Source organism: Macaca nemestrina, chromosome 18 (genome assembly GCF_043159975.1).
Source record: "Macaca nemestrina isolate mMacNem1 chromosome 18, mMacNem.hap1, whole genome shotgun sequence".
NCBI classification, from domain to species: domain Eukaryota; kingdom Metazoa; phylum Chordata; class Mammalia; order Primates; family Cercopithecidae; genus Macaca; species Macaca nemestrina.
This window is the reverse complement of record NC_092142.1, coordinates 28,254,894-28,323,777: the sequence shown is the minus strand read 5'-3', so window position 1 is coordinate 28,323,777 and position 68,884 is coordinate 28,254,894. Positions and strand designations below refer to the sequence as shown.

At 49.6% G+C, this 68,884-nt stretch overlaps 4 protein-coding genes and 1 non-coding gene across 8 annotated transcripts; 3 read left to right on the top strand and 2 right to left on the bottom strand.

Moving 5' to 3' along the window:
- The first annotated feature begins 18,597 nt into the window (after positions 1–18,597).
- On the top strand, positions 18,598–20,856 carry LOC105482918 (selenophosphate synthetase 2). The gene has a single exon (XM_011743388.2). The coding sequence runs from the start codon at positions 18,754–18,756 to the stop codon at positions 20,107–20,109; it is 1,356 nt and encodes a 451-aa protein (XP_011741690.2). The 5' UTR covers positions 18,598–18,753; the 3' UTR covers positions 20,110–20,856.
- A 13,750-nt stretch (positions 20,857–34,606) lies between these two features.
- On the top strand, positions 34,607–40,981 carry LOC105482916 (dCTP pyrophosphatase 1). The gene is made up of 3 exons (XM_011743383.2): positions 34,607–34,757; positions 35,475–35,585; positions 40,026–40,981. The coding sequence occupies exons 1-3, from the start codon at positions 34,657–34,659 to the stop codon at positions 40,324–40,326; spliced, it is 513 nt and encodes a 170-aa protein (XP_011741685.1). The 5' UTR covers positions 34,607–34,656; the 3' UTR covers positions 40,327–40,981.
- A 3,545-nt stretch (positions 40,982–44,526) lies between these two features.
- LOC112426920 (small nucleolar RNA SNORA42/SNORA80 family) lies at positions 44,527–44,662 on the top strand. Its single transcript, XR_003018308.2, has one exon. It is a non-coding gene; the product is annotated as a small nucleolar RNA SNORA42/SNORA80 family (small nucleolar RNA).
- Positions 44,663–44,955: 293 nt separating this feature from the next.
- LOC105482917 (zinc finger protein 771) lies at positions 44,956–56,156 on the bottom strand. Of its 3 annotated transcripts, none has more exons than XM_071084400.1 (3): positions 56,067–56,156; positions 55,319–55,468; positions 44,956–46,339 (listed from the first exon to the last, which is right to left on the bottom strand). In XM_071084400.1, exons 2-3 carry the CDS (start codon positions 55,457–55,459, stop codon positions 45,527–45,529), a joined length of 954 nt encoding a protein of 317 aa, XP_070940501.1. In that variant the 5' UTR covers positions 55,460–55,468; positions 56,067–56,156; the 3' UTR covers positions 44,956–45,526. The 3 variants fall into 3 exon arrangements, with proteins under 3 accessions (XP_070940501.1, XP_011741687.1, XP_011741686.1); XM_011743385.3 differs by lacking the exon at positions 56,067–56,156 and adding an exon at positions 55,816–56,033 and having other exon boundaries at positions 55,319–55,481; XM_011743384.3 differs by lacking the exon at positions 56,067–56,156 and adding an exon at positions 55,816–56,028.
- A 7,654-nt stretch (positions 56,157–63,810) lies between these two features.
- LOC105482915 (zinc finger protein 48) lies at positions 63,811–68,502 on the bottom strand. 2 transcript variants are annotated; one of them, XM_011743382.3, is made up of 3 exons: positions 68,343–68,502; positions 68,048–68,141; positions 63,811–66,593 (listed from the first exon to the last, which is right to left on the bottom strand). In XM_011743382.3, exons 2-3 carry the CDS (start codon positions 68,124–68,126, stop codon positions 64,813–64,815), a joined length of 1,860 nt encoding a protein of 619 aa, XP_011741684.2. In that variant the 5' UTR covers positions 68,127–68,141; positions 68,343–68,502; the 3' UTR covers positions 63,811–64,812. The 2 variants fall into 2 exon arrangements, with proteins under 2 accessions (XP_011741684.2, XP_070940500.1); XM_071084399.1 differs by lacking the exon at positions 68,343–68,502 and adding an exon at positions 68,307–68,330.
- Between the last annotated feature and the right edge of the window lie 382 nt (positions 68,503–68,884).

The window sequence follows — 68,884 nt, the reverse complement described above, 5'->3', positions numbered from 1 at the left end:
GCTGAGGCCGGAGAATGGCGTGAACCCGGGAGGCGGAGCTTGCAGTGAGCTGAGATCTGGCCACTGCACTCCAGCCTGGGCTACAGAGCGAGACTCCGTCTCAAAAAAAAAAAAAAAAAAAAAAAAAAGAAAGAAAGAAAGAGAAAGAAAGGGGAGGGGAAGGGAAGGGAAGGGAAGGGAAGGGAAGGGAAGGGGAGGGGAGGGGAGGGGAGGGGAGGGGAGGGGAGGGGAGGGGAGGGGAGGGAAGGGAAATATCAAATAGAAACAGAAAGTGGGGCATCTGTTAGTGACTGATGTGTTTCCATGGTGTAAGGCGCTAAAGTGTTTGGGGAAATTCCTATAGCATCTTTCTAATCATCTCCAATAGCACCTCTAATAGCTGAATGATTAGGAAGGCCTCCTGCTGGCTTCACTAGCTGCTGGACTCCTCTCAGCCCCTTCTGCCACTCCTCCTTCAGCTGAATATTCCTGAAGCTCACTGGGGAGCCATGGATGACTCCCTTCAAAGCTCTGGATGGCTCACTATTATTTTGGAAGTTCTTGGCCAAAGCTCATACTGTGGCAAGTAGGAGGAGCCCCTGAGAGCTGGCTAGAACTAAAAGAATAATTTGTAACCGCACATGGTGGCATTTGCCTGCAGTCCCAGCTGCTCAGGAGGCTGAGGCAGGAGGAGCACTTGAGCCCAGGAGGCCGAGGCTGCAGGGAACTAAAATCATACCACCACACTCCAGCCTGGGTGACGAGCCAGAGCCTGTCTCAAAAACCAACCAACCAAACAAACAATACCCCCCAATAATTTAAGGTCTATCAAAAAATCCTTAGAGGAACCCAAATACATTAGGTCTTCTGGGAGGCTGGAGGAGGCCGCCACATCCCTTCATTCGCCCTCTCTCTGCAGGTCATCTTCTCCTCTTCAACATGCAGTGAAGATAACTGCCCTTCAGTGGCAATGTTAGTTCCCAACTTGGCATTTACTTAATTGAAAGACCATGGACAGCCAGGCGCGGTGGCTCATGCCTGTAATCCCACCACTTTGGTAGGCCAAAGTGGGTGGATCATTTGAGGTTAGGAGTTCGAGACCAGCCTGGCCAACATGGTGAAACCCGATCTCTACTAAAAATACAAAAATTAGCAGTGCAGTGGCGCGATGATAGCTCACTGTCACCTTGAACTCCCAGGCTCAAGCGAGGTCCTCCTGTTCTTTTTTTTTTTTTTTTTTTTTTTTTTTTTTTGAGATGGAGTCTCACTCTGTCACCCAGGCTGGAGTACAGTGGTACAATCTCTGCTCACTGCAACCTTCGCCTCCTGGGTTCAAGTAATCCTCCTGCCTCAGTAGCTGAAATTACAGGCATGCACCACCATGCCCGGCTAATTTTTGTATTTTTAGTAGAGACAGGGTTTTGCCATATTAGTTAGGCTGGTTTCAAACTCCTGACCTCAGGTGATCTGCTCACGTTGGCCTCCCAAAGTACTGCTATTACAGGCATGAGCCATTGCGCCCAGTCACAAATAGTAAACATAGCTCAATGGATCTCTCAGTGAGAAAAAGAACAAAAGGAATGCTTCCAGGTGCTGATACTACAGCCCTCACACGGTCACCCTGGAGAGGCCCCTATGGGTCACCTGCACAGAGGCACACGCATGTGTCATTCTGAGCACAGCAGGTTGGTGACTGGCCAAGGCAGACTCTTTCTTTGCATCGGCCCAAGTGAATATTGTTCCAAGTAGAAGCAACAGGGAACTGTATGGATGAAAACCTTCCCCCAAAGACCTCTGCTTCCTAGAAGGGCACGGAGTAGAGGTTATGAGTATTATCAAGGAAGCCCCTCAGCCAGGCGCAGTGGCTCATGCCTGTAACCCTAGCACTTTTGGAGGCTGAGGCAGGAGGATCACCTGAGGTCAGGAGTTCAAGACCAGCCTGGCCAACCCATCTCTACTAAAAATACAAAAATCAGCCAGGCGTGGTGTCAGGTGCCTATAATCCCAGCTACTTGGAAGGCTGAGGCAGGAGAATCGCTTGAACCTGGGAGGCAGAGGTTGCAGTGAGCTGAGATTAAGCCACTGCACTCCAGCCTGAGTGACAAGAGCAAAACTGTCTCAAAACAAAACAAACAAAAACAACAGAGCAACCCCTGCTCTGCGGAGCTTACAAACGAGGGGGCCAGACAGATAGGCATGGCATTATCACATGATTAAAAAATTACAGGGCCGGTCGCGGTGGCTCATGCCTGTAATCCCAGCACTTTGGGAGGCAGACCGGGGCGGATCACGAGATGAAGAGATCAAGACCATCCTGGCCAACATGGTGCAACCCCATCTCTACTAAAAATACAAAACATTCGTTGGTCATGGTGGCGGGTGCCTGTAATCCCAGCTACTTGGGAAGCTGAAGAAGGAGAACTGCTTGAAGCCGGGAGGTGGAGGTTGCAGTAAGCCGAGATCGCACCACTGCATTCCAGCCTGGGTGACAGTGCGAGACTGTCATTTAAAAAAAATTACAAATTGTGCTAAGTGCGGAGAGGGAGAAGTCCAAAGAACTAAGAGAATGTATAACCAGCAGCACCTGACCTAGTCACTTTTTAACTCAGGTGAGGTGATTACAGACGTAATACAATGTTTTCCTCTTTCCTTTAGAGATATGAGGATCCTTTCCCTGTACAATAGGCTGAACATTTTGCAAAACACTTCTCAGCTGAGGTTTTCTATGGCCCCTCCACTAGCAGAGATTGTGACCCTGGTTTAACAAAAGAGGAGACTAAAGTGCAGAGAGGCTAGATCACTTCCTCAAGGTCAGCCAGCTCACTGAGAACAATGCAGACATCACACAAGGTCTTTTGCTTTCACTCTATTTTCCCACTCCATCATATTTTCTTTTTGTTTGTTTTTTAAATTCTGAAATATAGCATACTTACAAAAAGAGTGTGGGAAAATATCCATGTACAGTTTAAAGAACAACCATGTACCATTTACCCACCACCAGCCCAAGGAACAGAATTAAACATAGCCCAGAAGCTCCCGATGTAGCCCTCCCTAGAAATAGCCCCTATGCTAAGTTTTCTATTCTCTTGTCTTTTAAAAAAGTTTTTATTGGCTGGGCATGGTGGCTCATGCCTGTAATCCCAGCACTTTGGGAGGCCGAGGCCAGCAGATTACCTGAGGTCAGCAGTTTGAGACCAGCCTGGCCAACATGATGAAACCCTGTCTCTATTAAAAATACAAAAATTAGCCAGGGGTGGTGGCACGGCCTGTAGTCCCAGCTACTTGGGAGGCTGAGGCAGGAGAATCGCTTGAACCTGGGAGGTGGAAGTTGCAGTGAGCTAAGATCTCGCACTGCACCCCAGCCTGGGTGACAGAGTGAGATCATGTCTCAAAAAAAAAAAAAAAGAAAAGAAAAAAAAAGAAAGACCATGGAGTCTATGATCTCAATTTCCACAGTCTTAGGTCTTAGGAGGGAGGATCTGATTGGCCCAGCTGGAGTCAAATGTCCAGCCTGCTATAACCTATGGTCAAAGGAACAGGGTCATATCCTACACACAAACCCAGCACCCGGCCACCTCACCTGCATGGGGAAGTAGTTCTCACGTGGAGGTTGTCGCGCTAGGCAGACACAATAAAATTATTTGTCACCTGCGGTGATGTTCAATCTTATGCCATAGCTTGGCCCAGCCTCTCTCTTTGATCTCACACCCTGCTTCCCTTCCTCAGTCTCTTGATCAGCCTGTTCCCTTCACCTGGAAAACACACCCCGCCCCTCACCACTTGCCAAAATATCCCCATAAGGGAGGAGACCACCCCTCATATCGTCTTATGCCCAATTTCTCCCTCCAAAGAAAGAAGAAGTAAAAACTAAAAGGCAGAAATGAAATCCAGAAGCAGCCAGCCCAGCGCCGCACCCTGGGCCTGGTAGTTAAAGATCGACCCCTGACCTAATCGGTTATGTTATCTATAGATTACAGACATTGTATAGAAATGCACTGTGAAAATCCCTGTCCTGTTTTGTTCCGATCTAATTACTGGTGCATGCAGCCCCCAGTCACGTACCCCGTGCTTGCTCAATCGATCACGACCCTCTCACACGCACCCCCTTAGAGCTGTGAGCCCTTAAAAGGAACAAGAATTGCCCACTCGGGGAGCTTGGCTCTTGAGACAGGAGTCTTGCCGATGCCCCCTTTAACTCAGTGTCTGAGGAGTTTTGTCTGCCACACGTCCTGCTACATTTCTTGGTTCCCTGACCGGAAAGCGAGGTGAATGGCAGATGATCGAGGCAGCTCCTTAGGTGACTTAAGCCTGCCCTGTGGAACATCCCTGCGGGAGACTCAGACCAGCCCCAGCGATGCGGATCCTGAGAGCACTCCCAGGTAAGCATTTGCCCCAGTTGGACGCCTCGCCAGAGCAGTGTGTGGCAGGCCCCCGTGGAGGATCAACACAGTGGCTGAACACCGGGAAGGAGCAGACACTTGGAGTCTGGACATCTAAAACTTCATAAGACTGGTCTTTGAAACCTGCCCACTCCATTTGAGTGGAAGCATGGCCTGATGACCCATGGTGTGCCTTTATCGGCACTTTGGTTTTGGTTTTGGCTTTGATTTGGTTTGAATTGCTTGACAGGACAGGTCTTAGGAACTTGTCCACTCCATTTGAGGGGAAGCATGGCTTGATCACCGACGATGTGCCTTTATCGACACTTTGGTTTTGGTTTTGACTTGGTTCGAATTCCTTGACAGGATTGGTCTTGGGAACCTGCCTACTCCATTTGAGTGGAAGTGTGGCTTGATCACCCGCGGGGTGCCTGTACCGGCACTTTGGTTTTTGTTTTTGACTTGACTTGGATTGCTTGACACTTTGGTTTTGGTTTTGACCTGACTTGGATTTCTGGATACTCTGATTTTGATTTTGATTTTGGTTTGGTGCAAACTGCAAAAGTGTGTGTGTGCCCTTTTTACCCGTTCTTTGTTTTGTGGTATGCGTGTAGTGTGAGCATGGTGTTTTGTCTTGAAGAAGCATAGGTCAGGCACAAATAAGCCCACCCTACTAGGAACTATGTTGAAAAATTTCAAAAAACAGGTTTAAGGGAGACTGTGGAATACTATGACACCAGGAAAACTTAAGACTTTGTATAAGAGGCTGGGCGCAGTGGCTCAAGCCTGTAATCCCAGCACTTTGGGAGGCTGAGGCGGGTGGATCACGAGGTCAGGAGATCGAGACCATCCTGGCTAACATGGTGAAACCCCGTCTCTACTAAAAATACAAAAAACTAGCCGGGCGTGGTGGCGGGCGCCTGTAGTCCCAGCTACTCGGAGGCTGAGGCGGGAGAATGGCGTGAACCCGGGAGGTACAGCTTTCAGTGAGCCGAGATCGCGCCACTGCACTCCAGCCTGGGCGACAGAGCAAGACTCTGTCTCAAAAAAAAAAGACTTTGTATAAGATAGACTGGCCAGCATTAGAGGTAGGTTGGCCATTAGAAGGAAGCCTGGACAGGTCCCTTGTTTCAAAGGTATGGCACAAGATAACCTGTAAGCCAGGGAACCCAGACCAGCTGGTTTTAGACCCCCCACCCCCTACTCAACACAGTGGTTGAGAGAACAGCAGCATGAGCAGCTGGCAGAGGCAAAGCAAGACCAGCAGAGAGAGAGAAGGGAAAGATACAGAGAGGACAAGAGGCAAAGAGAGACAGGAAGAGACAGAGAGGAAGAGACAGACAAAGACGGAGTCAAGGAGAGAGAGAGAGAGAAAGAAAGAGAGAGGAAGAGAGAGAGAAGAGGAGACAGGCAAAAGGAAAGTCAAAGAGAGAAAGACAAAGTCAAAGAGAGAAAGAGAGAAGGAGAGAGATATACAAGTAGTTAAAAAAAAAGTGTACCCTATTCCGTTAAAAGCCAAGATAAATTTAAAACCTATAATTGATAATTGAAGGTATTCTACATAACCCTATAACACTCCAGTACCACTTTGTTGTCAGTGTAAACAAGGGCGTATCCCGAAAGCACTGAGGCCTTCCTATCAAAAATCCTTAACCCACGGATGGCTCAAATGCATTCAATCTGTAGCAGCAACTGCTTTGCTAACAACAACAACAAAAAAAAGTGAAAAAAAGTGACTTTTAGAGGAAACCTCATTGTGAGCACACCTCATCAGTTCAGAAGTATCCTAAGGAGGGGGAAGAAAAAAGGAAAAAAAAAAAGGGGAGGCCGAATTTATATAAAAAGATTATTATATGGTAAATTCCTGTCCTGAAATAAATTAACTGGTTGTTTAAAGAAAGAAATATTTGTAATAAGTCAGAAAGTTGAGGCATGTCGAAGAATTGTCTGCGAAAGTCATGAAAGAGAAAAAATGTATGTTAAGAAAAGATTTATGCAAAAAATGTTGTATAATTTAAAAGTAACTAGGCCTCCTGAATGTAAAACTATTGAAAAAAAAAGAAAAACAGTTTATGTGCAAGGTGTATAAGAAAAGTAAAATATACCTTTGGTAAAAGGATTATAAGGAGGCATAAGAATGTACATTTTTACCTACGTTAAAAAGTTAAAAAAAAAAACTTATTGTTTTGAAGATTTAAGCAAGTTTTTTTTTTTTTTTTTTTTTTTTTTTTGAGACGGAGTCTTGCTCTGTAGCCCGGGCTGGAGTGCAGTGGCCGGATCTCAGCTCACTGCAAGCTCCGCCTCCCGGGTTTAGGCCATTCTCCTGCCTCAGCCTCCGGAGTAGCTGGGACTACAGGCGCCCGCCACCTCGCCCGGCTAGTTTTTTGTATTTTTAGTAGAGATGGGGTTTCACGGTGTTATCCAGGATGGTCTCGATCTCCTGACCTCGTGATCCGCCCGTCTCGGCCTCCCAAAGTGCTGGGATTACAGGCTTGAGCCACTGCGCCCGGCCTGATTTAAGCAAGTTTTAAAATGTTAATTGTAAAGAAAATTCTGTGTGTAAATATATTAGCTGAAAGGATGGACTGCCGCAACTGGTTTTTGTAATTTCCCTAAAACCATATGTTCATTTTACTAGAGGATCATAGAAGCTAAAGACTTAAAACAAACTTTAGCAATTAACACAGGATACCAAGATGCAAATGCCTGCTTAAAATGGATCAAATATTCCATCTGCACGTTAAAAAAAAAACACTTGTTATGCTTGTGCACATGGCAGGCCAGAGGCCCAGATTGTCCCTTTCCACTAAGGTGGTCCTCCAGTCGACCAGGCAGAGGCTGCATGGTAGCTCTTTCCCAGGATTCTACAGCCGGGAGTAATAAGTCATGCCAAGTGTTCTCTGCTATATCCCAAAATCCAGCACCCTGCGGTTCAGCCTCCAAAGGCCATCCAGCCTCCATCTCCCAACAATAAGTTCACTTCGTGTCTCTCACAACAGGGAGGAACCTTAGAATTCCTTGGAGACCTGAAGGGATGTGATGAGCTTAAGAATTTTCAAGAGCTTATCAATCAGTCAGCCCTTGTTCATCCCCGAGCAGATGTGTGGTGGTATTGTGGTGGACCTTTACTGGGCACTCCGCCGAATAACTGGAGTGGCACTTGTGCTTTAGTCCAATTGTCTATCCCTCTCACCCTGGCATTTCATCAACCAGAGGGAGGAAAAATAAGACATCATAAAGTGAGAGAAGCCCCTTATGGGTCTTTCAACTCTCACATCCATTTAGACACAACTGGAGTCCCATGGGCAATACCAGATCAATTTAAAGCTTAAAATCAAATAGCTGCAGGATGTGAGTCAATATTTTGGTGGGTAACAGTTAATAAAAATGTAAATTGGAAATTCCAGGAAAAACAAGAAATTTGTTTTTGCAATTAGTTGAGCATGTAGCCCAATCTCTCAATGTCACTTCATGTTATGTATGTGGAGGAACTGTAATAAGAGATCAATGGCCATGGGAAGCCCAAGAATTAGTACCTACAGACCCAGTTCCTGATGAATTCCCAGCTCAGAAGAATCACCCTGATAATTTCTGGGTCCTAAAAGCCTCAATTATTGGACAATATTGCAAAGCTAGAGAAGGAAAAGAATTCACTCACCCCATAGGACAACTTAGTTGTCTGAGACAGAAACTGTACCACAAAACAGTCACTTGATGGAGTTCAAATCACACAGAGAGGAATCCATTTAGCAAATTCCCAAAGTTGTAAACTGTGTGGACCCACCCAGAGTCCCACCGGGACTGGACAGCCCCCACTGAATTATACTGGATATGTGGGCATAGAGCTTATGCCAAATTACCTGACCAGTGGGCAGGTAGTTGTGTTATTGGTACTATTAAACCATCTTTCTTCCTACTGCCCATAAAAACAGACGAACTCCTGGGCTTCCCTGTCTATGCTTCCCGTGAAAAGAGAAGCACAGCCTTGTTGCTCACACAAAGCCTGTTTGGTGGTCTCTTCACATGTACCCGTGAGACATCAACTGGAAGTGTAGTAATAAAACGTCAGATTTGAAAGGACTCCCAAATATCATCTAATCCAATGCTCCCCTGCCTCTCACAAGTCCCTTCTCTATTCCCTCCCACTAAGTGTTCAGCCAGCCCCGCTTATGCACCTCCAGACAGGATGCTCACAACTTCCCACAGAGATCCATTGCAGCTCTGCCTATAGGAAATGCTTCCCTGTGACTCCCATGCTGAGAGCTGGCTCTGCCCTGTGGAAATGCCCAGGACGAGTCTGTTCCATTCCACACCTGGAAGCCCTGTCAGAAATTTGGACAGGGTTCATGTCATCTCTTAGTCTTCTCTCTTTCTGGCTGATCATCCTTAGTTATAACTAATATTCCCCCATAAGACAAATTCCCAAGTCCTCTGATCACCACACGGGGAACACGTGCTTCAAATTTTAGGACATCTGATGCCTCAGAATAAAAGTGTAGCAGGACGAGCTGCAGACAAAACTTCTCAAACACCAAGTTGTAGAAGGAAAGGCTTTATTCAGCTGGGAGCATTGGCAAGCTACTGCCTTAAAATCCGAGCTCTCCGAGTGCACAATTTCTGTCCCTCACAACACTAAAGATTTCATATGAAAGGGTTGTGATTGATTGAGCAGTCTAGGGGATACGTGACAGGGGTTTCATGCACTGGTAGTCAGAGAGAAACAGAACAGAGCCAAGAGTTTCACAATGTTCTTCTACACAATGTAAGGAATATAGGTTTCTAAGTCATGAATTGATTTTTAACTACTGGGTTTAGGCCAGGCAGACCCAGGCCTGGTTCCAGGCCCGGCGCCGGGCTGCCTGTCTTTGGTTTTACTTCATTGTTTTTTCTTAAAACAGGTACTGAGTATAAAACAATATAAAACAACATGAGAGGGTCTCTCTCTTTCCTCAAAAGCAAGAGGGGCTGGCCCAAGTGCAGTGGTGTTTACAGCAATTGATCACAACCAGTTACAGATTCCTGTATCTTTCTTTTTTTTTTTTTTTGAGACGGAGTCTCGCTGTGTCGCCCAGGCTGGAGTGCAGTGGCCGGATCTCAGCTCACTGCAAGCTCTGCCTCCCGGGTTTTTATGCCATTCTCCTGCCTCAGCCTCCCGAGTAGCCGGGACTACAGGCGCCCGCCACCTCGCCCGGCTAGTTTTTTGTATTTTTTAGTAGAGACGGGGTTTCACCGTGTTAGCCAGGATGGTCTCGAACTCCTGACCTCGTGATCCGCCCGTCTCGGCCTCCCAAAGTGCTGGGATTACAGGCTTGAGCCACCGCGCCCGGCCAGATTCCTGTATCTTTCTCCACTCCCACTGCTTCACCTGACTAGCCTAAAATCAATTAATCAATCAATCAATGCAAATGCATGTTCCAGGAAATCTTTTTTTTTTTTTTTTTTTAATGCAGGGTCTTATTCTGTCACCCAGGCTGGAGTGCAGTGGCACAATCTTGGTTCACTGAAGTGATCTTCTCGCCTCAGCCTCACAAGTAGCTGGGACCATAGGCAAGTACCACATGCCCAGCTAACTTTATTTTTTGTAGAGACGTGGTCTAGCCACATTGCTCAGGGTGGTCTAGAACTCCTAAGCTCAAGCAATCCTCCCACCTCAGTCTTCTAAAGTGTTGAGATTACTTGGCATGAACCGCCACACCCAACCAAGGAAATCTTTTAATTAAAAAAAAAGAGGAAGAAGACAAGACAAATGAAATATCCAGCAATAACCAGTTGGTTAAATCAATTAAATATATCAATTTCATAGAATACTATCCAACCTTTAACAAAATATTGACTGGGCACAGTGACTCATGCCTGTAATCCCAACACTTTGGGAGGCCAAAGTGAGCAGATCGCCTGAGCCCAGGAGTTTGAAACCAGCTTCAGCAACGTGACAAAACCCTATCTTTGCAAAAGATACAAAAATTAGCCGGGTATGGTGGTGCATGCCTGTGGTTCCAGCTACTTGGGAGGCTGAGGTGGGAGGATCATTTCAGCCCAGGAGGCAGAGGTTACAGTGAGCTGAGGTCACGCCACTGCACTCCAGCCTAGGCAACAAAACCAGACCCTGTCCCGAAAATAAAAAGGTACATTTACATGTGCTAGCATAGAAAGATTGTTATGATAATGTAAGGAGAAAAAAATCAAGTTACAAAACAGTGTGTGTCACATCTTATTTATCCATTAGGCAGGAAATCTGTTTTTTCTCAGCCTCTCACTTCCACATCTCTGCCTACTAAACATTTGTTAGGTATACTTTATTTTTTTTTATTTTATTTTATTTTATTTTATTTTATTTTTGAGACGGAGTCTTGCTCTGTCACCCAGGCTGGAGTGCAGTGGCACAATCTTGGCTCACTGCAAGCTCCGCCTCCCGGGTTCAGCCATTCTCCTGCCTCAGCCTCCTGTGTAGCTGGGACTACAGGTGCCCGCCACCACACCCGGCTAATTTTTTGTATTTTTAGTAGAGACGGGGTTTCACCGTGTTAGCCAGGATGGTCTCGATCTCCTGACCTCATGATCCTCCCATCTCAGCCTCCCAAAGTGCTGGGATTACAAGGTATACTTTAAAACACATTGGTGCAAGGAACTCTGCACAGTTATTTCTAGATTTTAGAAATGTCTTATTTAGCCGGGCGCAGTGGCTCAAGCCTGTAATCCCAGCACTTTGGGAGGCCGAGGCGGGTGGATCACGAGGTCAGGAGATCGAGACTATCCTGGCAAACATGGTGAAACCCCGTCTCTACTAAAAATACAAAAAACTAGCCGGGCATGGTGGCGGGTGCCTGTAGTCTCAGCTACTTGGGAGGCTGAGGCGGGAGAATGGCGTGAACCCGGGAGGCGGAGTTTGCAGTGAGCCGAGATCACGCCACTGCACTCCAGCCTGGGAGACACAGCGAGACTCCGTCTCAAAAAAAAAAAAAAAAAAAAGAAATGTCTTATTTATAGAGCACAGAAGACATGAGGTTTTGGGAACCTTCCATGTGCAATGATATTGATATTGACATACACAGTCGTCTCTCCTATATCAATGGGGGATTGATTCCAGGAAGCCCTGCAAATAACAAGTTCCGCAGATGCTCAAGTCCCTTATATAAAATGGTATAGTATTCGTATGTAACCTACACAAATCATTTCTAGATTACTTATAATACCTAATACAATGTAAATGGCATGTAAATCATTAGTACACTGTATTGTTTAGGAAATAATTACAAGAAAAAAAGTCTGTACATGTTCGGTGCAGAGATAACCATTCATTCTTTCTTTTTTTTTTTTTTTTGAGACGGAGTCTCGCTCTGTCGCCCAGACTGGAGTGCAGTGGCGAGATCTCCACTCACTGCAAGCTCCGCCTTCCCGGGTTCCCGCCATTCTCCTGCCTCAGCCTCCCGAGTAGCTGGGACTACAGGCGCCTGCCACCGCGCCTGGCTAATTTTTGTATTTTTAGTAGAGACGGGGTTTCACCGTGTTAGTCAGGATGGTCTCGATCTCCTGACCTCGTGATCCGCCCGTCTCGGCCTCCCAAAGTGCTGGGATTACAGGCGTGAGCCACCGCGCCCGGCCTCATTCTTTCTTTTATAATCATTTTCAATGCATGATTGGTTGAATCCACGGACATGAAACTCACAGATACGAAGGGCTGTCTGTGTATATATCTCCATAATGTTTGCTTTCAAATAAAGAGCACATATTACTTTTAAAATAAAAAAATTAATAATGGATTTGAGATAAGCATGGCATGGTGGGAAGATAAGGCAGGAGGATCGCTTGAGCCCAGGAGTTTCAGGCTGCAGTGAACTGTGATTGCGCCACTGCACTCCAGCCCGGGTGAGTGCAGCATGGGTGACAGACTTAATCTCTTTTTAAAAAAACAATTGGCTGGGCACGGTGGCTCACGCCTATGATCCTAGCACTTTGGGAGGCCAAGGCAGGTGGATGACCAGAGGTCAGGAGTTCGAGACCAGCCTGGCCAACATGGTGAAACCCCGTCTCTATTAAAAATACAAAAACTAGCCAGGCAAAGTGACAGGCGCCTGTAATCCCAGCTACTCAGGAGGCTGAGGCAGGAGAATCACTTGAACCCAGGAGGCAGAGGTCGCAGTGAGATGAGATCATGCCATTGCATTCCAGCCTGGGCTACACAGCAAGACTCCGTCTCAAAAAAAATCAATTAATTTTTGGCCAGATGCGGTAGTTCACAACTGTAATCCCATCACTTTGAGAGGCTGAGGCGGGCGGATCCATTGAGGTCAGGAGTTCGAGATCCGCCTGGACAATATGATGAAACCACATCTCTACTAAAAATAGTCCCAGATACTGGGGAGACTGAGGCAGGAGAATCACCTGAACCTGGGAGGCAGAGATTGCAGTGAGCCAAGATTGTGCCATTGCACTCCAGCCTCAGTGACAGAGCAAAACCCTGTCTCAAAAAAATTATAATTTTTTTTTTTTTGAGATAGAATCTTGCTCTGTCACCCAGGCTGGAGTGCAGTGGCGCGATCTCATCTCACTGCAACCTCCGCCCCAGGGTTCAAGTGATTCTCCCACTTCAGCCTCCCGAGTAGTTGGGATTACAGACATGTGCCACCATGCCTGGCTAGTTTTTGTATTTTTAGTAAAGACAGGGTTTCACCTTGTTGGTCATGCTGGTCTCAAACTCCTGACCTTGTGATCCACTTGCCTCAGCCTCCCAAAGTGCTGGGATTAAAGGCATGAGCCACCTTGCCCGGTCAAAAAATTACAATTTTTAAAAAGGATTTGCAATGCTTTGATGATCTCTGAAAGTCAGAGTGTTGCACTGTTTCCTTCTTCACTTTTCTTAGCATTTATTCATTCAACAAACACTGTCTAAGACTTTCTTTGTACCAGACCCCATGCTGAGCCTTGGGCACATGGAGACCACTGAAGAGGGGTTCCAGCAGTAGGAGCTCACAGGCGTCACAGAAAACTCAGCATGGTAAATGCTGGAACAGAGGAAAGACCAAGGTGTGAGATCACAGAGGAGGGACTTCCTCTTGAAGATAATAGTGTTTCTTGGGCAGAGAAACAGCCATTCCAAAGGACAACTGAGAGCAGCCACTGTGTTGCCTGGGCTGGAGTGCAGTGGCCATTCACAAGTGCCATCATAGCACACTATGGCCTTGAACTCCTAGACTCCAGTGATCCTCCTGCCTCAGCCTCCCAACTAGCTGGGACTATAGGCTCACCCCAGCACATGTGGCTCTCTTGCTCTTATGGCAAGAGATGATGCACTAGGGCTTCTCACATTTGCCCCAGATACAAAGCCGAAGCTTTCTGTCGCTTGGGTTGGTGGCAGCTGATGAAGGTGTGAGGGTGGTGGTCAGAGGTGTCATCTCTCAAGTTTTCTGAGGCAGAGCCTGATACTGTTAAGTCCCAGAGGCAAGTCTAGGGGAAGTGGGGCTTGGGAACTGAGGCCATGCCAGGCCTCGGTCAGGCCCAGGTCAGGGGCCGACAAAGGGAACACTCATTCAGTGGGAAGGACGTTTCAGAGGTTCCGAACCTCTTGAATTTTTTTTTTTTTTTTTTTTTTGAGACGGAGTTTTGCTCTTGTTCCCCAGGCTGGAGTGCAGTAGCGTGATCTCGGCTCACTGCTGTGAGACAATTTTGTCTGTTGTGTTCACTGCTGTATCCCCAGGTCTATCTAGCACAGTGGCTGGCACAGAGGAGGTCTTCAGTAAATATTTGTGAATGAACCAAGGGAGTGTTAAGCATCTATAACCAGGTATGCCCGGTAATTTTTAACCATTATTTTATTTCTTACTAGAAATAAATGAGGCTGGCCACGGTGGCTCACGCCTGTAACCCTAGCACTTTGGGAGCCCAAGGCAGGCGGATCACCTGAGGTCGGGAGTTCAAGACCAGCCTGGCCAACACGGTGAAACCCCATCTTTACTAAAAATACAAAAAATTAGCTGGGCATGATGGCAGGGGCCTGTAATCCCAGCTACTCGCCAGGCTGAGACAGGAGAATCGCTTGAACCTGGGGAGTGGAGGTTGCAGTGAGTCAAGATCGTGCCACTGCACTCCAGCCTGGGCGACAGTGGGACTCCGTCTCACCAAAAAATAATAAAATAAATAAATAAATGAGATTATCCCATTTTTGCTAATTAAAAAAAATATATATACATACACAGCACATAGGGCGGGGCTCCCCACAGGGTGGAGGGTGACAGGGCGCCCGCTGGAGTTCGGTGTGAAGTGGTGACGTGTGTAGGTGGAAAATGTTTAAAACACCATCCATTAAGGTATTAATAGGAGTTCTCTTTGGGAAATGGGATTTCAAGTTGTTTTAATATTCCTCCTTTTAACGAAGCTGTATTTTATGATTTTTCTACAATGACAACAGAATGATTTTGCAATAAGAAAAAAAAATGGAACCGGGTGTTGTGGTTCATGCCTGTAATCCCAGCATTTTGGGAGGCTCAGGTGAGTGGATCACTCGAGCCCAGGAGTTGGAGATCAGCCTGGGAAACATATCAAGACCCTATCTCTACACAATTTAGCAGGAGTGGTGGTGTGCACCTGTAGTCCCAGCTACTTGGGAGGCTGGGGTGGGAGGATTGCTTGAGCCCAGGAAGTCAAGGCTGCAGTGAGCTATGATAAACCACTGCACTCCAGCTGGGGTGACATAGCAAGACTGTGTCTCAAAAAAAAAAAAAAAAGAAAAGAAAAAGAAAAAGAGAAAATAAAGGGGAAAATGGGACTAGTGTACTAAAGGTATGTATATTTTACCACAGTGAAAAATAAGAATTTCTTAGGTGTACTGATCCTTCAAGTGTAGTGTTATAACCCCAAAATCATAATTGGGCCACATGCCTGACCCAAATGCTTTTGTTGTGTGTGAAAAGCAAACCAGGGACTGGGACTCCAAACCTGTTATTCTTTTCCCAGTCTGGAGTGCAGTGGTGCCATCATAGCTCACTGTCACCTTGAACTCCCAGGCTCAAGCGAGGTCCTCTTGTTCTTTTTTTTTTTTTTTTTGAGATGGAGTCTTCCTCTGTCACCCAGGCTGGAGTACAGTGGTGCAATCTCTGCTCACTGCAACCTTCGCCTCCTGGGTTCAAGTAATCCTCCTGCCTCAGCCTCCTGAGTAGCTGAAATTACAGGCATGCACCACCATACCCGGCTAATTTTTGTATTTTTAGTAGAGATAGGGTTTCGCCATATTGGTTAGGCTGGTGTCGAACTCCTGACCTCAGGTGATCTGCTCACGTTGGCCTCCCAAAGTACTGCTATTACAGGCATGAGCCATTGCGCCCAGTCACAAATAGTAAACATAGCTCAATGGATCTCTCAGTGAGAAAAAGAACAAAAGGAATGCTTCCAGGTGCTGATACTGCAGCCCTCACACGGTCACCCTGGAGAGGCCCCTATGGGTCACCTGCACAGAGGCACACGCATGTGTCATTCTGAGCACAGCAGGTTGGTGACTGGCCAAGGCAGACTCTTTCTTTGCATCGGCCCAAGTGAATATTGTTCCAAGTAGAAGCAACATGGAACTGTATGGATGAAAACCTTCCCCCAAAGACCTCTGCTTCCTAGAAGGGCACGGAGTAGAGGTTATGAGTATTATCAAGGAAGCCCCTCAGCCAGGCGCAGTGGCTCATGCCTGTAACCCTAGCACTTTTGGAGGCTGAGGCAGGAGGATCACCTGAGGTCAGGAGTTCAAGACCAGCCTGGCCAATATGGTGAAACCTCATCTCTACTAAAAATACAAAACATTTGTTGGTCATGGTGGCGGGTGCCTGTAATCCCAGCTACTTGGGAGGCTGAAGAAGGAGAACTGCTTGAAGCCGGGAGGTGGAGGTTGCAGTAAGCCGAGATCGCACCACTGCATTCCAGCCTGGGTGACAGTGTGAGACTCCGTTTCAAAAAAAAAAAAAAAAAAGAATTACAAATTGTGCTAAGTGTGGAGAGGGAGAAGAAGTCCAAAGAACTAAGAGAATGTATAACCAGCAGCACCTGACCTAGTCACTTTTTAACTCAGGTGAGGTGATTACAGACGTAATACAATGTTTTCCTCTTTCCTTTAGAGATATGAGGATCCTTTCCCTGTACAATAGGCTGAACATTTTGCAAAACACTTCTCAGTGGAGGTTTCCTGTGGCCCTTCCACTAGCGGAGATTGTGACCCTGGTTTAACAGAAGAGGAGACTAAAGTGCAGAGAGGCTAGATCACTTCCTCAAGGTCAGCCAGCTCACTGAGAACAATGCAGACATCACACAAGGTCTTTTGCTTTCACTCTATTTTCCCACTCCATCATATTTTCTTTTTGTTTGTTTTTTAAATTCTGAAATATAGCATACTTACAAAAAGAGTGTGGGAAAATATCTATGTACAGTTTAAAGAACAACCATGGGCCGGGCGCGGTGGCTCAAGCCTGTAATCCCAGCACTTTGGGAGGCCGAGATGGGTGGATCACAAGGTCAGGAGATCGAGACCATCCTGGCTAACACGGTGAAACCCCGTCTCTACTAAAAATACAAAAAATTAGCCGGTCGCGGTGGTGGGCGCCTGCAGTCCCAGCTACAGGGGAGGCTGAGGCAGGAGAATGGCGTGAACCCGGGAGGCGGAGCTTGCAGTGAGTCGAGATCGTGCCACTGCACTCCAGCCTGGGTGACAGAGTGAGACTCCATCTCAAAAAAAAAAAAAAGAACAACCATGTACCGTGTACCCACCACCAGCCCAAGGAACAGAATTAAACATAGCCCAGAAGCTCCCGATGTAGCCCTCCCTAGAAATAGCCCCTATGCTAAGTTTTCTATTCTCTTGTCTTTTAAAAAGTTTTTATTGGCTGGGCATGGTGGCTCATGCCTGTAATCCCAGCACTTTGGGAGGCCGAGGCCAGCAGATCACCTGAGGTCAGCAGTTTGAGACCAGCCTGGTCAACATGGTGAAACGCCGTCTCTACTAAAAATGCAGTAATTAGCCGAGTGTGGTGGTGCATACCTGTAATCCCAGCTATTCAAGAGGCTGAAACAGGAGAATCACTTGAACCCAGGAGGTGGAGTTTTTAATAGATATTGGCAAACTGCCCTTCATGGCTATATATATTTACAGCGATATAGAAATTTTAGAATAGACCAGTCCTGCGGCCGGGCGCGGTGGCTCAAGCCTGTAATCCCAGCACTTTGGGAGGCCGAGACAGGCGGATCACGAGGTCAGGAGATCGAGACCATCCTGGTTAACACGGTGAAACCCCGTCTCTACTAAAAAAATACAAAAAACTAGCCGGGCGAGGTGGTGGGCGCCTGTAGTCCCAGCTACTCGGGAGGCTGAGGCAGGAGAATGGCGTGAACCCGGGAGGCGGAGCTTGCAGTGAGCTGAGATCAGGCCACTGCACTCCAGCCTGGGCGACAGAGCGAGACTCCGTCTCAAAAAAAAAAAAAAAAAAAAAAAGAATAGACCAGTCCTGTGTAACCTACTCTGTTCCACAGATGGATGAGTCAACCGATGCTGAAAGTGACTCCACACACAGCTGGTGGGAAGCACCATTAGAATCCATGCAGGTGTCTGGACTTTCAGTCCTAAATCTCTCTCTCTCTCTCTCTCTCTCTCTCTCTCTCTCTCTCTCTCTCTCTCTCTCTCTTTTTTGTCGGGGGCTGTTCGTTTGTTTGTTATTGTTGTTTGCTTTTTTAGAGTCAGTTTCTCGCTGTGTCGCCCAGACTGGAGTGCAGTGGCGCAGTCACAGCTCACTGCAGCCTCGACCTCCTGAGTCCTAGAGTTCTTGAAGTTCATGTTAACATTTCATTATACTGATGCTGCCTGCAGTTTGCTTACTTAATGGTAGTAGTTTAATTTCTAATTTCTCAAGCTTTCTGTTTTTCCCCTTGGGCTATGTTGCTACCCTGGATCGATCATGTGCGCTGTCAAGTGACCCTTGAATCCTGCCGATCATGAAGTTTGTCGAGTGACCAATCTTCCCTCGTATACAATTTGTTGGACTTGGAAGTTACTCGAAAGGAGCAATGTTCCGTCAGCCGCTGCCAAGAAACCATTTACATTACTACGAGAGCGAAGGAAAACACGTGACGTTCTGCAATCCCTTTGCAATGGGTTTTGCAAGCCTGAGGTTGTTGCGCCTTTTAGAGTCTAGGAAGCCCGCCTCTCGGTGGCGGAGTCGTCATTGGATGTAACAGCTGTCAATCACCGGGGGTATAAATAAGGGAGTCCGGCGGCTCCTCTATCAGGAAGATTGCGCCTGCCGTGGGGCTCGCGGTGTGAGTCGCGCTGTGTAGAATCCCTGCAGGTAATATTTGACTTTTACTTCATATTAACCTGAGTGGAAAATAAAAGGGCCCTCTTCTCCCCTCCCTTCCCTGCCGGGCAGGCGCGATGGCGGAAGCCTCGGCGACGGGCGCCTGCGGAGAGGCGATGGCGGCAGTGGCAGCAGCGGAAGGCTCCTCGGGCCCGGCGGGCTTGACTGTGGGCCGGAGCTTCTCGAACTACCGGCCCTTCGAGCCCCAGGCGTTGGGCCTCAGCCCGAGCTGGCGGCTGACGGGCTTCTCCGGCATGAAGGGCTGAGGCTGCAAGGTCCCGCAGGAGACGCTGCTCAAACTCCTGGCGGGACTGACGCGGCCGGACGTGCGGCCCCAGCTGGGCCGGGGCCTGGTGGGCGGCCAGGAAGAGGCGTCCCAGGAAGCTGGCATGCCAACAGGAGCGGGCTCCAGCCCCACCTTTCCAGCCCTGGGCATCGGGATGGACTCTTGCGTCATCCCCCTGAGGCACGGGGGCCTGTCACTGGTGCAGACCACGGACTTCTTTTACCCCTTGGTGGAAGATCCCTACATGATGGGGCGCATAGCTTGTGCCAACGTGCTGAGTGACCTCTACGCCATGGGGATTACTGAGTGTGACAACATGTTGATGTTACTCAGCGTCAGCCAGAGTATGAGTGAGGAGGAACGCGAAAAGGTAACGCCACTCATGGTCAAAGGCTTTCGGGATGCCGCAGAGGAAGGAGGGACAGCAGTGACCGGTGGGCAAACGGTGGTCAACCCTTGGATTATAATCGGTGGAGTTGCCACTGTGGTATGCCAGCCAAATGAGTTCATAATGCCGGACAGTGCCGTCGTTGGGGACGTGCTGGTGTTAACCAAACCATTAGGAACCCAGGTTGCTGTCAATGCCCACCAATGGCTGGATAATCCTGAAAGATGGAATAAAGTAAAGATGGTGGTCTCCAGAGAAGAGGTGGAGCTGGCCTATCAGGAAGCCATGTTCAATATGGCTACCCTCAACAGAACTGCTGCAGGTTTAATGCACACATTTAATGCCCATGCGGCCACAGATATCACAGGCTTTGGCATTCTGGGACACTCCCAGAACCTTGCAAAACAACAAAGAAATGAAGTGTCCTTTGTTATTCATAATCTGCCGGTAATTGCCAAGATGGCTGCCGTCAGCAAGGCCAGTGGACGGTTTGGGCTTCTTCAAGGAACCTCAGCTGAAACCTCTGGGGGATTACTGATTTGTCTGCCAAGAGAACAGGCGGCTCGCTTTTGTTCCGAAATCAAATCCTCCAAGTACGGAGAGGGTCACCAAGCGTGGATCGTTGGCATTGTGGAAAAGGGAAACCGAACGGCCCGGATTATTGACAAGCCGCGAGTTATTGAAGTCCTACCTCGTGGGGCCACAGCTGCTGCTCTTGCTCCTGACAGTTCAAATGCCTCCTCTGAGCCTAGCTCGTGAGATGAAAGAACAGAAGTTGTTTGGACTTTAGAGCCATTGTCCACAATCACGGATGGTTCTCAAGAGTTGATTTTAAGAAATTTCCAAAGAAGGCTGCCTGCATAGTGGTTCTGGCTGCCCTTTCTAGGTGATTGGAATCAGCCCATCAAAAGCAGCCTTTATGTACATTCTGAGGCCAGAGTAACATTTTGAACTTTGGGGGGATGTTTGTTCATCACTTGGGTAGAAGAGGAGCAAAAATACCTCTGTTTTCTCTTTCCAAAGTAAGATGAGGCTATTCCAGGTTGAGGGATTTTTCTTTGCACTGGGTTGATTAATTTCTGCACAGGGAGTGAGATTATTAAAATAACACACAAAGTAAATTGCAAAATGAAAAAAAATTTAGATCAGAAGCAAATGAGTTTTGGAGCAATATTGTTGATAACTAAATTGTCAAGAGAGATCGTATAATGCAACATCAAATTCTTTATTCAGTGTTACTGAAGTACTGGCTCTTTCCTGCTCTGGACAAGAATTGAGCAGCTTGTCTGATGACTGGGAAAGGAGGACCTGCAACCATCTGACTTGGTCTCTGTTAATGACGTCTCTCCCTCTAAACTCCATTAAGGACTGGGAGAGGCAGAGCAAGCCTCAGAGCCCAGGCCTTGGTGGTCATTAAGATGTTAAGTCTTTTGCTGCAAATTCCTGGTGATTTGATCAATAAAGAGTAATTTCTTGCTAAATAAATAAAAGAGACCTTGAAAAACTCTTCTGGCTAATGTTTGGTTGTTTGAAATTCAATACAGTCATAAAACGATACATTGAGTCTGGTATAGCAGAGTGTTTTCCCTGATCCTGGTGAATTGGGGGATTTAACACCCAGATTTAGGGTTGTACCTTCCCCCTGAGATGACAGAAAAGGACTCAAAGCAGGCATACACCCCAAGGGTTAGAGCATGGGGCAGGAAATAGCAAAAGGAAGGTGTCAACAATTCTTGAAAGATGGAAAGGAGGTGGAAGAGGGGTAACTGACTTAGAGGAATCCTTCACAGTAGGGGAAAACAAGAAGCAAGAAGATTGCTCAGAAGATGGGGTAAGGGCTGGGGATAAAAACATACTGGTTGAGAGTTTATACACGGTAATTAGATCTCTAGCGTTCTCTACACTCTTATTTCACACAGCCAGGTGACTGCCCCTCACCTACGCAGGTAAAGTTGGGAGCGTCACACACAGCAGAGGATAGGGAGCCTAACGGAAAAGAGGATAAAAATCTAAAATGAGACTGCCTAGCCCGCTTCCTCAATTAGCTATTAAAAACACTGGCCAGGCCAAGCCCAGTGGCTCACGCCTATAATCCCAGCACTTTGGGAGGCCAAGGTGGACAGATCTCTTGAGCTCAGGAGTTCGAGTTCAGCCTGGCCAATATGACAAAACTCGGTCTCTACTAAAACAAACAAAAAAAATACAAAAATACCCAAGTGTGATGGTGTGCCCCTATAGTCCCAGCTATTCAGGAGGCCGAAGTGGGAGAACTTTGAACCCGCAAGGCAGAGGTTGCAGTGCGCAAACACTGCAGTCCAGCCTGGGCGACGGGAGTGAAACCCTGTCTCAAAAAAATAAAGCCCAAAATCACTGTACCACAAGGCCTCCTAGGTGAAAGCCTTTATTGAATGATGTTAAATTGTTTTTTTTTTTTCTTGTTTTTCCCAGAGTCGCTCTGTTGCCAAGGCTGGAGTGCAGTGGTGTGATCTCGGCTCACTGCAACCTCCGCCTCCCGGGTTCAAGTGATTCTCCTGCCTCAGCCTCCCGAGTAGCTGAGATTACAAGTGTGCACCACCACACCCGGTGAATGTTGTGTTTTTAGGAGAGATGTGGTTTCACCAAATTGGCCAGGCTGGTCTCGAACTCCTAACCTCAATCTACCGAGCTCAGCCTCCCGAAGTGCTGGGATTACAGGCGTGAGCCACCGCGCCCAGCTAATGTTAAGCTTTTTAATGCCTCATTCTTAAATATGAGCAGTCAAGGATCACCAGGTGTGTGAGGAGAGCCTCCAACTTAAACAGAAAAAGGAAACTCAGAGGGACAATACAGGAAATAGGAAAAAAGAATTTTAAAAAATCCACAAAGCAATAATTAAGAGAACCAGCCACTTAGAATATAAAGATAAAGCTAAAACTTGAAAATTTTTAGTAGGGGGCTGGGAGTGGTGGCTCATGCCTGTAATCCCAGCATTTTGGGAGGCCAAAAGATGGGCGGATCACCAGAGGTTAGGAGTTCGAGACCAGCCTGGCCGACATGGTGAAACCCCACCTTTACTAAAAATATAAAAATTAGCTGGGCTTGGTGGCGCGCGCCTGTAATCCCAGCTACTCGGGAGGCTGAGGCAGGAGAATCACTTGAACCCAGGAGGCAGAGGATACAGTGAGCCGAGATCATGCCATTGCACTTCAGCCTGGACAACAAGAGCAAAACTCTGTCTCAAAAAAAAAAAATTCTAATAGGAGGCATAAAGTTGCAGAAATTTATCAGCAAGTAGCCCCAAAAGGCCAGGCGCAGTAACTCACATCTGTAATAACTCGCACTTTGGGAGGCCAAGGTGGGCTTGAGCCCCTGAGTTCAATACCAACCTGGGCAACATAGCAAAAACCTGTCTCTACAAAAAATACAAAAATTAGCAGGGCATGGTTGTGTGCACTTGTAGTCCCAGCTTCTCTGGAGGCTAGGTTGGGAGGATCACTTGAGCCTGGGAGGTGGAGGCTGCAGTGAGCCGAGATTGCACCACTGCAGTCCAGCCTGGGTGACACAGTGAGACCCTGTCTCAAAAAATAAATAAGCCGGGCGCGGTGACTGACGCTTGTAATCCCAGCACTTTGGGAGGCCGAGGCGGGTGGATCACGAGGTCAGGAGATAGAGACCATCCTGGCTAACACGGTGAAAGCCTGTCTCTACTAAAAATACAAAAAATTAGCCGGGCGTGGTGGCAGGTGCTTGTAGTCCCAGCTACTTGGGAAGCTGAGGCAGGAGAATGGCGTGAACCTGGGGGGCAGAGCTGGCAGTGAGCCAAGACCACGCCACTGCACTCCAGCCTGGGTGACAGAGCAAGACTCTGTCTCAAAAATAAATAAATACATAAGAAAGTAGACCATGTAGCCATAAAAAAGAATGAGTTCATGTTCTTTGCAGGGATATAGATGAAGCTGGAAGCCATCATTCTTAGCAAACTAACACAGGAACAGAAAACCAAAAAACACAAGTTCTCACTCATAAGTGGGAGTTGAACAAATGAGAACACATGGATACAGGGAGGGGAACATCACACACCGGCACCTACTAGGGGGTTGGGGGCAAGGGGAGGGAGAACATTAGCACAAATAGGTAATGCATGTGGGGCCTAAAACCTAAATGACAGGTTGATAGGTGCAGTAAACCACCATGGCACATGTATACCTATGTAACAGGCCTGTATGTTCTGCACATGTATCCCAGAACTTGAAGTAAAATTAAAAACAAAAGAGTAGCCCAAAAAGATGCATAATAAAAGAAAATCTATGAAGATCAAATGAGGCAGGAGGTTCAACATCTAAGTGGAGTTCTAGAATAAGGCAGTAAAGCAGATGGAAGAAAAAATATTATGAAAGTTTTCTAGAACTTAAAAGTTGTAAACCACATACCTCTTGAATTCCTAGCCTAGTACATTTTAAAAGACCCATGATAATTTTATTAAATTTCAAAATGCCAGGTATGAAGAAGAGATCCTAATAATAATGATAGCAAATGTTTATACAGCACATACTCTGTGCAGGAAGTAAGTGCTTTATATGTATTAACCCAATCTTCTAACAACCCCAATGTGTATATGAGGAAGCTGAGGTATAGGGAGAATAAGAAATTTGTCCAAGGTTGCATAGTCAGTCTTGTAGGCGGTCTGACTCCAGAACTCATGCTTCTGATCACTATGATCACATACAAAGGTGTGGGAATAATGGCACACCTTTGTATGTCATAATGACATCAGACTTCGCAACCTCAAATTGGAAGCTTAAAAACAATAAAGCAGCTAGGTGCAGTGGCTCACACCTGTAATTCCAGCACTTTGGGAAGCCGAGCCAGGAGGATCACTTGAGCCTAGGAGTTTGTGACCAGCCTGGGCAATACAGTGAGATCCTATCTCTACAAAAAAATTATAAAATTAAGTTTAGCCAGGCGTGGTGGCATGTGCCTGAGGTTGAGGCGCGAGGATTGCTTGAGCAACAGAGTGAGACCCTGTCTCAGGAAAAAATATTCAAAAACACAAAAAAACAATAAAGCCATGCCTTCAAAATTCTGAGGGTAAATGATAATCTATGTAGAAGTATACAGCCAGCCACATTTTTCAAATAAGTAGAATAAAGATATCTTGGGGCATGCAGGGTATCAAAATGGCTTCATCCCATGTACTTTTTCTCAAGAAACTGCCGGAGGATATGCTCCAGCAAAACAAGGAAGCAGGCCAGGCGTGGTGGCTCACACCTATAATCCCAGTACTTTGGGAGGCCGAGGTGGGTGGATCATGAGGTCAGGAGTTCAAGACCAGCCTGGCCAATATGGTGAAACCCTGTCTCTACTAAAAATACAAAAAATTAGCCAGGCGTGGTGGCAGGTGCCTGTAATACCAGCTACTACTTGGGAGGCTGAGGCAGGAGAACCTCTTGAACCCAGGAGGCAGAGGTTGCAGTGAGCCAAGATTGTGCCACTGTACTCCAGCCTGGGTGACAGAGCGAGACCCTGTTTCAAAAAAAAAAAGAAAAAGAAAAAAGAAAAAAAAAAGAAAACCCTGTCTCTACTAAAAATACAAAAATTAGCCAGGCATAGTTGGTGGCGGGTGCCTGCAATCCCAGCTACTTGGGAGGCTGAGGCAGGAGAATCACCTGAACCCGGGAGGCAGAGGTGGCAGTGAGCTGAAATTGCACCACTGTACTCCAGCCTGGGTGACAAAGTGTGATTCTGTGTCAAAAAAACAAAAAACAAAACAAAACAAAAAACAACAAGGAAGCAAACAAAGAAAAACATGAGATTCAGGAAATACAACCCAGCACAGGAGAGAGGTGAAGGTAATAGCTATACAGTAGGCTTACAGAGCAACCAGCCCATACTGGACAGGGAGTCTGGAAGGCCTTCCAGAAAGGCCTTCTAGAAAAGAAAAATATGAAACTGATATAATATTGATACATTTAATTGTGTGAAAATTCTTTTGGCAGGATAATCGAAGATGTGAAAACCATTAGTGGCCAGGCATGGTGGTTCATGCCCGTAATCTCAGCACTTTGGGAGGCTGAGGCAGGAGGACTGCTTGAGGCCAGGAATTCAAAAGCAGCCTGAGCGACAAAATGAGACTCTGTCTCTACCAAAAAAAAAAAAAAAAAAAAAAAAAAAAAAAAAATTAGTGATATTCATTTAGAAAATTAGCAAATGACTGCCGGGCGCAGTGGCTCACAACTGTAATCCCAGCACTGTGGGAGGCTAAGGCAGGCAGATCACCTGAGGTTGGAAGTTCGAGACCAGCCTTACCAACATGGAGAAAACTTGTCTCTACTAAAAATACAAAATTAGCTGGGAGTGGTGGCAGGCGCCTGTAGTCCCAGCTACTCGGGAGGCTGAGGCAGGAGAATCGCTTGAACCCTGGAGGTGGAGGTTGCAGTGAGCCGAGATCGCGCCATTGCACTCCAGCCTGGCAACAAGAATGAGACTCCGTCTCAAAAAAAAAGAAAAAAGAAAGAAAGAAAGCCGGGCATGCTGGCTGACACCTGTAATTCCAGCACTTTGGGAGGCTGAGGTGGGTGGATCACCTGGGGTCAGAAGTTCAAGACCAGCCTGGTCAACATGGTGAAACCCCGTCTCTACTAAATATACAAAAATTAGCCGGGCGTGGTGGTGGGTGCCTGTAATCCCAGCTACTCAGGAGGCTGAGGCAGGAGAATCACTTGAACCCGGGAGGAAGAGGTTGCAGTGAGCCAAGATCACGCCACTGTGCTCCAGCCTGGCAACAAGAGCAAAACTTCATTCCAAGAAAAAAAAAAGAAAAAAGAAAATTAGCAAATGATAACAAAAAATGAATCAACCCAGTGAAAAATAACTCTGTAAAACAAACCAACTTACCAACTCGAGCCCAAAACCACCTTATAGAACAAATGAAATGTAGTCATACTATAGCATTGAACATTGATTTTTTTTTTTTTTGAGATGGAGTCTCACTGTGTTGCCCAGGCTGGAGTGCAGTGGCGTGATAGCAGGTCACTGCAACCTCTGCCTCCTGGCTTCAAGCAATTCTCCCGCCTCAGCCTCCCGAGTAGCTGGGATTATAGGCAGACACCACCATGCCTGACTAGTTTTTGTATTTTCAGTAGAGACAGGGTTTCACCATGTTGGCTAGGCTGGTCTCGAACTCCTGACCTCAAGTAATCCACCTGCCTTGGCCTCCCAAAGTAATCCTGGGATTACAGGTGTAAGTCACCGTGCCCAGGCAACATTGAATATTTACATAGCCAGTTATGCAAATGTATTAACATCAACATCAAAAAATAGGTAAATCAATTCAATCCATTTTTCTCCTGCTCAAAGTGCTTAAACAGCTTTTCCAGCAATTTCCCACCCCTGTTACAGATCTCCAACTTCATCTCATGGCACTCTCTCTACCTCTCTCACTACCTGCTGGCCCATCAGCCTTCCCTGGGACTTCAAACAAATCAAGATCCTTTGTGCTTGCAGTTCCCTCTGTCTGGAACCTCACCTCACACTCACCTGGCTGGCTCGTTCTCAGTTCTGTCTCAGTTCAAATAAAACCTCTTCATAAAGGCCTTCTCCCACCTCCCAGCCAACAACCAGCCACGCTCCAATGCATCACCTGGTTTATTTGCTTCGTAGCTTTTATACTAGCCTATAATTCCCTTGAGAATGTGTTAGTTCGCTTTAGAATTGTCCCCTTCTGGGCCAGGCATGGTGGCTCACGCCTGTAATCCCAGCACTTTGGGAGGCCGAGGTGGGCAGATCACGAGGTCAAGAGATCGAGACCATCCTGGCTAACACTGTGAAACCCCGTCTCTACTAAAAATACAAAAAATTAGCCGGCTGTGGTGGCACGCGCCTGTAGTTTCAGCTACTCAGGAAGCTGAGGCAGGAGAATCGCTTGAACCCAGGAGGCAGAGGTTGCAGTGAGCCGAGATCACACCACTGCACTCCAGCCTGGGTGACAGAGACTCCATCTCTAAATAAATAAATAAATAAAAATACAAAAATTAGCCAGGCGTGGTGGCAGGTGCCTGTAATCCCAGCTACTTGGGAAGCTGAGACAGGAGAATTGCTTGAACTGGGAGGCAGAGGTTGCAGTGAGCCGAGATCGTGCCATTGCACTCCAGTCTGGGCAACAGAGTAAGACTTCGTCTCAAAAAAAAAAAAAAAAAAAAAAAATTGTTCCCTTCTGCTACTATGTAAGCACCAGGAACGTAGGAACATTCAGTATCTCCAGCAGCTAGAACAGTGCCTGGTCCATAGGTACTGTCTTTTCACTCTTTTGGGGCTCTTGGCATTTCCTGCAATGAAACTGGTACCACTTTTTTTGTTTGAGACTGTAACCCAGACTAAAATGCAGTGGCACAATCATAGCTCACTGTGGCCTTGACATCCTAGGCTCAAATGATCCTCCCACCTCAGCCTCCCCTGAGTAGCTGGGACTAGAGGCACACACCACCACACCCAGCTAAGTTTAAAAGTGTTTTTGTAGAGATGGGGTCTTGCTACGTTGCCTAGGCTGGTCCCTGGCTTCAGGCCGGGCACGGTGGTCTGTAATCCCAGCACTTTGGGAGGCTGAGGCAGGCGGATCATTTGAGGTCAGGAGTTTAAGACCAGCCTGACCAACATGGTGAAACCCTGTCTCTACTAAAAATACAAAAAAAATTAGCCAGGCGTGGTGGCACAGGCCTGTAATCCCAGCTATTTTGGAAGCTGAGGAAGGAGAATGGCTTGAACCCGGGAGGCTGAGGTTGCATTGAGACAAGATCACAGCACTACACAGCATCCTGGGTGACAGAGCAAGACTCTGTCAAAAAAAAAAAGAAAAAAGAAAGGAAAAAAAGAAAGAAGGAAAGCAAGAAAGAAAGCAAGAAAGGAAGGAAGGAAGGAAGGAAGGAAGGAAGGAAGGAAGGAAGGAAGGAAGGAAGGAAGGAAGGAAAAAGAAAAGAGAAAGAAAAGGAAGAAAGAAAAGAAAGAAAAAAAGAAGAAGGCCGGGCGCGGTGGCTCAAGCCTGTAATCCCAGCACTTTGGGAGGCCGAGACGGGCGGATCACAAGGTCAGGAGATCGAGACCATCCTGGCTAACACAGTGAAACCCTGTCTCTACTAAAAAATGCAAAAAAACTAGCCGGGCGGGTTGGCGGGCGCCTGTAGTCCCAGCTACTCGGGAGGCTGAGGTAGGAGAATGGAGTAAACCCGGGAGGCGGAGCTTGCAGTGAGCTGAGATCCGGCCACTGCACCCCAGCCTGGGCGACAGAGCAAGACTCCGTCTCAAAAAAAAAAAAAGAAAAGAAAAGAAAAAAAGAAAAAAGAAGAAAACTCCTGGTTTTTCAAGTGATCCTCCTGCCTTGGCCTCCCAAAGTCCTGGGATTACAGGCATGAGCCACTGCGCCTGACCCTATTTCCTTTTAGGAGGAAGTGTAGGAAGGCTTTTCAGAAGAGGTGGCCTTGAAACGGGGCTCTGCAGGATGGGTGGCATTTGGATTTGGATGTGCACAGAACGGGGCAGGCATTCCAGATGGAGGGAACTGAGGAAGCAAAGGTTGGGAGGGAAGAGTCCAGAACATCTGTCTGGACTTCAGCAAGTGTGTATGGGCACAGGATGGAAAAGCAGGTTGAAAGAAGCCTTCAAAGGGTGTTGGGGACTCTCCGGCCTGAATGAGCTAGGCCGGAGATTCCTAAAAGCCTCTGTCATGACTCCTCCTGAAAAATTTAAGAACAAATATTCTGAATTATAGCAGCACCTTTTCTCCCAGTAGCAGAAGGATGTGCTGCAGGCATGGCCTGCTCGCCTGGCCCAATCCATCCATCCTGTCATTAAACCTTTATTGGCTTGCACTGGAAAAACACCTTTGATTTGAAAAGACTCAGGCATTCCATCTCTTGGGAAGATAGGCTCATAAAGGGCAAGTCACTGTGGCACAGTGGCTGATGCCTGTAACCCCAGCACTTTGGGAGTCTGAGGCAGCAGGATCACTTGAGTCCACGAGCTCGAGGCTGCAATGAGCTGTGATTACATCACTGTACTCCAGCCTGGCCAACATGGTGAGACCCCATCTCTAACAAAAATACAAAAATTAGCCAAGCATGGTGGCGTGTGCCTGTAGTCCCAGCTACTCAGGAGGCTGAGGCAGGAGAATCACTTGAACGGAGGTTGCAGTGAGCTGAGATCATGCCACTGCACTCCAGCCTGGGTGACACAGCAAGACTCCATCTCAAAAAATAATAATAAAAAAAATAAATAAGTAAACATTAATAATATAGAAAACATCTCACCATGTTGCCCAGGCTAGTGTCAAACTCCTGCACTCAAGCAATCCTCCCGCCTCAGCTTCCCAAAGCCCTAGGATTACAGAAGTGAGCCACCATACCTGGCTCCAAATCTTGGTCTTTTCTGCCTGGATTCTTGTGTTAGTTATTCATCTCCAGTTCCTTGACTTTCAGTATTGTCTAAATGATTGAGACTGCCACATCTGAATGTGTAGCCCTGATTGCTCCTCTAAACCTTAGATTCAAAACTTCATTGCCAACTCACCATGCCTCTTCAACTTGCCTTGCCCTAAACCACACGCCTGAGGCCATACGTGTTCAGTCCTGCCCCTCATCTTTTCCACCCCCAAATCAGTCACCATCCACCCACGGGGTTGCCAAACCCTCAAAATCTGTAAGCCATTCTATCCTTTCTCCCATCCCCCATTCAAAACCAACAAAAACCTCCAGATCTACCTTCAAAATACGTCCCTAAGACATCCACTTCTCTCCATCTTCACCCCCCATCACCTGGCTCAAGTCACCATCATCTCTTGCCTGGACAACAGCAGTAACTCATCCCCCTGGTTCTACTCTTGCCTTCTCCAAATCTTTTTTTTTTTTTTTTTGTGGAGACAGAGTCTCGCTCTGTCACCCAGGCTGGAGTGCAGTGGCGCAATCATAGCTCCCTGCAGCCTCGAACTCCTGGGTTCAAATGATCTGCCCAAAATATGATCACTCTCCTGCTTAAAATCCTCCGAGGCTGGGAGCGGTGGCTCACACTTGTAATCCCAGCACTTTGGGAGGCCAAGGCGGGCAGATCACCTGAGGTCAGGAGTTCGAGGCCAGCCTAACCAACATGGTGAAACCCTGTCTCTACTAAAAATACAAAAATTAGCTGGGCGCGGTGGTGCATGCCTGTAATCCCAGCTACTAGGGAGGCTGAAGCAGGATAATTTATTGAACCCGGGAAGCAGAGGTTGCAGTGAGCTGAGATCACACCACTGCATTTCAGCCTGAGCAACGGAGGGAGACTACGACTACAAAAAAAAAAAATCTAAAATGAAACTCATGGTGAATTGGTCTGATCTGACCTCTTTTTACTTCTCCTACACCGTACACATGCAACCACTCTCTCTTTTGCTCACTACCTTCCTGCCACACTGCAATATGCCAGGCCTTTCCTGCATTAGGCATTGGTTGTTCCCTCTGCCTAGAACTCTATGCCCCTTGATTTGTCCTTAGCTTAAATGTCACTTTCTAAAAGGCAAGTAACAGAAAACCAAACTAAAAGTAGTTTGGCCATTAAAAGGGTTTATTTTCTTATATAGCCAGAGTCCTAAATTAGGGCATTTCTGGAACTTGTACAATAAGTGGCTCAGCAATGTTAGGAAGGATCAAGTTCCTTTCTATCTGGTTGACTTGCCAATTTCAGCCTGCGGACTAGGTTTCCTCTCAATCCTCTCTTCACATACCAACATCTAGAGGTAGAAACATCCTGTGTCTTTTGGGGTTTTGTTTGTTTGTTTGTTTGTTTGTTTTTGAGACAAGGTCTCCATCATCCAGGTTGGAGTGCAGCAGGTTGATCATAGCTCACTATAACAAACACTCCTGGGCTCAAGTGATCCTCCCACCTTAGCCTATGAGTAGCTGGGAATACAGGTGCATGCCACCATGCCTGGCTAATTTTTTTTTAATTTTGTGTAGAGTGTTGCCATGTTGCCAGGGCTGGCCTCAATAGATCCTCCTGCCTCGGCCTCTGAAACTGCTGGGTTTACAGGCGTGAACAACCATGCCCAGCCTCTGTAATTTCTTTAAAGCACTAAGAAGAACATGTCCCAGAAATTTCCAATAGACTTCCTCCAACTTGGCCAGGCAGTGGCTCATACCTGCAATCCCAGCACTTTGGGAGGCCGAGGCGCGCAGATCACGAGGTCAGGAAATCGAGACCTGACCAACATGGTGAAACCCCGTGTCTACTAAAATACAAAAAATTAACCGGGCGTGGTGACGCGTGCCTGTAGTCCCAGATACTCAGGAGGCTGAGGCAGGGGAATCGCTTGAATCCAGGAGGTGGAGGTTGCAGTGAGCCGAGATTGCGCCACTGCACTCCAGCCTGGTGACAGAGTGAGATTCTGGCTCAAAAAAAAAAAAAAAAAAAAAAAAAGACTTCCTCCAACTTACTATCCATAACATGCTCATTCATAAACCAATCAATGGCCAGGGCAATGGGAATACTATGACCAGTCAAGTAGAACAATAAGTGGAGGAGCATGGACTCCCGAACAAAATCAAGATTCTATAAGTGGCCGGACGCAGTGGCTCACGCCTGTAATCCCAACACTTTGGGAGGTAGAAGGGGGAGCATCACTTGAGGTCAGGAGTTCAAGACCAGTCTGGCCAACATGGTAAAACCCCATCTCTACTAAAAATACAAAAATCAGCTGGGTGTGGTGGTGTGCATCTGTAATCCCAGCTACTTGGAAGGCTGAGGCAGGAGAATCACGTGAACCCAGGAGACGGAGGTTGCAGTGAGCAGAGATCACACCACAGCACTCCAGCCTGGGTGACAGAGTGAGACTCCTAAAAAAAAAAAAAAAATCTGCAAGAATAGAAGAGGAGCCAGGCATGGTGATGCTCACCTGTAGTCTTTACACAAGTGAGCTGTGATTATGCCACTGCACTCTAGCCTGGGCAACAGAGCCAGACCCTGTCTCTTCCTCAAAAAAAAAAAAAGACTGGAGAAGAGGAAAAAGAGCAATTAAGTAGGTAACCTACAGTGCTTACTATATATCTTCCTGGACTATGCAATCTAAACATGCCCCCAGTCACTTTTCATAGTATGTATGTAAATATTTATTGAGACAAGGTCTCACTCTGTTGCCCAGGCTGCAGAGCAGTGACGTAATCATGTCTTACTGCAGGCTTGACCTTCCTAGGCTCAGGTGATCCTCCCACCTTAGCCTCCCAACTAGCTGGGACCACAGGTGTGCACCACCATGCCCAGATTTTTTTTTTTTTTGAGACAGGGTCTTGCTTTGTCACCCAGGCTAGAGAACAGTGGCACAATCTCGGCTCACTGCAACCTCCATCTCTCAGGTTCAAGCGATTCTCATGCCTCAGCCTCCCGAGTAGCTGGGACTACAGGCGTGCACCACCACACTCAGCTAAGTTTGTGTTTATTAATTTAATAGAGACAGGGTTTCACCATATTGCCCAGGCTGGTCTTGACAAACTCCTGACCTCAAGTGATCCACCCACCTTGCCCTCCCAAAGTGCTAGGATTACAAACGTGAGCCACTATGCCCAGCCTTTCATAGTATTTAAAATACAGTCACATTTTTTTTTCATAATATTTATCGCCATTTCAGGCAATACATCATAGCATCTAACAACAGACTGTGAAGCCAAACTGCCTGGATTTGACGCCGGCTCTACCACTTTACTAGCTGTCAAGTTATTTAACCTCTCAGTTTCCTTATCTTTAAAATGGGGATGACAACAATATTACCTACCATATCGGGTTGTTGTGAGGATTAAATCAGTTGCTATGAGGATAAATATGTAAAATGCTTAAAACAGCTACCCCAGTTCCAGTTCATTCCTGAGGTCTCACTGTATTCTAAAGACACTCTTGTATCCTTAAAATAAATTCCTTTTGGCCGGTGGGGGTGGCTCATGCCTGTAATTCCAGCTCTTCAGGAGGCCGAAGCAGGAGGATTGCTAGAGCCCAATCCAGCAGTCCTGGTTCAAGACCGGCCTAGGCAACATGGTGAAACCCTGTCTCTACAAAAACTTAAAAAAATAAAAATAATAGATTTTTTTTTCTCGCTAAAATCAGTTTAAACTTGTTTCTGTTGCATGTATCCAATTTTGACTGCTGGATAATATCATTTGTATAAATATACCTCCATGTACCCATTCTTCCGTTGATAGTCATTTTATTTTCAATTGTTTTCACTCTTAGAAACAAAACTGTAATGAACTTCTTGCATGTGTCTCTCTGCACATATTCATTAGTTTCTCTAGGGCATATACCTAGAATTGCAATTGTCACAGCCTTGGGATTTTAATTTCCAAAATCTGACTCTGCCTTTTCCTGCACTTTCTTACGCTTTCACTTCCACCAAGCTGGAAGCCTCTTTAAACATGTGGAAATCAGAGATAGTAGCCCTAATAAGGGTACAATAATAAATCATTCTTTACAAGACTACACCTGTTCTAGGGTTTCATAAAGATCTCTGCTTCTCCCATGGCCAATAATTCAGTGGTTCTGATTTGAAAGCAGCAACTCTGTGACTCGCCACCTCGCATATTCCCAGGTGTGAGTGAGCCTGGAGTTCCAGTGTGTGGGGTGGAGGAGGTGCTCGGGACCCATGAGGCTGGAGAGGCCGGCACAGGCCAGACCATAACAGGCCACGTGTTTCAGGGCAATGTACTCTGCGCTGGGGCCTATTACTTTCCTTAGGACAGGAATGGGGCGCCCCCCATCCTTTCAACCACAGGACACAGCGATGGCAGGGAGCTGAAGTCCTACTGTGGCCTGATCTTACTCCACTCTTCCCCTTCAATCCCATCCAAATAGTGGGGGGGTTGGCCTCGAAGGTTCTCAATGTCCTTAAGCCCTGAGAGATTTAATATCTATGCATAGGACCTTTCATTTATAGGGTTTTCCACCTGGCAGGCCCTCTTCTGCCGCCATTTCGCTTTGGCGCCCTCTGGAGCCCATAAAAGAAGTGACGCGCCTGCGCTTCCCGCGTCCTCTGCTCTTCGTCTCTTCCCCGAGTCGAATTGGTACCTATACCTTTAAGACGCAGGGCCTAGCGGAAGAATTCCAGGGCCTAAGACTAGAGCGCGCGCTTGAAGCTCCCTCAGATTGGTCCAGTGAGGGAAGGGGCGGGCTGTAGCAAACTCCACAAAAGTCACTGGTCTCTTTACTCAGGCTCCGCCCCGTGAGGCAAAAGAGAACGCCCGTAATTGGTCAGAGCTCTGGAGGCGGGGCTTCCAGCGTGGCGCGTGGGTTTCCGTGCAGTCGCGGCTGCAGCGGGTGGGCGGCATGTCTGTGGCCGGTGGGGAGATTCGTGGAGACACGGCGGGAGAGGACACTGCTGCTCCCGGCCGGTTCAGCTTCAGCCCGGAGCCCACGCTTGAGGACATGTAAGCAGGCCTGGCCCAGCTCGGGGTGGGGAAGTCGCCCCTTTCTCCCGCGTTTTGGGGCGGGTTCCTGCATGTGGTCGGGAAGCGGGCTGGCAGCGGGGCTCGGGTCCTGGCTCTGCGGGCTGTCCCTGGGCGAGCCTTCTTGCCTCATCTGCAAAATGGGCGCAGCGGTGCACACCTGAGGCAAGGGAAATTGGGTCGTGGCCCCGAGTGATCACTAGGAACGCCCTTCAGCCTAGCCCTGGGAAGATACCGGCACCCGATACCGCCTCTGCTCTCCAGGCGCCGGGCGTACGAGAGGGGCAAATGGTGTGCTGAGAGGTGGGAGAGGTTATTTCTTGCTGGAGGAGGTCAAGAAAAGCTTCTTAGAGGAAGGGCCTGTGGAACTGCCTTCTGTAAGAGAAATTGGATTTTGATGTGCGGCGATTCCAGGCGGAGGAAAGAAACTGCAGAAGTAGCAGCAGGAGATGGAATAATGAAGAGGGTTTTGTTACATTTGGCAAGATGTTAAGGGCAGCTCAGGGGCACGCCCATTTTATAGATGAGGGAACCAAGTTCCGGAAAGAGGAAATGACCTGCACAATACCATCCAATGAATTAGTTGCAGAATCTCCTGGTCCCAGGCCCCCATTACATACTACTGGGGTAGCTGCCTCTGGGCCCTGCATCACTCTCTAACCCTGAGACTTGGACTTACACGCCTTTGTCCTGTTTCAGTCGCCGCCTCCATGCCGAGTTTGCTGCAGAACGAGACTGGGAACAGTTCCATCAGCCTCGGAACCTCCTCCTGGCCTTGGTCGGGGAAGTGGGGGAGCTCGCAGAACTCTTGTAAGTAGATGGAAAGCTTCCTGGTAGAGTCTGAGTTGTGGGGGAGGGGAGGGGAGTATTTATTTGGTCTTCAAACATTCATGGGTTCAATTTCCTCTCCTCATTGCAAGGCTCTTTGCTGTTGTCGGGGATGCAGAAAGGACTCACGGGTCCCTGCCCTCTAGGGGCACCCAGCCTCCTGGAAGACAGAGGTGTGAGGTGTGAAAGCAGCAGGGTAGGTCCCATCTAGGAAGAAGTAGTGGCAACAACCCTTTTCCTTTTTTTTTTTTTTTTTGAGACAGAGTCTCTGTCGCCCAGGCTGGAGTGCAGTGGCTTGATCTCGGCTCACTGCAACATCGATCTCCTGGGTTTAAACAATTCTGCCTCAGCCTCCTGAGTAGCTGGGACTACAGACGCCTGGCTAATTTTTGTATTTTTAGTGGTTCCACCATATTGGTCAGGCTAGTCTCGAACTCCTGACCTCAGGTGATCCACCTGCCTTGATCTCCCAAAGTGCTGGGATTACAAGGGTGAGCCACCACGCCCGGCCCAACAACCCTTTTCCTCTGCCTCTGGGGCTGAAAGGAAGGTATTCCGTAGAGGACCTGCCTGTGGCATTCCAGACATGGGAAATACATTTGCAGGGGCAGTGAGGCAAGATAGGGCAAGTTCAATTCAGGGAGAATCTGACGCTCCTTCAGTGTAATCTTCTTGGGAAAAATCAGGGATTTGGGATCTGTTTTTTCTGATGTGTCCCAAGTGCCCAGTGCATAGTAGGCACTCAACAGGCATGTGTTGGATGAGTGATAGGGCTGTGGAGGAGAGGGGTGGGAGATGAACCCATGAAGATAGGATTAGGGCTAGAGCGTGATGGAGAGTTTGGACAGAAGACCTGACCAGAGGTGAGTGTTGGAAAGATCACTGTGTCTACAGGATGGATTGGATGGATCACTGAGAGAATGGGGCAGGGTACACCTAGACCAGGCAAGAGGCGATGAGCCCTAGACCAGGACAGTCATTTTTTTAAGAGAAAGGGTCTCACTTTGTTGCCGAGGCTGGAGTGTAGTGATGTGATCATAGCTCACTGCAGCCCAAGGAGCTCAAACGATCCTCCTACCTCAGCCTCCCGAGTAGCTGGATCTACAGGCGTGCGCCACTACCCAGCCTGGCTAATTTTTATTTTTTATAGAGGTGGGATATCTCGCTGTTGTTGCCCAGGCTGGTCTCAAACTCCTAGTCTCAAGTGATTCACTTGCCTCACCCTCCCACAGCACTGGGGTTACAGGTTGAACCACTGCACATGACCTCATGACAGATGTATGAACATCACCTATGTGCTAGGTCTTCTAGAATGGAGATATGGCCTGGAACAAGGCAGAAAGGTTTCCGCCTTCACAGTGGAAGGAGATTGACAGTACATCAGTAATCTCATATTAGAAGATGTGGAATTATGACGAGTTCTATGAGGAAAAGAACACAACGTGATAACCCATTCTGGCCAACATGGTGAAACCCAGCCTGGACAATACCCAGTAGAGACACCCAGCTATTCTCTACTAAAAATACAAAACTTAGCCAGGCATGGTGGCGGGCATCTGTAATCCCAGCTACTCAAGAGGCTGAGGCACAAGAATCGCTTAAACCCGGGAGTCAGAGAGTGCAGTTAGCCAAGATCGCACCACTGCACTCCAGCCTGGGCGACAGAGCAAGACTCTGTCTTAAAAAAACAAAAAAGGGCCGGGTGCGGTGACTCACGCCTGTAATCCCAGCATTTTGGGAGGCCAAGGCGGGCAGATCACTTGAGGTCAGGAGTTTAAGACCAGCCTGGCCAACATGGTGAAACCCTGTCTTTACTAAAAAATACAACCATTAGCTGGGCATGGTGGCATGCCCCTGTAGTCCCAGCTCCTCTGGAGGCTGAGGCAGGAGAATCGTTTGAACCCCGGAGGCGGAGGTTGCAGTAAGTCAAGATTGTACCACTGCATTCCAGCCAGGGCGACAGAGCAAAACTCCATCTCAAAAAACAAAACAAAACAAAAAAGACCAGCCTGGCCAACATGCCAAAACCCTGTCTCTACTAAAAATGCAAAAATTAGCCAGGTGTGGTTGCAGGCGCCTATAATCCCAGCTACTTGGGAGGCTGAGGCAGAGATGGCAGTGAGCCGAGATCACACCATTGCACTCCAGCTTGGGCGACGAGACTCTGTCTCAAAAAAAAAAAAAAAAAAAAAAAAAAAACCGCCGGGCACTGTGGCTTATGCCTGTAATCCCAGCATTTCAGGAGGTCGAGGCAGGTGGATCATGAAGTCAGGAGATCAAGACCATCCTGGCTAACACGGTGAAACCCCATCTCTACTAAAAATACAAAAGAATTAGCCAGGCGTGGTGGCGGGCCCCTATAGTCCCAGCTACTCAGAAGGCTGAGGCAGGAGACTGGCGTGAACCCAGGAGGCGGAACTTGCACAGTGAGCCGAGATCGCACCACTGCACTCCAGCCTGGGTGACAGAGCGAGACTGTCTTAAAAAAAACCACAAGGTGACGAGCCAGGAGGTGACATCTAGGCTGAGCCCTAAATAACAGGAAGAAGCTAGCCCGGGGAATGCTGGGGGATGGGGAAGCATTCAAGGCAGAGGGAGTAGTGAGTGCAAAGGCCCTGTGACAGCTTGACCTGTGTGCAAGGCAGAACAAGCCAGAGTGGCCTTAGGTGGGGAGTGAGAGTGGTGGGCAGGGGCATTGGAAAAGGCAGGCATCAGCCCATGCAGCACAGGAGGGCTTTGTCGGGAGTTTAGATTATATTCTAAGCACAGTTTGGATTTTAGCAGAGAAGGGGAAAAATGTAATTTGTGGGGTTTTTTGTTTGTTTGTTTTCAGACGGAGTTCTGCTCTTGTTGCCCAGTCTGGAGTGTGATGGCGTGAGGGCATGATATCAGGTCACTGCAACCTCCGCCTCCCAGGTTCAAGCGATTCTCCTGCCTCAGGCTCCCCAGTAGCTGAGATTACAGGCATGTGCCACCACGCCTGGCTACTTTGTATTTTCAGTAGAGATGGGGTTTCACCATGTTGGCCAGGAGATTCTCGAATTCCTGACCTCAGGTGATCTACCCACCTCAGCCTCCCAAAGTGCTGGGATTACAGGCATAAGCCACACCACCCAGCAGATTTTTGTTTTGTTTTGTTTTTGTTTTTGTTTTTTTGAGATGGAGTCTTGATCTGTCGCCCAGGCTGGAATGCAGTGGTGCGATCTCAGCTCACTGAAACCTCTGCTTCCCGGTTCAAGAATTTATCTGCCTCAGCCTCCTGAGTACCTGGGATTATAGGTGCCCACCACCACACCCAACTAATTTTTTTGTTTATTTAATAGAGACGGGGTTTCACTGTCTTCGCCAGGCTGGTCTTGAACTCCTGACCTCGTAATCCACCCGCTTCAGCTTCCCAAAGTGCTGGGATTACAGGCGTCAGCCACTGCGCCCGGCCTGATTTGTGATTTTAAAAGATGGTCTGTGCTGGGTGCGGTGGCTCATGTCTGTAATCCCAGCACTTTGAGAGGCCAAGGAGGGCAGATCACCTGAGATCAGGAGTTCGAGACCAGCCTGGCCAATATGGCAAAACCCTGTCTCTCCTAGAAAAACAAAATTAGGCCAGGCGCGGTGGCTCAAGCCTGTAATCCCAGCACTTTGGGAGGCCGAGACGGGCGGATCACGAGGTCAGGAGTTCGAGACCATCCTGGCTAACACGGTGAAACCCCGTCTCTACTAAAAAATACAAAAAACTAGCCGGGCGAGGTGGCGGGCGCCTGTAGTCCCGGCTACTCGGGAGGCTGAGGCAGGAGAATGGCGTAAAAACCCGGGAGGCAGAGCTTGCAGTGAGCTGAGATCCGGCCACTGCACTCCAGCCTGGGCGACACAGCGAGACTCCGTCTCAAAAAAAAAAAAGAAAAACAAAATTAGCTGGGCATGGCAGCACATGCCTGTAATCCCAGCCACTCGGAAGGCTGAGGCAGGAGAATCGCTTGAACCCAGGAGGTGGAGGTTGCAGTGAGATCGCGCCATTGCACTCCACTCCAGCCTGGGTGACAGAGTGAGACTCTGTCTCAAAAAAAAGAAAAGATGGTCTGGGCAGGAGTAAAAGATGAGTTAGCAGGGAGATGAGTGGGGAGGCTTCTGCAGTGGTCCAGGTCCAAGGTTTGGTCTGGGGTGGTGATGGCTAGGGCTGGGGAGAATTAGAATTGGGCCTCAAAGCTTTGTCTCAACAAATGAAATGTCCTTTTGGCCACTTGTTGGCCCAGGGAGAGACACAGACATCTTGGTATCATCTGTTGGGCTCTCTTCCCCACCTGACTCTTCCCAGGGCCCAGATGGGTTGGGTCATCATTGGAGGTGGGTGTTATTACTGCAAAGACTGGCAGAGCCCATTGTCCCAGGTTACATCTGAGTGTGTGTCTGTCTGTGTTCTGCCCCTAGTCAGTGGAAAACCGATGGGGAACCTGGCCCCCAAGGCTGGTCCCCCAGGGAACGGTTAGCCCTTCAAGAGGAGCTTAGTGACGTCCTCATCTACCTGGTGGCATTAGCAGCCCGCTGCCGTGTGGATCTGCCGCTAGCAGTGCTCTCCAAAATGGACATCAACCGGCGACGCTACCCAGCCCATCTGGCCCGCAGCTCTTCCCGCAAGTATACAGAATTGCCCCATGGTGCCATCTCTGAAGACCAGGCTGTGGGGCCTGCGGACCTTCCCTGTGACTCCACGGGCCAGACCTCAACCTAGAAAGGTGGCCACAGGACTTGCAACTCAGGGTGGTGTCTGAAGAGCAGAGGGTGGCCCGGCCCTGGAGCCATTTTCTAGTCTTTTCCAAATAGATCATGGGCCTGAGGTCTCCACTTCTTGAGGTCTGAGGCCCAGCAACCTCTAGAAGGTAGCCTCCTGGTATTTGCTCTCCCAGTAAAATGGTTTTGGGCAATAACTTCTAGATTCTTCCTGGATGGCCAGGGAGGCTCTCTGTCTCTGCCGGTGATGGCGAGGGGACCAGGGGTGCCTCTGAGCCCCATTCTCGTGTTTCCCTGTTTTTACCTTTTGCCTGTAGGGCAGAGAGATCTGGTTTTTGGCAAATTCCCAGTAGGATGTCATGTAAGTTCCTTCCCCCTCCTTTTAGAGATTGGAGGCTATAAGAGTCCAGATGTTGGAGCCAGGCTGTCTGGGTTCAGATGCCATCTTTGACACTTGCAAGCTGGATGACATTACTCAAATTAATCTTTGTGCACTTCAGCTTCCTTGTCTATAAAATAAAAAGAATAGTACCTGCCCAATAGGGTTGTGAGGTTTCAATGAGTTACGTGAGTGCTCAGGGTGGGGCCTGGCACGTAGTAAAGGGTAAGTTTGCGGTTATTGTTATTACCTGTTTTCCTTTTTTTTTTTTTTTAAAGACAGAATCCCACTTTTGTTGGCCTGGCTGGAGTGCAGCGGTGTGATCTCGGCTCTCTGCAACCTCTGCCTCCTGAGTTCAAGTGAATCTCATGCCTTAGCCTCCCAGCAGCTGGGATTACAGGCGCCCACCATCACGCCCAGTTTTTTTTTTGTTTTATTTTTTTGAGATGGAGTCTCACTCTTTCTCCCAGGCTGGAGTGCAGTGGTGCGATCTCAGCTCACTGCAAGCTCTGCCTTCTGGGTTCACACCATTCTCCTGCCTCAACCTCCCAAGTAGCTGGGACTACAGGTGCCCGCCACTACGCCCGGCTAATTTTTTGTATTTTTAGTAGAGATGGGGTTTCACCCTGTTGGCCAGGCTGGTCTTGAACTTCTGACCTTAGGTGATCTGCCCGCTTCGGCCTCCCAGAGTGCTGGGATTACAGGCCCGAGCCACCGCGCCCAGCCATTTGCCTTTTTTTATTATTATTATTTAAATATAGTGTTGAAACTGAGTCTCGCTCTGTCACCCAGGCTGGAGTGCAGTGGCGTGATCTCGGCTCACTGCAACCTCTACCTTCTCGGTTCCAGCAATTCTCCTGCCTCAGCCTCCCAAGTAGCTGGGATTACAGGTGCATGCCATCATATCCAGCTAATTTTTGTAATTTTAGTAGAAATGGGGTTTCACTATGTTGGCCAGGCTGGTCTCAATCTCCTGACCTCATGATATGTTCACCTCAGCCTCCCAAAGTGCTGGGACTATAGGCGTGAATCACCGCACCTGGCCTTATTTGCCTTTTTAACTCAACTATCAGGGGCCTAGAGCAGGAAATCAGGGTCAGGTCTCTGATGTGGGGCGAAACAGGGTTTCCTCCTTGGTAGAAGTAAAGGCTACCCACCCTGCCACACCAAGGCCAATTTATTGTTTTTCCTCTCCACCTAAAGATAGTGTTGAGGGTCGAGCGCGGTGGCTCACGCCTGTAATCCCAGCACTTTGGGAGGCCGAGGCAGGTGGATCACCTGATGTCAGGAGTTCGAGACCAACCCAGCCAACATGATGAAACCCCATGTCTACTAAAAATACAAAAATTAGCTGGGCGTGGTAGTGGGTGGCTGTAATCCCAGCTACTCCAGAGGCTGAGGCAGGGAAAATTGCTTGAACCTGGGAGTCAGAGGTTGCAGTGAGCCAAGATCATGCCACTGCACTCCAGCCTGGGCGACAGAGCAAGACTCTGTCTCAAAAAAAAAAAAAAAAGATAGTGTTGAGTGTATAAGATTTGCCTGTTCTGTGACTTTGGGCACATCACTTTTTTCTGAGATACCTCTGACTGCCTCCGTCACAGGGTAGGCTAATGCAGGGGAAAGGACTTTTAAACTACAGTTGACCCTTGAACAGCATGGGTTTGAGCTGCGTGAGTCCACATTTGGTTGAATTTTTTTCAACCAAACATGGTTCAATAATACAGTATTTGTGGGATGCAAAACCCATGTGTGTGGAGGACCAGCTTTTCCTATACGTGGGTTCCGCAGGGCTGACAGGGGCTTGAGTATGCGTGGATTTGTGAACACGGTGGGGTGTGTCCTGGAAATAGTCCCCCACGTATACCAAAGGACATCCGTGCTTTCAGAATCTACAATGATCGCTGATTTGCTGCCTCTCTGAGCCAGTCTGCACATCAGTAAAATGAGGCATTCTCCTTTCCTGGCCTCACTCTCTTACGTTTCTTATCCAGTGACCCCCATTCTTATTTCCCAGGTAAAACAGCGCATCAGATTATGTGCCCAAACCCGCCTTTCTTCTGGCTCTCCAGTGATAATGGGATCCGCATCCTTACGAAGCCCTGATTCCTTCCTCTCCTTAATTGGGTGTCTGCTTTCCCTTCTGTATGATCAGTTTCTCTTCATTAGCCCTTTCTTCCTGTGCAGAAAGCATATATGAGTCCCTTCCCTGTTGACAAAAGTGAAACCATCAAACCTCGAGCAGCCTCTTCAAAGGGTTGGCTGTATTCCCCCACTCTGCTTCCCCACTGTCCCATTTACAACCTGGCCTCCTGGCTGGTTTTCACCCCCCTCCACTGAATCAGCTCTCGCCACTTTCCCCGCCCTCATGACAAATGCAGCGGGCACCAGAGCAGCAGCTGATCGCCTACTCTCCCTGAAACACTTTCCTCTAGATTTCCCAGATAAGATGCTTACCTGGTTTTCTTCCTACCTCTGGCTATTTTTCCTTATTTTTAGTGGAGACAGGGTTTCACCATGTTGCCCAAATTGGTCTTGAACTCCTGGCCTCAAGTGATCCTCCTCCCTTGGCCTCCCAAAGTGCTGGGATTACTGGCGTGAGCCACCGTGCCCAGCCACTTTCAAGACTCTTCTTGAGTGCTTTCTTATGGACATGGTGTCATGGACTCCAGACCTGATATCTCTAAGCTGTTATTGCCAGTCCCCTCCCTCATGCTGACCTAACGTTCAGCATGTCCAGACTGGGGTATAACAATTGCCCCCACTTCAGCTCCTGTCTTGCTCTTCATCCTGCACCCCCATATCAGTGACACTGTCCTGCAGTCACCCAAGCTAAGAAATGAAGTCAGTCCCATCTCCTTTGCCTCAGCTCCAGGTCTACCACTATGAGTTCCAGCTCCCTACGGATGTTAGCTCCATCCTTCCCCTCTAAGCCCTCAAGGCTTTGCTACCTTGGATACTTTAACCTCACTTCCAAAACCTTTTTGTCCCCTCATTCCACCCCAGGGAACATCTGCAAGCTCTACTGACCCTGGAATGCAGCTTTAGGGGCTCTCTCCACACTTCCCCAACCCCAACTTTACCTTCAAGACCCAACTTAAGCATCACCTCTGAGAAGAGCCTATCTTCCCATCATAGCACCAGTTGACACTGGACTGCAAGTGCCTGTTTACTTGTCCCTTGTCTTTGCCATTCATGGGCTGTGGCAAAAATGGACAGAAAGATGGTCCCATCTCCTTTGCCTCAGCCATGGTGAACCATGGTGGCTCATGCCTAATCTCAGCACTTCAAGAGGCAGAGGTGGAAGGGTTGCTTGAGGCTAGGATGGGGAGACCAGCCTGGGCACCATAGCGAGACCCTGTCTCTACATAAATAAATAAATTTTTTTTGTTACTATTTATTTTTATTACTATTTTTATTTTTTATTACTATTTTTTTGAGACAGTCTCACTCTTGTCACCCAGGCTGGAGTGCAGTGGTGTGATCTCGGCTCACTGCAACCTCCACCTCCCATTTCAAGCAATTCTCCTGCCCCAGCCTCCTAAGTAGCTGGGATTACAGGCATCTGCCACTATGCCCGGCTGATTTTTTTTGTTTTTGTTTTTTGTTTTTTTGAGATGGAGTCTCACTCTGTCTCAGCCTTCTGAGTAGCTGGGATTACAGGCCAATTAATTTTTGCATTTTTAGTAGAGACAGGGTTTCACCATGTTGGCCAGGCTGGTCTCGAACTCCTGATCTCAGGTGATCTGCCTGCTTCAGCCTCCCAAAGTGCTGGGATTACAGGCGTGAGCCACCTTGCCCAACCCAAAATAAATTTAAAACAACGCATGGGTTTGGATTTATGATGGGCTGGATTCCCTGGGCCTCTCATAGTACCCCATGCCAGAGCAAACTGTAGCCCCGAACCATTGCCTGGCCTCTATGCCCGTAGGCTGCTGGCACTGAAATGGGTTGCACAGTAGAAAACAAGAAAAAATAAATTTTATAACTTTGGAATTTAACATTTTTTATTTATTTTTGAGACAGCCTTGCTCTGTCGCCCAGCCTGAAGTACAGTGCCACAGTAGTAGCTCACTGCAGCCTCAACCTCCTGTGCTCAAGTGATCCTCCTATCTCAGCCTCCTCATTTGCTGTGACTACAAGTGTGCGTCACCATGCCCAGCTTTTTTTTTTTTTTTTTCCAATAGTGCTGGGATTACAGGCGTGAGTCACCGCGCGCTGGGCTGGGATGTTTTGAGGATGAAAATAAGTAAGTTTACATAACAAAGCAGTTAAAACCTTTAATGTGTTACAGTTTTCTCTCCTTCACTAGACTGAGATCTGAGGGTTGTGCCTTGCTCACTGGAGCTCTGCCGAATGCAGTGCATGTCTGATGAACATAGTATACTTATGGGCCCTTTCAGATCTAGGGTTTATGAGGACGTAACCAAGGGCCAAGTGTGCGATCACCTCCTACCCCCAACACAAACGGAGATGCCGGGAACCCCTTTTAGGTTTACATCCCCCTTTGGTTCCTTGACATCTCACTTGGCACCTGAGCCTGGAGAACCCGAACTTTCTTCCTCTCCCACCCACCCCACTCACAGGCACGGGTGGGGTGAGGATATAATACTTTATTCACTAACACGGGCCAAGGGAATGTAGTGATGGAGGATGGGCACTGTTTCCAGGGACCCCGGCAGGGGATTCTCCCTGTCTTCCAGTTCCAGGGCAGCCGGGCCTGCAGTCCCCTCAATTTTCCAGACCTGGAGGCCGGCGCAGAAGGAGCCCGGGTTAGTGCAGCCAGGTCGAAGCCCCAGGGCGCCCCTCCGCAGCCCTGCGGGGCTCAGCTACCCTCGCACTCCGGGCAGCGCTCGGTGGCAGTGGCGGCCGTGGCGCCAGGGGGCAGCTTGAAGTCCCTGCCGCAGCCGGCGCAGATATACAGGCGGCGCCGCATGTGCGCGCGTCGGTGGCGAATGAAGTGCGAGCTTAGGCGGAATCGGCGGCCGCACTCGGCGCAGGGGTAGGGCCGCTCGCCTGTGTGCGTGCGCGCATGCTCCGCCAGGTTAGAGCGGTGGCCGAAGCGACGGCCACACACAGCGCAGCGGTGCGGCTTCTCGCCCGTGTGCACGCGCCGGTGCTTGGCCAGCGCCGAGCTCTGGGCGAAGCGCGTGCCGCAGTCGGCGCATGCGTATGGCCGCTCGCCCGTGTGCGTGCGTCGGTGACGCGCCAGGCACGAGCTGCCGCCGAAGGCGCGTCCGCAGTCCGGGCACGCGTACGGCTTCTCGCCCGTGTGCACGCGCAGGTGCTGTGCGTAGTTGGAGCTCTGCGCGAAGCGGCGGCCGCAGTGCGCGCATGCGTACGGCTTCTCGCCCGTGTGCCGCCGCCGGTGCTGCCGCAGGTTCGAGGCAGCCGAGAAGCGCTTGTCGCACTCGGGGCACTCGTAGGGCCGCTCGCCCGTGTGCGTGCGGCCGTGTTTGGTCAGCGCCGACTTCTGCGAGAAGCGCCGCCCGCACTCGGTGCACGCGAAGGGCCGTTCGCCCGTGTGCGTGCGCGCGTGCTTGGCCAGCGTGGAGCGGCGCGCGAAGGCGCGGCCGCAGTCGGGGCACGCGTGGGGACGCGCCGGGTCGGCGGACGGCGCGGGCGCCTCGCCCGGGACCTGCGGGGAGAGGGGGATAGGTCAGCCCTTAGCGGCAGGCCCCGGAGCCAGAGACCTGGGTCTCCACAGGCTGCTCCCTCTGTGAGCCTCAGTTCCCCATCTGTGAAATAGGAAAGGCCACGGTGCTGCCTCGCAGGATGGCTGTGCGCATCCGGTGAGATAATGCGCGTAACGCACACATCACAAAGCCCAGCGGCGTTCTAGCTATTTTTATTAATTCACCCAATATTTACTGAGGGCGTGCAGTGTCCTAGACTGTTCTAGGCATGGGGATTCCGCATTAAATAAAAAGGATTTTAAAAATTACTGCTTTCAGGAATAATGGATAAGGAATGCTGGTATTGGGGATGCTACAGGTTTAAAACAGGGTTGTCAAGACACCTTACCGACATGATAACGTGAACAAAGACTTAAAGGAGGTGACACAGCAGGCTACGTGGATAGCCCTCTGAGGAGCATTGCAGAGGGAACAGCAAGGTGCAGAGGCGGGAGTTGCCTGCTGAGTTCCAGAAATGGCAAGAAAAATTGGTTATAGCAGAATGCATGATGGGGGAAGTCACCGATGTGGTGGTGGAGGAGATCGCTTGGCTTATAGGGCCTTGTATTTGTTATATTTGGCTTTTTTTTTTTTTTAAGAGACAGGGTCTTGCTGTGGCCCCGGCTTGGTCCCGAACCTCCTGGCTCAAGCAGTTCCTCCTGACTCAGCCTTCTTAGTAGCTGGGGTTACAGGCACATACCACTGTGCCTGGCTCTGGCTTTTAATATAAAGGAGACAGGGAACTGTAAGAGATGTCAGAGGGCTTTGAGCAGGGAAGTGACCATATCCTACACATTAAAAAAGGCTCCCTCAGCCTACTGGGGTTGAAAACCAAATGAAGGAGTTGGAGAGCGCAGAAGCACAAGCCCAGTGAGGAGGCCACTACAGCCACCTGCCAAGATAGTGGCTCAGACCCAGGTGACAGAAGTGGACGGTGGATGGTGGAGGTGGTGAGAAGTGATTGGCTTCTGGATCTATTTGCAGTGTGAGAGAATAGATTTAATAAAACATTAGATATGAGATGTAAAGAAAAAGATCAAAATGACTTCAAGGTTTTTGAGCTTAGCAGCTGCAAAGGTGGAGTTGCCATTTACAGAGATAAGGACGGTGGGAGGAGCAAGTTGAGAGAGGAGATCTGTTTTGGATGGTGTCATGGCTTCTTGACATATCTGGAGCTCAGAAGCGACACCTAGACTGAAGATGTTAACTGAGAAGCTGTCAACCTATAGATGGTTTATAAAGCCTTGAGAATTAGTGGATGAGATCATCCAGGGGATGGGCAGAGAGAACCTAGGGCAGCAAGATGGGGAGAAGCCAGGGAGGGAAGAGAGCAGGAGAGGGGCATCCTGGAAGCCAGGCCAGGACCAAGTCCAGGCTCTTAATCAGCTTTGAATAGCAAACACCTATCATTTTTTAAGCAGTGAAGAAAAAGGCAAGAGTAAAACCCAAATGCTATTCTGAGGTCTGAAACGAAAAATCTGAAAATGAGCCAATTTCACAAGCTCTGGCCTTCTAGAGATAAATATCAGAAAAAGGAAAGAAATGCCTTGTAAGAGGCACGTGAAGGGAAAACATTCTGGACTAAGAGTGAAGAGTATTGAGGGCACACTGCTCCCTTTAGAAAAAAGAATGCTCAAAACCCCAGCAAAACTGATGTCGAGTATCTACTGTGGTCAAGCAATTAATTCATGACCAAATGAAGTACCTGGGACATATTAAGGACAAGAGAGTGTCAGCTTCTCCCATATTTGATCTCCACAAGGTAATTGTCATCATCCCCATTTTACAGATGGGGAGACAGGTTAAGAGGGTGACAGCAAGGCCAGGTGCAGCGGCTCACCAGCACTTTGGGAGGCCAAGGCGGGTGGATCACGAGGTCAGGAGTTCGAGCCCAAGATGTTGAAACCCTGTCTCTACTAAAAATACAAAAATTAGCTGGGTGTGGTGGCAGATGCCTGTAATCCCAGCTCCTTGGGAGGCTGAGGCAGGGAACTGCTTGAACCGGGGAGGTGGAGGTTGCAGTGAGCCGAGATCGCACCACTGCACTCCAGCCTGGGTGACAGGGCGAGACTCCATCTCAAAAAAAAAAAAAAAAAAAAGAGAGTGACAGCAGAGAATAGTAGGGCCTTCTCTTTCTGAAGCTGCAAGAGGGCATCTTCAAGGCCTTCAAGATTGTTTGTCAAAAGGTAGTGGCTTTGTGGTAACCAACTCAGAAATTGGAAAACAAGCCAGGCATGGTGGCTCACGCCTGTAATCCCAGCACTTTGGGAGACCGAAGCAGGTGGATCACTTGAGGTCAGGAGTTCAAGACCAGCCTGGCCAACATGGTGAAACCCTGTCTCTATTAAAAATACAAAAATCAGCTGGGTGTGGTGGCTCATGCCTATAATCCCAGCTACTCAGGAGGCTGAGGCAGGAGAATCACTTGAACCCAGGAGGCAGAGGTTGCAGTGAGCTGAGATCATGCCACTGCACTCCAACCTGGGCAACAGAGTGAGACTCCCTCTCAAAAAAAAAAAAAAAAGAAAGAAATTATTAGAAAACAGGGCAATTTGGGAAATTAGTGACCAACCAAAGGAAATCTGGTTTAAATAGTATATATACTCATAACAATAGCAACAATCAATAGCAAAGTATTAAGCTTTGACAACACTATGTATGTTATTGTATTAAATCCTCCTGTCACCCGCCTTGAGCTGGGTGTTGTCTCTTTCGATAGCTGAGAAAGCTGAGGCTGAGGGCGATGAAATTCACATGGCTAGTGGGAGCCAGGAAGGACTCAGGGTGCCCATGAGACCATGCCGTTGTTCAGGCTACACTGTTCTGAAGTCATGTGACCAAGATGTGACAGAGGCTGAACTCCAAGTCCCTGGCACACTCCAAGAGGGATTCAAGGTTAAAATACAAGTTGATACTTTAAATGGAGAAACTCCCCACAACATGTTTGGCACCATCTGAATTCAAGGTCACATTTTCCAGTCTTGCCCTGGTTTTGAAATCTGTTGGTTTATTTCAATACATCAGCCACTGTGGAGAGAACTTGTCTCATCATATCTACATTTTTCTGGCCCGTTTTTCCTTGGCACCCTCTTTAAGGTGACTTTGGACAGCCTGAGGGCTTCCTCATGCTGGGATCACTGACTTCTGAAAAAGAAATTCTCCACACAAGCATTGTTGATGTCTCCAGCCCAGGAGAAGGGGCCTTGGGTGCCCAAGGAAAAATCTTGGTAAGAGGAGCTGAATCCAGCTCATTAAGATCCTCCTCTGCCCCAGTGTCCTGAGAAAGGCCAGGTAGGCTAAGTGAGATCAACTTCCCAGTATGAGGCCAGGTGCAGTGACTCACACCTGTAATCTCAGCACTTCGGGAGGCCAAGGAAGGAGGATTACATGAAGCCAGGAGTTGGACACCAGCCTGGGCAACACAGTTAGACCTCATCTCTACAAAAAGTGAAAAATTAGCCAGGTGTGGTAAGGTGCACAAGTAGTTGTAGTCCCAACTGCTTGGTAGCCTGAGGAAGGAGGATCACTTGAGCTCAGGCTGCAGTGAGCTACGATCACGTGCCACTGCACTCCAGCCTGGGTGACAGAGTGAGATCGTGTCTCTAAAAAAAGAAAGAAAAAAAAAAAAAAAATTTCCCAGCATGAGGTATGAGGTGGTATGTGGGCAAACTTTAAAAAAGTCTCATTATAATTGTTATGCATTTATTTTCACAAATACTAAAAAACAAGAGATCACATGAAACCCACAGGTTCATCAGTACTATTGTTTAGATGAAGGTAAATTTATTTAACAAAACAATGTAAATCTATTTGAAGAAAAGGATTAATAAATAATATGAGTACAACATATGAACAATACACATGTGACTGAAACTTGGCAAATACCAGACTAGGTGATCATTAATGACCCAAGTGTGTCTTAAATTCTACAACTATTAGATTTAAAAATTAGAATAAATGGTATTTGCACTATAACAAGAGGTTACTGTGGATATACAATGTAGTGTAATAATGTAATAATCCAGGTATTAGAAGTTAGTGATTTTTGTCTTCCTGCTTAAATTTTTTTTAACCAGGGCAAACATCCCAGTTTCTTCCTTAGCCATTATTTCTCTAATTAATACAATAACTCCCACTTGTTGGGCACTCACCATGTGCCAGGAACTGTGCTAAGTGCTTTTTACCAGTACTCTCTTTCTAAATTCTCACCATGACTTCGGTTAGGTGCCTTAGCCCTGTTTTATATATAAGGAAATAAGACTCAGAAGTTAAGTGAGTACACAAGGCTATACAGCTAATAAATGGCAGAGCCAGGGTTTGAACTGAAGTTACTCATTTTCCAGAACACCTATTCTCTTAACCATGATGCAATCCTTTTTTAATTCTCTCTTTTTTAAGAAAAGGTCTCACTGTGTCACCCAGGCTGGATGCAGTGGCATGGTCATGGCTCACTGCAGTCTTGGGCTCACTGCAGCCTTGACCTCCCAGGCTTAAGCAATCCTCCTGACTCAACCCCCCAAATAGGTGGGGCTACAGGGGCATGCCACCACACCCGGCTAATTTTTGTATTTTAGTAGAGACGGGGTTTTGCCATGTTGCCCAGGCTGGTCTCAAACTCCTGAGCTCAATCAATCCTCCTGCCTCGGCCTCCAAAAGTGCTGGGATTACAGGCAAGAGCCATCGTGCCCAGCCTCCATGATGCAATTCTAATCTCACTGACTAGAGTTTGAGGCCACTTAGGCAGCTTGTCTCTTTCCCGTGGCCCCTTTTTGTGGTCACAGTCTTCCTTCTTTTTGGTACAAACTGTTAAACACAATCCCTGTCCTCTAGTTCCTTGCTGGAGGATATATGGTCCACAGACCAGCAACATCAGCATCACTGGGAACTTTTTAGAAATGCAGAATCTCAAATCCCACTCCAGATTTTACTGAATTAAAATCCTCATCTTAACGAGACCCCTGGGTGATCTGTATGCATGTTAAAAATTAAGAAACTGATCTAGAAAGAGAAAAGAGCTACTCCTGGAGAAAGCAGGGAGCAAAGGTGAAGAGGGGCTTTGCAGGCTGAGACCACAAGGAGGGATGGGATAGGTGTCGAGGGGATGAAGCCAGAATGGCATGAGGTCTGATGGTGAAGAGCTTTGAATGCCAAGTTTAGCAGCTGAGACCTCACCCTGAGGGAAGCAGAAAACCACTCAAGGGTTCAAGCCAGGGAAAGATAGGTTTGTATGTGCATGGAGCCCGCTGAGAAAATCTTTCTAAAAGACAGATTGGGTTTTGATGGCAGAGGGAGAATACCCCAGCCCCTGCATGCAGCGTAATTAAGGCTCTTCTGGACAGTGACTGGCCACAGGACTGGCAATAGCTAGGACTCACTGAATGTCACCACTGGAAGGCGCTTTCGAGGTCACCATTTCATAGATGGAGAAATGAGGCTCAGGAAGGCCCACAGCAAGCTGACGATCGAGCGCTCTTCTGGGCACCGTGCTAACAGTTCATGGGATATGTGTGCATAATCCTCGATTTCACCCATCTCCTCCAAATCCAGTCACCCTGATGACACTTCTCAGACAGGCATTCAAGGGTCTTTTTCTATTACCCCATTTTACAGATGTGAAAGCCAAAGAAAAGCTGGTCAACGGTGGAGTTAGAACCACTGCGTGATACCATTAACAATCTGGCCCTATGTGCCTTTTATGAGTAGCCATGCCAAACCTTCACTGCACATACCCCTTGGCTCTAGCCAAGTTCCTAAATGGCACCTTTTCCTCGTCATTGCTGTTACTACCTTAGAGCAGGCCCTACCTGGCCTGGTCTCCCTATAGCAGCCAATAATTCTTCTAAACAGAAAATCCAATCATGTTCCTCCTCTGATTTTTTTTTTTTTTTTTTTTTTAGACAGAATCTTGCTCTATTGCCCAGGCTGGAGTACAGTGTGCAATCTCAGCTCACTGCAATCTCCACGTCCTGGATTCAAGTGATTCTCCTGCCTCAGCCTCCCGAGTAGCTGGGACTGCAAGCACATGCCACCACACCCAGCTAATTTTTGTATTTTTAGTAGAGATGGGGTTTCGCCATGTTGGCCAGGCTGGTCTCAAATTCCTGACCTTAGCCTCCCAAAGTGCTGGGATTACACACATGAGCCACCATGCCTGGCCTGTTTTTGTTTTTTGACACAGGGTCTCTCTCTGTTGCCCAGGCTGAAGTACAGTGGTGCAGTCATGGCTCACTGCAGCCTTGAACTCCTGGGCTCATTCAGCCTCCAGAGTAGCTAGGACTACAGCCACCATGCCCAGCTAATTAAAAAAATTTTTTTGTAGAGATGAGGTCTCCCTTTGTTGCCCAGGGAAGTCTCGAACTCCTAGGCTCAAGTGATGCTCTCGCCTTGGCTTTCTAAAGTCCTGGGATTACAGGCGTTAGCCACCACGTCTGGCTCTTCCCATGATTTAAGGCCTCTGATGTTGCCACAGAACCTAACACAGTACGTCCTGCCCCAGCTTTCAAGGCCCCTCTGTCCCCCAACTGCCTTTCCAGTCTCATTTCCTCTGAGTCTTTGCTTTTGCTGTTTCCTTCTCCTGGAATGCACTTCACCCTCCTCCATGTGCCAAACCCCCACAATGCCTTCAAGGCCCAAGTCAGAAATTATCTCCTCTGGGAAGCCTTCCCCACTGCCTTGAGTCGTTTGCCTTCAATCCTCTGTGCCCCCACATTCACTTCCCTGATCAACCCCAGTTCTCATGGTTCAGCCCAGGCCTTTGATAAAAATGAGTTGAGCAAGGCGTGGTGGCTCACGCCTGTAATCCCAGCACTTTGGGAGGCTGAGGTGGGCGGATCACGAGGTCAGGAGTTCAAGACCAGCCTGACCAATATGGTGAAACCCCATCTCTACTAAAAATACAAAAATTAGCTGGGCATGGTAGCTTGCACCTGTAATCCCAGCTACTCAGGAGGCTGAGGCAGGAGAATTGCTTGAACTCGGTAGGTGGAAGTTGCAGTGACCCAAGATTGCACCACCACACTCCAGCCTGGGCGACAGAGTGAGACTCCGTTTAAAAAAAAAAAAAAGCTGAAAAATCTCCAGAAGGATGACCTTGCCCAAGGTCCCGAGCTTTGGGGAGAAGAATAAATGTAACAGCAACTATCTCCATGTTTATTATGTGCCAGACACAGTTCTAACTCTGTGCATGTGTTGACTTATTCATTCCTCACAACTCCAAGATGTAGATGCTGTTATAATTTCCCTTTTACAAATGAGGAAACTGAGGCATGAAGCAGTTAGGAAACTTGCCCAAGGTCACACAGTGGGTAAGTGATGGAGCTGGAAGTCCACCCTAAGCTCTGGAGCCTGTGTTTGTAACTTAGAGGCCAAAGGTGGAGATCAGGCAATCGCAGGGCTGGAAGAGGCAGGCAGAGCTGGATAATGGGCCAAGGGGTCCCGCAACAAACAGAACCAGATAGTTATTAGACTGGAAGAGGAGGCCTGAGGAGCTTGTCCCCTCCCCCAGCACCCACCACGCCCACTAGGGGGCAGCAGAGCATTCTTTCCCTGGGAACTGGCTCCTGGGCAGGAAGAATCAGAGCCCGGGCCCCTGCAAACTGAGTCCCCTGGAGCCAAGCCCTCTGCTGGGACTCAGGGCTGCTCCGGCTGTGGGCAGACAGAGTCCTCTGGGGTTCTGACAAGTGGAAACATATCTGGTGGCAGTTAGCGTCTCCAGAGGGGAAATTTAACTCATATTCTGATCTCAAAACCTTCAAATACCCTCAGAATAAAAGGTAGACTCCCTGTGTGGCCTGCCAACCACTCCCCATCATCCACACTACTGCATGACCAAACCACTCACCCTCACTGGGGCAGTGCACTACTCACTCGTCTGAGCCTCTACAAGGGCCATTTCTGGCTGGATGTGGTGGCTCACACCTAGCTGAGGTGGGAGGATCACCTGAGCTCAGGAGTTTGAGACCAGTCTGGCCAACATGGCAAAACCCCAACTCTACTAAAAATACAAAAAATTAGCCAGGCGTTGGTGGCACATGCCTGTAATCCCAGGTATTTGGGAGGCTGAGGCAGGAGAATCACTTGAGGTGGAGGTTGCAGTGAGCCAAGATCGCACCACTGCACTCCAGCCTGGGCGACAGAGCGAAACTCTGTCTCAAAACAAAACAAAAAAAATTAGCCAGGTGTAGTGGTGCATGCCTGTAGTCCCAGCTACTGGAGAGGCTCAGGAGGGAGGATCACCTGAGCCCGGGAAGTCAAAGCTGCAGTGAGCTGTACTGCACTCCAGCCTGGGTGACTGAATGAGACCTTGTCTCAAACAATAACAGCAATAATAATAAAAAGGCTATTTCCTCTGCCTGGGTCCATCACCCCACTTCCGCCCCCAGACTCCTACTGGTTTCACATAAGCCATCCTTTTACTAACTTTGAGACCTGTGGCCAGTTACCAAACTGCCCTGGGCCTCAGTCTCCTCATTTGTAAAATGGAATAAATGCTCCAACATCATAGAATCGAGGTGCTTAGAACAGGGCCTGGCACATAGAAAATGCTAGGCAAGGGTTAGCTATTGTTACTGTTGCTGTTGAACTAACCTGTCCTTTCCCCCACCTCTAAATCTAAGTTCCCACTTCTAGGCTTCATCATCTCCCTGTACCTGCAACCATCACGCCGGATTCTAACTGTGTGGTTACCCTTCAGTCTAACATCAAGCTCCATGGGGGATCCAAGGACGGAGTTTAATCTCCTGCACCCAGCAGGAAGCCTGGCACAGTAGGCGTGACTGTATGATGGAAGCCCAGGCAGTGGGGCAGAAGTATGGGCCAACCCTGAGGTTCTAGATCTGAGATTCTGGGAAAAGTAGGGGCAAGATCCCTGGCTTCTATCTGAGGGAGGCTGGGCCGGGACCAGGTTTGAGGACAGTGGGCCCCAGGGTGTGTGTGACACATACCTCCTTGTTGTCCATGGGGATCTTGAGTTTCACCACCTCATACTTCTCCTCACCCTCATCCTCCTCACCCTTCACCAGCAGCACCATCTCCTCCTGCATCTCTTCCTCCTCCTCCTCCTCTGCCTGCTGTTCGCCAGGCATCTTGGTGTCCTGAGGCGGGGAGCTGGATCAGAAGCTCAGGACCCGCCCCGCCCCCCGCCCGACCGTGGCCCTGGCCCAGCAAGGCGGTGCAGCCGTGGCTTCTCCCGCCCTGCCCTGGTCTCCGAATCTGGTCCTCTCCCGTCCACCCCAGCCCGGCCCCACGCTCTGGCACAGCCCCGGGACCAGCTCATCCCGGCATTCAAGGCCCTGAACAGTTCGAATCTCCAGCCCCCGCAAGTCGCCACCATCCTTGCGCTGAGTCACTCTCCAGGGCCCGGGTCGGCGACCTGGAGCTCTGGGGCATGGACTGGAGGCGGGATCGTAGCGGAAACCCTGGGGAGGAGGTGCGCACTCACCAGCCGAAGGTTCCGCGCTTGCGGTGCCCCAGGCCTGGGCGCCGGGCGGTTGGGCACTGAGAGAGGCCGAGGCTCCGGGGGCGGGGAGAGGGCGGGGCCGCAGGGACGGCCGGTCATTGGTCCGAACATATGGCCCCACCCCCTGGGGGCGGAGCCCTAAAGGACCCAGGAGTCCGGCCCAAACGGCTCCGAGAGGGCGGCGAGCTCAGACCTGGCGTGGCGTCCCCCGCAGTCCCGCGACTCCCAAGTACCTGGAGCCGCCCCAGCGCCCGGCGTTCAAGGTCCTCGCAGCCGAGTTCCAACCTACCCTCGCGGCCGGTCTCCTGGGGCGGGCTCGGAGGTCTCCGCTGCGCCCAGCGCCTTTGCTCCGCCCGAACTAGGCCACGTGCGCTCCCTCCCCGGCCTGGGCCTCTCGCTGGCGCCTCGCCTGGAGGGCGGACCCTGCTGCCTCCTCACTTCTTCCATTCCCTCTTTCTATCTCCTCTGCCGTCTTTTCTCCTTCTTTCTCGGCGTCGCCTATTCCGCTGGCCTCTGGGATATCTTGCTCCTTGAATACGTCCTAACCAAATCAACATCCACCCAAGCTACCGCTGTCGTGTCATGCGTGGGGTGCTTACCATGCGCCAGCGCTGTTCAGCGTCTTAACACACCTGGTCTCATTTGATCGGCACAGCGATGGGTCCTGATCCATTTTACAGATTAGCTCACTGAAGTTCAGGGAGGTAAACTGATCTGCCTAAGTTACACAGTAAAGATGTCATAGCATCCCTGACAACCAGAAGCCTAGGTGGACAACAGCCCAAAGCTAAATCCAGTCCACAGGGGTACCTTGTTTGGGCCTTAGGGTATTTTTACTTTAAAAAAAAATCGTTTCGGCCGTGCGCGGTGGCTCACGCCTGTAATCCCAGCACTTTGGGAGGCCGAGGCGGGCGGATCACGAGGTCAGGAGATCGAGACCATCCTGGCTAACACGGTGAAACCCCGTCTCTACTAAACAAAATACAAAAAATTAGCCGGGCGTGGTGGCGGGCGCCTGTAGTCCCAGCTACTTAGGAGGCTGAGGCAGGAGAATGGCGTGAACCTGGGAGGCTGAGCTTGCAGTGAGCCGAGATCTCACTAATGCACTCCAGCCTGGGCAACAGAGCGAGACTCCGTCTCAAAAAAAAAAAATCATTTCAAGGCCGGGCGCGGTGGTTCATGCCTGTAATCCCAGCGTTTTGGGAGGCGGAGGCCGGTGGATCACTTGAGGTCAGGATTTCGAGACCAGCCTGACCAACATGGTGAAATCCCGTCTCTACTAAAAAGACAAAAATTAGCCCAGCGTGGTGGTGCACGCCTGTAATCCCAGCTACTCCAGAGGCTGAGGCATGAGAATCACTTGAACTCGGAGGCAGTGGTTACAGTGAGCCGAGATCGCGCCATTGCACTCCAACCTGGGCAATAAGATCGAAACTCTGTCTCAAGAAAAAAAAAAAATAAATTGGAATATTTAATATAAAAATATATTTTATATGAAAATATACAAATTCCGCTTCCTTTGAAAAATAGCCACTTCGCTTGAAAAAGCAGATATTAGCCGGGCGAGGTGGCTCACGCCTGTAATCCCAGCATTTGGGAGGCAGAGACGGGTGGATCACGAGGTCAGGAGATCGAGACCATCCTGGCTAACACGGTGAAACCTCCGTCTCTACTAAAAATACAAAAAAATTAGCCGAGCGTAGTGGCGGGCGCCTATAGTCCCAGCTACTGGGGAGGCTGAGGCAGGAGGATGGCGTGAACCCGGGAGGTGGAGCTTGCAGTGAGCTGTGATCGCGCCACTGCACTCCAGCCTGGGTGACTGAGTGAGACTCTGTCTCAAAAAATAAAAATAAATTAAATTAAATTTAAAAAGGAAAAAGCAGATATGCAAGTCTCCCATTTTATGAATGGGGCAACTAAGATTCAGAAATCATGAAGGAAAAGAGAAATAACATTCAATAAGTGCTTACAAGTCCTATGTTGTCTCTTTACAACAGCCTTGTTGGGATCAATAATATCTCCATTGGACAAAAGAGGAAACTGAAGCTTAGAGAAGTTGAGTAATTTGCTCAAAGTCACACAGCTGGCAAGCAGCAGATGCAAAGCTTGTGCTCTTCTATTGCACCAAATTACCTCTCAGGAATTAAGTTATAAAGTTGGCTCTTTCGCAGAGCTGGGAAAAGGAATCAAATGCCTGGATACTCACACATGATCCCCAAAAGCCACTTTATTGTGTTCATTCTCTGAGTATTTTTTTTTTTTTTTTTTGAGATGGAGTCTTGCTCTGTCACCCAGGTTGGAGTGCAATGGCACAGTCTAGGCTCACTGCAACGTCCGCTTCCCAGGCTCAAGTGATTCTCCTGCCTCAGCTTCCCAAGTAGGTGGGATTACAGGCACACACCACCACACCCGGCTATTTTTGTATATTTTGTAGAGACAGGGTTTCACCATGTTGGCCAGGCTGGTCTCAAACCCCGACCTCGTGATCCACCCGCCTTGGCCTCCCAAAGTGCTGGAATTAAAGGCTTGAGCCACCACACCCAGCCTCTCTGAGTATTTATTGAGTCCTATGTACCTGTCACCATTCTAGGTATGGGAGATGTAGTAGTGAACAAAACATAAAAATCTTGGCTCTTGTGGCACTACTAAGGGTGCAAAAAAAATGTAAACATGTAAATAAGGAAGATAATATCAGATAATAATAGGTGCAACGAGGGAAATCTGACAAGATGATCCAACAGGGAGCGGCTATGGTAACAGGGGCAGGCAGGGAAGGCGTCTCAGGATACAATTTTTTTTTTTTTTTTTTGAGATGGAGTCTCACTCTGTCACCTAGGTTGGAGTGCAGTGGCACGATCTTGACTCAATTGCAACCTCCACCTCCCAAGTTCAAGGGATTCTCCTGCCTCAGCCTCCGAGTAGCTGAGATTACAGGTGTGCACCACCACACTCAACTAATTTTTTTATATTTTTGGTAGAGACACGGTTTCTCCATGTTGGCCAGGCTGGTCTTGAACTCCTGACCTCAAGTGATCCACCTGCCTTGGCCTCCCAAAGTGCTGGGATTACAGGCGTGAGCCACTGTGCCCAGCCTGGATACAATATTTTGTTTGTTTGTTTGTTTGAGACGGAGTCTCCAACTGTCGCCCTGGCTGGTGTACAGTGGCGGGATCTTGGCTCGCTGCAACCTCCGCCTCCCGGGTTCAAGTAATTCTCCTGCCTCAGCCTCCCGAGTAGCTAGGATTACAGGCACCTGCCACCACGCCTGGCTAATTTTTTGTATTTTCAGTAGAGACAGGGGTTTCACTATGTGAGCCAGGCTGGTCTCAAACTCCTGACCTCAAGTGATCCACCCGCTTCGGCCTCCCAAAGTGCTGGGATTATAGGTGTGAGCCACTGCATCTGGCCTGGATACAATATTTGAGATGAACCTTTAATGATGAGAAAGGGTTAGCCATTTGAAAATCTGGAAGACTAGTGTTTGAGACTGAACTGCAGAGGCCTTGGAGAAGAATCTTGGTGTGTTTGAGGAATAGGAAGAAGGCTTGTGTTGCTGGATCTGAGCATCCAAAGGAATGAACAAGGGGAAATGCAGCAGGGGAGATGGAGGAGAGGTAGGCAAGGGGTAAACTTGGCCAGAACCCAACCTCTAGCGAAAGCAATGCATCTCACCCTGATTAAAAGAGAATCAGTGAGGAGACTCAGCCAGGAGCCTGTCTCTGGCAGTGAAAGCCCTACTGGAAGGAGCCTCCTGCTATTTTAAACAGGAACTTGGAAAAAGAAGGTAAAGGGCTCCATTGATGTGCCCTGCAATCATGTACAGGTATCTACTTGCAATACGATCTAGTTCATGTTCTTGAGGATCTCATAGTCTAGTAAAGAAGTTTTTGGGCCACACGCGGTGGTCATGCCTATAATCCCAGCACTTTGGGAGGCCGAGGCAGGTGGATCACCTGAGGTCAGGAGTTCGAGACCAGCCTGGCCAACATAGTGAAACCCCATCTCTACTAAAAATACAAAAATTAGCCGAGCGTAGTGGCACATGTCTATAGTCCCAGCTACTTGGGAGGCTGAGCAGGAGAATCGCTTAAACTCTGTCTCAAAAAAAAACAAAAAGAAGTTTTTGGGGCTGGGAGCAATGGCCCATACCTGTAATACCAACGCTTTGGGAGTCCAAGGCAAGTAGTCACTTGAGGTCAGGAGTTCAAGACCAGTCTGGCCAACATGGTGAAACCCTGTCTTTACTAAAAATACAAAAATTAGCTGGGCATAGTGGCACATGCCTGTAATCCCAGATACTCGGGAGGCTGAGGCATGAGAATCGCTTGAACCCAGGAGGTGGAGGTTGCAGTGAGCTGAGATTGTGCCACTGCACTCCAGCCTGGGCAACAGAGCAAGACCCTGTCTTTAAAAAAAAAAAAAAAAAAAAAGAAGGAGAAGGAGAAAGAGAAGCTTGTGGGCGGGACACAGTGGCTCTCACCTGTAATCGTAGCACTTTGGGATGTTGAGGCAGGTGGATTGCTTGAGCTCAGGAGTTGGAGACCAGCCTGGGAAATGTGGTGAAACCCCGTTTCTACAAAAATCACCAAAAAAAAAAAAAAAATTAGCTGAGCATAATGGTGCACATGCCTGTAGTCCCAGATACCTGTGTGGCTGAGGAAGGAGGAGCACTTGAATCAGGGAGGTTGAGGCTGCAGTGAGCCGATATTGCATGCTGCACTCCAGCCTGGGTGACAAAGTGAGACCCTGTCTCAAAAAATAAAAAAATTGGCCGGGCGCGGTGGCTCAAGCCTGTAATCCCAGCACTTTGGGAGGCCGAGACGGGCGGATCACGAGGTCAGGAGATCGAGACCATCCTGGCTAACACGGTGAAACCCCGTCTCTACTAAAAATACAAAAAACTAGCCGGGCGCGGTGGCGGGCGCCTGTAGTCCCAGCTACTCGGGAGGCGGAGGCAGGAGAATGGCGTGAACCCGGGAGGCGGAGCTTGCAGTGAGCTGAGATCCGGCCACTGCACTCCAGCCTGGGCGGCAGAGCAAGACTCCGTCTCAAAAAATAAATAAATAAATAAATAAAATAAAATAAAATAATAAAAAAATTTAAAAAAAGAAGCTTCTGATTTAAAAAATACATATAAATATACAGTATGAGTGATATATGAAAAGGACAATAGGGTGTTCTGGCAGGAGAAGAGTGGGGTAAGTGAACAACTCCTTTGCGGGTATTAGGTATTTGGTGCAGGTCTCACTGAGAAGGTAACTGTGAAGAACCTTGAAAGATGAGTGGGTGTCAGGTGTAGTGATGCACACCTATGGTCCTAGCTACTTAGGAGGCTGAGGCAGGAGGACTGCTGGAGCCCAGGGGTTCAATGCTATAGTGCACTATGTTTGTGCCTGTGAATAGCTACTGTATTCCAGCCTGGGCAATATAGTGAGACCCCATCTCTAAAAAAACAAACAAACAAACAAAAACTAAAGATGAGTGGGAGTTTGCCAGATTGGCCAGGAAGCAGTAGGTTGTGGAAATATATATATATATATATGTTTTTTTGTTTGTTTGTTTGTTTTGATACAGGGTCTCACTCTGTCCCCCAGGCTGGAGTGCAGTGTGCAGTCACAGCTCACTGCAACCTCCACCTCCCAGGCTCAAGCGATCCTCCTGCCTCAGCCTCCCGAGTAGCTGGGACTACAGTATTTTTTGGTGGTGGCAGGAGTCGTTTTTGTTTTTTGGAGACAGGATCTCGCTCTTTTGCCCAGGATGGAGTGCATTGGAGTGATCATGGCTCACTGCAGCCTCAACTTCCTGGGCCCAAGCGATCCTCCCACCTCAGCCTCTTGAGTTGCTGGGACTACAGGTGCGTTCCACCTAATTTTTGTATTTTTTGTAGAGATGTCTAACTATGTTGCCCAGTCTGGTCTCGAACTCCTGGCCTCCTGGCCTCCTGCCTCAACCTCCCAAAATGCTGGGATGACAGACCTGAGCCACCGCACCTGGCATGGAGAGGCCTTTGGATCACAGAGGATTCTCTCCCGCTCATAGGTTTGCTGGACATTTCTCACCTCACTTGTAATTATTTGTTCAATGTCTATCTCCCGCATAAAAACAGGTCAGGGACTTTGTCTTTATCTTTCTATCTCAGTACACAGCACACAACAGGTGCAGCTGTTGAGTGAGTAACTTATTACCCTCAAGAAGCTCTTCATGTGTTAGGTGCTCAGAGAGGGGGGTTGCTCAGAGAAGGGGATTCTAACTAACCCAGGCTGGAGGGTCAGAGTAGGCTTCTTGGAGGAAGTAGTGCTTGAGGTGTTTTGACAGAGGAGATTAACAAGAGGTGGGTAGTGGTGGAGGAGCATTCCAAGTAAAGGAAACCACATTTAAGGAGCCCAGGGCTGAAACTACACAAGTGGAAGGGCTTGAGTGCCAATGAAAGTTAGGCTTTAGGGACAGCATGTAGAGGTGATCCAGTGGGGTTTTAATGGGGGAGTGACATGGCCAGATGTAATTTTAGAAAGCAGGCCAGGCACGGTGGCTCATGCCTATAAATCCCAGCACTTTGGGAGGCAGAGGCGGGCAGATCACCTGAGGTCAGGAGCTCGAGACCAGCCTGGCCAACATGGTGAAATCCCGTCCCTACTAAAAATAAAAAAAATTAGCTGGGCGTGGTGGCTTAATCCCAGCTACTAGGGAGGCTGGGGCAGGAGAATCGCTTGAACCCGAGCGGAGGTTGCAGTAAGCCGAAGATCCTGCCACTGCACTCTAGCCTAAGCGACAGAGTGAGACTCCGTCTCAAAAAAAAAAAAGAAAGAAAGAAATCAAGAAAAGAAAGTGGCCAGGCGTGGTGGCTCACGCCTGTAATCCCAGCACTTTGGAAGGCTGAGGTGGGCGGATCACGAGGTCAGGAGTTCGAGACCAGCCTGATAAACATGGTGAAACTCCGTCTCTACTAAAAATACAAAAATTAGTCGGGCGTGGTAGCGCGCGCCTGTAATCCCAGCTACTCAGGAGACTGCGGCAGGGGAATCGCTTGAACCCGGGAGGCAGAGGTTGCAGTGAGCCGAGATCGCGCCACTGCACCCCAGCCTGGCCGACAGAGAGAGACTCCGTCTCAAAAAGAAAAGAAAGTTCACTGAAGGTCGGCTTGGAGGGCACACTGGTAGGGAAGGGAGCTAGGAAAACCAGGAAGAAGGAACTTCCAGAAGCCCCAAAGAGCTCCCCTCAGGCCATCAAAAGCCCCAGCCCCGAACGCAGGGTTCTAGGGTTTTGAGAGCCCAGCAATTTGGAAAGCGCGGGCGGAGCAGGAGGAGCCGCACTGCAGCCAGCCCTGGTCCGTTTCTAGGGAAGCCAGGCCGGTGCTTACGATCTCGCGAGAACCCGTCCAGGGATTCTTCCCGCACGGAGATCGCGGAGAGCGGGGGGCGGGAACTTGAGAGCCTGTATTTCATTGCCTTCATTGCTTAGAGGGGAGAATCGCCCTGGACTTTTTTTTTCTTTAATCTCTGGCCGATCTGGCCAGTGGTTCTCAAAACGCGAGGGATTGCAGACGTGCTTCCGAGGCCCCGCAGGGCGGTGAGAAATCCGGCGGGCTTTTTTGGGGGTGAAGGAGCACTCTGTTTGCCCTCCCTTTGGGCCGTGCAGCCGAATGACTCTTTTGCCGACGCATAAAAAGGGTCTCGGATGTCGGGTTTCCCAGGTCCCGGTGGGCGGCGCGCCGGCGTCCGGGCTTTCCACGCAGGTTCCAGACCTGTGGGCCGCCTCCCGCCGACAGCCGTCGCCATAGCAACAGCGCCCCCCGCACGCCCCCTCCTCCTCCTCCTCGCTGCCTTCCCTCTGGAGTGCCGCGCGGTTTTCCTTTTAAGGGTCGCGCTGGATGCTGTGGCGTAGGTGGTGCCTGCGGGCAGCCAGACCTTAGGCGGGGCATCGGCTGTTGCAGCTGGCGGCTGTTTTTGAACCAGACGTCGGAGCCAGAAAGCCGCTGACTACGCCAAGACAACCTCTTTATTTAATGGGCTCAAACAGAGCAAGGGAACCATACAAAATTTACAGTTTGAATTTTGCCCGCAGACACCCCTTTCCACCTTTTTCATGCCTGTGTGTACACACACACAGTCCAAGCCTCAGACGAGAATCCGTTTATTGGTAAAGAGACACATGGAAATGTGGCTGCCAGGCCTCAGAGCGTCCTGCCTTTCTCCCAGCCAGCTGGCCTCTGCTATCCACCAGGACTGGGGCTTGGCATCCAGGCTGGATACCATGAGTGCACCTTCTGTCTCTGGTCTATTCTGCCAGTGTCTCCGTGTCAGGGTGGGTTGGCTCCCTCCAGGGCACAAAGGTCTGGGCTCTGTCCAAGAGTGCCCCTCCATAGGGGTGGGTACCACCATGCCACAGAGCAGTATTTGCCCCATCCGGATGATCAAGATACCCCTGCCTCATCCCATTACCTTAAATTCCAGAAGCTCCATCACTGCAGCTCAAAAGGTAAACAAACCCTGGTTCAGGCGTTGGTCTCCCAGAGCAAGGTTGGGAGGCATCAGTGGTGCAATCAGCTTACTGCAGCCTCAAACTTTTGGGCTCAAGTGACTCTCCCACCTCATCCCCCCAAAGTGCTGGGATTACAGGTGTGTACTACCTGCCCAGCAGGGGGAAAGTGTCAGTTCTTAACAGATGAGGCAACAGGAATTCAGGGTTGAGTCCTCAGGTGAAAGCCAGTTTATTTATTCAACAAGTATCGAATGCCTACTATGTGCTAGGCAGTCTTCTAGAAGCCAGGGGTACAGCCCGTCCTGGCAAGATCCTGACTGGGCCCAGCCAGGACAGTTTCCTGAGCTTCAAGGTTACTCTCTCCAATCCCTATTTCTATCTATTCTCCTTCCTCCCCTTTCTTCCCTTCCTTCTCCCTCCCACCACCTCCCAGGCCCTTTCTTTGCTAAGCAGCAGAGCCCCTCCCTTTGGTCTCCTGGGCCTCCACCCTCCCTGGACCTGTCATTCCAGTCCTGTTGGTGCCTCCTGCTTGAGGGGCCTTGCCCTACCATCCCCTATCCCAAAGGGCCTCAGGACCAGGTGCCCACGTTGGTGCTTGATGCGGGCAGAACTGTCACCAAAACCCTTGCCACACTCTGCACACTTGTATGGCTTCTCCCCTGTGTGTGTACGCCTGTGTTTGACCAGATCTGAGCTTCGGGGGAACTCTTTCCCACAGAAGCCACACACGTGGGGCTGGCTGGGTCCAGAAGGCTGGGCCCGAACTCGGGGTCGAGGGGCTGTGGGTACTGGGCCAGGTGGGTTATGTGGCCGCAGGAGAGTGGATGGTGGTGGTGGCCGGGCCCGTTCACCACGGTGGGTGCGGAGGTGCTTGACTCGGGCTGAGCTGTCAGCAAAACCCTTGCCGCATTCAGGACAGAGGTAGGGTTTCTCCCCTGTGTGCACGCGATGGTGTTTCACCAGGTCAGAGCTTCGGCGGAAGCCCTTGCCACACTCAGGGCACTTGTGGGGCTTGTCGCCCGCCAGTGGTGGGGGTGGCTCCCCGGCCTGTGGGCCCCCAGGCTCCGGCTCCAAGCCAGGCAGGCCAAAAGGCTCACCAGAGTGTGAGGGACTTCGAGGTGTCAGCGGGGGGCTGGTGCCCAGAGGAGGTGGGGGTGGGCTGGGGATCAGAGCAGGTAGGGGATAGCCTGGGAAGCTGAAGTCCTGGGGCTCCATGTGAGTGAGGCGGTGGCGAAGAAGGGTAGAGCTGAGGCTGAAGGTACGGTCGCATTCCGGGCAGGCATGGGGCCTCTCGCCACTGTGGGTGCGGAGGTGTTTGACTCGGGCGGAGCTGTCCGCGAAACCCTTGCCGCACTCTGGGCAGAGGTAGGGCTTCTCACCCGTGTGTACCCGCAGGTGCTTCACCAGGTCGGATCCCCGGGCAAACTCCTTTCCACACACATCACAGCCAAAGGGCTTGGGCCCCAAGTGACTGCGCTGGTGACTCAGGAGGCTGCAGCTAAGCACAAACCTTTTGCCGCAATCAGTGCAGATATATGGCTTGTCCTGGGCCTTCGGTCCCTGGGTAGCTGCTGTGGCTGCCCGAGATGGCTGCCGTCGGGGCACCACTGGTCGGGGGGGCTGCTCCCCCCGGTGTGTCCGCTGGTGCTTGATGCGGGCGGAACTGTCACCAAAGCCCTTGCCACATATGCCACACTTGTAGGGCTTCTCACCAGTGTGTGTCCGCTGGTGTTTCACCAGGTCAGAACTCTGCCGGAAGCTCTTGCCACATTCACCACAGATAGTGGGGCGCTCACCAGCAGGGATCCGGGACCGAGGAATCTTTGGGGGACCCTGGGCTGGTGGCCGGGCTCTATAGGGCTTCTCCCCACTATGAGTCCGCTGGTGTTTGATCCGGGCAGAGCTATCCCCAAAGCCCTTGCCACAGACCCCACACTTGTAGGGTTTCTCCCCCGTGTGGGTCCGCTGGTGTTTCACCAGATCTGACATCTGCCTGAAGCTCTTGCCACACTCACCACACACAGCGGCCCGATCACTACTAGCCTGGCCCCAGCGTGGTTCCCCCAGGAGCCGGGGGCCTCTGTCCTGAGGCTGAGGCTTTCCTAGACCCTCTCTCTGGACCCATAAGTCATCCCAGTTCTGGATGCCTTCAGGTTTGAGAGAGGCATTTCCTACTTCATGATCTGGGGCCAAATCTTCTTCTTCCTTGAACCCCAAGCCATCTTCCTGTGGGGTATGTTCGAACTCATTCGGCTGGGAAATCACGTTCTCACTCCCTAGACCTGAGGAAAGAAAAGGAAGTTGTAGACCCTCCCCTTTGGCTCAGTCCTTATCTTTGACAGCAACCTCTCCAGGAAGACTCCCTTGACAATCTGTGGTCACGGGAGCCCCAATCTGTCTCCTGTCAACCTCTGGTGCACTTACTATCTGTGCCTCGCAATAAAAACTTGTTTTAACTGGGCCCTTAATATATGCCATTCACCGAACTCAGCATTAGTATTCAATCCTTGCAAACAATACTATAACACTATGACTATCCCCATATTACAGGCATAGAAAGACTCAGAGAATTTAAGTCCCTTTGCTGGAGGTTAGAAAGGTTAGAAAGTAGCAAAGCCAGGCCAGCAAGGTGGCTCACACCTGTAATCCTAGCACTTTGGGAGGCCGAGGTGGGTGGATCACTTAAGCCCAGGAGTTAGAAACCAGCCTGGGCAACATGGTGAGACCCCATCTTTACAAAAAAATACAAAAATTAGCTGGGCATGGTGGTGCGCACCTGTGGTCCCAGCTACTGGGAGGCTGAGGTAGGAGGATCACTTGAGCCCAGGAGGTGTAGGCTGCAGTGAGCTGTGATTGTGCCACTCTAGCCTGGGTGACACAGTGAGACCCTGTCGCCAAAAAAAAAAAAAAAGAAAAAAAGTAGCAAAGCCTGGTGTCTTAAGGTCTGTCTGACACTCAATCCCATGTTAATCCCTGCATTATACTGTCTATTTTGAAAACCTAGTATTTGCTATTATTATCTTATATTAGCCCATTCAGTAATTTATTACATCAGTTATCCTGTGTGTACCTGAGAGAACCCAGGCACACATCCCTTCCTCAAGAAGCTTAGGGTGGTAGGAGAGATAAGATAAAGTATCAATGATTATAATTGTGAGTTCAGAATAACTATGTTGTCACAAGAGAGATAGGAGATAAGGAAGTAGGAACTGGCATTACGGCAGAGCGACGAGAAAATAATGGAGTGGAATGGAAGATAAGGTGTCAAAGGATGTTGGCACTAGCCTGAGCACGCACGGTTTGGATTGGACACTAGCTAAGGCTTTTAATTAGGAGACAAGGGGACGCTAGGGAAGGTTTTCCAGAAGAGACACAGATTATATCTGGACTTAGATCAATCTGGCGGCAGAATGCATCAGTGGAGAGAAAGGGGCAGAGAGGAGGCTACTGCAATTGCCAGGATAAAACAGAATGAAACCTGAAGTAGGGCAGAGGCAGAGAGGACGAGAAAGGCCGTGGGGGAGGGGGCAGAGGCCGTGAAGAGCCCCTCCGGGCCTGGTGCACAGTAGGTGTTCGGAAAGCTCCGTTCCCTCCCTCGATGTTTGCTCCCCTCCCCCTTTCTCCCCGGAGGCACAGCTCACGTCCGATCTTCCTGCATCTCGGCCGGACAAAGCCAAGCATCGCAGTCCCCACCGGCCGTTACCTGTCCGTGGTGGCGCACGGCCGAGGCCCTCACCTGTGCGGGCGCCTCTCAGCGGCTCCCTCTCCTCCTGGCCGTGGAGATCCGGGCCCCAGGGCTCTACCGCGCGCTCCATCGCCGGCACGCCGCCCTGAGCAAGAGGACAGACAGCATCCCGCGGTCACACAGCCATGTGTGGCCCGCGGCGCCCTGCCGCTGCCCTCTGCCGGCCAGCGCTGGCACCGGGTGGCGTCGGGTCCCAGGTACGGGCGCGGCTCCGGGTGCCCCCCGCCCGCGCCGCCGGCCGCCCCTGCACCTGCTGCTCCTCTCGGCGCGCAGCCGCCGCTCTCACCTTGCCGGCAGACGCCGGCTCCGCCACCCCGGCGCCCTCCGGAGCTCCTCAGCGGGGTGCGGGTGCCCGAGCCGCCAGCGGCTCCGGGATGCGGGCTCCGCGCCAAGCCAGGAGGGGGCTCGGACCCAGCCGTCCCGGGGGCGGCCGCCGGGGGCGGGGACGGGAAGCGGAAGCGCGGGGCCGCACAGAGCCGCTCTAGGACCTTGGAGGAGCTGCGCGCCTGTGGGGGTCGCCCGCGTCGGCGGGAGCTCGGTGGCCCGCGGGCGGCAGCGTGCGGCCCAGGGGCTACTCTAAGCCGAGGACGGCGGCCCGAACTCGGTGGTATTAACCGTGTGCCTCCTGGGCTGCAGCTGGGTAATGAGGCCCGAGGCTCTTCGCGATTGTGGCTGTGTGTCTCCGGCCACCCGCGCCGACCTCCCGGGCCGGCCGACTGCGCCAGCCACCCCGGCCTGGGAGAGACAAAGAAAGAGGGATCCAAAGACGGACTCGGGGAAGGGGGTGGGGGAGAGACCAAGGCAGACAAAGGGCGGCGGAGACCCCAG

What these genes read in the sequence shown, in the direction of transcription:
- LOC105482915 (XM_011743382.3), bottom strand. Translation starts at nt 68,126, where the DNA reads ATGGAGCGCGCGGTAGAGCCCTGGGGCCCGGATCTCCACGGCCAGGAG. An exon ending in GCTGAGAGGCGCCCGCACAG is followed by an intron (nt 66,594 to 68,047) that starts GTGAGGGCCTCG and finishes TTCTTTCCTCAG; the next exon opens with GTCTAGGGAGTGAGAACGTG.
- LOC105482917 (XM_011743384.3), bottom strand. Translation starts at nt 55,944, where the DNA reads ATGTTCGGACCAATGACCGGCCGTCCCTGCGGCCCCGCCCTCTCCCCG. An exon ending in AAGCGCGGAACCTTCGGCTG is followed by an intron (nt 55,469 to 55,815) that starts GTGAGTGCGCAC and finishes TCCCCGCCTCAG; the next exon opens with GACACCAAGATGCCTGGCGA. An exon ending in TCCCCATGGACAACAAGGAG is followed by an intron (nt 46,340 to 55,318) that starts GTATGTGTCACA and finishes CTCTCCCCGCAG; the next exon opens with GTCCCGGGCGAGGCGCCCGC.
- LOC105482916 (XM_011743383.2), top strand. Translation starts at nt 34,657, where the DNA reads ATGTCTGTGGCCGGTGGGGAGATTCGTGGAGACACGGCGGGAGAGGAC. An exon ending in GAGCCCACGCTTGAGGACAT is followed by an intron (nt 34,758 to 35,474) that starts GTAAGCAGGCCT and finishes GTCCTGTTTCAG; the next exon opens with TCGCCGCCTCCATGCCGAGT. An exon ending in GGGGAGCTCGCAGAACTCTT is followed by an intron (nt 35,586 to 40,025) that starts GTAAGTAGATGG and finishes TTCTGCCCCTAG; the next exon opens with TCAGTGGAAAACCGATGGGG.